The sequence below is a fragment of the Hippoglossus stenolepis genome, chromosome 7 (genome assembly GCF_022539355.2).
Source record: "Hippoglossus stenolepis isolate QCI-W04-F060 chromosome 7, HSTE1.2, whole genome shotgun sequence".
In the NCBI taxonomy this organism is placed as follows: domain Eukaryota; kingdom Metazoa; phylum Chordata; class Actinopteri; order Pleuronectiformes; family Pleuronectidae; genus Hippoglossus; species Hippoglossus stenolepis.
The window spans coordinates 4,194,816-4,266,904 of record NC_061489.1 but is presented as its reverse complement, the minus strand read 5'-3'; positions in this window follow the sequence as shown (position 1 = coordinate 4,266,904).

Below are 72,089 nucleotides of genomic sequence, written 5' to 3'. Positions count from 1 at the left end.
TAGAAACTCTATAGCAGGGGTCACTAATAGGCAGACCACGGTGCAGATCCACCCCCAGATCTATAACTGATAATTAATTGAAAATTGTGAAATTCTAGGAGAAGTAATCAGCAGCATAGTTCATTTCTTAATATTGCAAAGAAGATTAAAAATCCAAAGCTTATATCCTGGGTAATTATCAGTGTTAGTCTTCTCCATAATGAATGTTTAGGGGATGTGACTGAATGTGACTAAATGTATCATAGAACTCAAGCATTGTGCATCATTTTCGCAAACTTACTTCATGGAATCCTGGAGACTGTGTGAATTTGAGTCTATGAGGATGATGATTTTGGATAGGAATATTTTTTGTCTCAAAAAGTCCAATCAAAGACACAATTAAGATGGTTCACACTGTTAAACCTTCCACATTTACTATGACCTTTACTGATGTGGAGATCCCAGTGAAAGTGCATCAGAGTCCTCCATCTATAGCTCAGCAGCCTCCGCCCATGCTTCAATGACCTCCATCCATCCATCCCAACAGCAGATGCTCTTCTCACTTGCAGGATACTTGAAAAATGTTAAACCATCAGTGAAAAAATGGCAAATACATTCCCCCTTCATAGGCAGGAAGTACCACCAATCACCGACCTTAAAGACTGATGGCCTACTCTTTCTCATGTAGCCCAGGTAAATATATATTTTTTGTAAAATGGTTCACAGTATGTTCTATATTAAAAGTCTGTTTATATTAACATATTATGCCTTTTTATTTGTGATTTATTTTACGTAGATAAATGAAGAATTTAGAAGGATCACCACTATTAACCTGGAGACGCCAAAACTGGACCAGTATATCCTTGGAGTTCTCAACAAGAGGGGCTGCTAAAATTAAGATTCAGCAGATGAGATACATGCTACAAGAGGTATGAATAAAAACATTTCAGTTCAAACAAGAAAATTCACTTTTTATTTTTAGCATGTGATATTTGTTGAGCTTGATTTACACATTATCTCAGGCCATGGTTACTGCTGTGTTTATTTACTGTCACCAGAGAGGGAATTTTGGACCCTTGGAAAATTTCCCCCGTGGTCAGATGCGCCGCTCATCAGCTCTATACCCTGAAGCAATGGAGCAGTGATACAAATGTGAATTGCTCCTCCCACCTGTAGGGGGACCCAGAGTATACACCAGCAAATCCTCATGTTACTTTAAGAAAGAAAAGGATATTTGTAATATGGCCGCTTTTGACCAATGGGTGTTTTTTTCCTGCCAGAGCACAATGTTACCTTCCACAGAATAAGTTCTCACTTCTTTTGTCATTAGCTGCTCACGTCATCAGTGGCTTTACACTGGCTGACTCAAAGTGGGCCCAAATATTATTTTTTCACTCCCTCTGTCTCTCTGTTCACTCTTGAAAGTTTGATTGGCGAAACAACATAAGTATGAAACACACACACACACACACTTTCTTTGTGTCCCTCCCCCACCCCTCTGTTATCTCTGAGGCACCAGCTGTATTTCCATATTTGGACCAGTGAATAATATGACTGGGGGCCTCTGGGAGGAGGATCGGCTTATTATTGTGTCAAGGCTACTGAGTTTGCCCTGACAGGGTTATGGCAACACATACACACACACGTTTACACCTCTATCTTTGCGAGGTAACTCATTAAAATACTGCATAGTCCCCTCAGCCTACCTCAATCATCACGACTACATGCCAAACCCTGCTCCTAACCCTAACTTTAACCATAATCATAAAGTCTTAACCCTCAAACAGCCCTTTGAAGACGTTTTGGAAAGTGAGGACTATCAAAAATGTCCTCCCTTTCCCAAAATGTCCTTACTACAAAAGGTATAAAACTCAAATTTTCCAGTTTTTATCCTCTGGCTATAGCACAGATGATCACCAGTGGGATTTTATTACAGTTTTTTTTTCATTATTTATTACCAACAGTCACAGAAGCTAGCTCCTATAAACAAAGTTTATTTCAGAGTGTGTGTTTGTGCATACAGGATGTGTGTTTATGAAGGTTTTTGCTAGAGAGTGCTTGTACTGTGAGATTTGCATACATTTAAAAAATTTGGTGTGTATCTCTGCATATAGACTGTGTTAATTTATCTGTGTTTGTACCCTTTCCCTGTGTGTGTGTGTGCCTCCTGACAATTGAGAACTTAATCTTAAAATATCACACTAATCAGAGATGACTTGGATAAAAGTGAAGAGAAAATCTGTGAGTCAAAGAACGTGACTGCAGTATATTTGTGAGAGATATAAAGCTAAAAGTTAAGATATAACCCCTACAGGGAATTTATGCAGATAACAGACATGGTACAGTGCAGGGATTATAAGGAAGTAAAGGCCAATGTGGTAACAGAATATTTGGTGACCAGGTCCTTCAGTGAATGCTTTGTCGGTTTGGTGAAAGGCTGTTAAGCAGCTTCCAAAACCTAAAGGGACATGCATATATACCAATAAAATTCAAAATAATAATTACAATATCTTTTATTTGAAGAGTCCCTTTCAGGATATCCAGTATAAACTTTACAATAGAAGATGCTATTAAAATACAAACTGAGCCAAGTGGGTAGCAAAATAATTTAAAGGCCCAATGAAATGAAGAATACATTTTCCCGGTTGTAGTCCTGCCTTTTTTTGTTTGTCAAATACATTATATATGTCCAAAACAAATGTTATAGTATTATTTACATCTAAATTCCTGTAATTTCAGTTTATGTAAAGGGTTTGATGACTTTAGTCCTGTATTCAGGAGCGTTTACCAATTTTATCTTTGATTATAATGCCTTTTAAAAATGTTAACCCATGACCATGAATTCCAACACATCAGCGTAGAGGGACCTACATTTTTCATATTAATTTGATCTGTAAATCTGAAGGTGAGTGTTGTGTAAGTTTCCTGGAAGCTGGTGAAAGGAGAACTCAGGCAGCAGCTGATGTCTTATGCAAAAGATTTTAATGTAGACTTGATGCATCAAGGAGACCAGAAGGTGAAACAATATACAAACGCTAACAGAGTAACATGAACAATTGTCACCCCCAAGTCTGAAGATGTCTCCCACAGCTTCCCCATATATCTCCCTCTACTTGCTTCACCCATTCTAACAGCACATCCATTAATGGCTAGAATTGCTGTCACTCTCTCTGTTACATGTAGGTGTTTGCATCCTATTGGATAGTCAAGCCTAAAGTATGCCTTCCTAAACCACATTGTGTCCTTACGTCTTGCCACGCAAAAGAGTCAAAGTTGGTACGATTTAAGGTTGGTGCCTCTGTGTCTGGAGCATCTTAGTTAGATATGAAAGTCCATGAGCGTAAACACTACAATGAACTGTTGGTTGGCCCTTTATCTATAACCTAACCTTTGGTACTACTTAGAGAGAGAAGGGAGTATCTGTGGAATTTAGACAGACACTATTCTCCTGTACAGATATGATGTCATATACATCATATATAGTGGCATATACAGTAATGTGTGAAGATGGTCAAAAATTCCTCAATAGTCAGAAGAGTTCGACAACAAGAGAGAAGGCTGTCATGACTGACGGTAACCCTTGACGGTCAAAACCTGATAATTCCTGAAATAGCTCTGTTTTCACCAGCCCCACACGTTATTATGTGGAATCAAATCATTTAAACAGGGCAGTTTGAGAATGATGACTTAGATAGGGTACAGAAGTGGACAACTTCAGGCAATGATGTGGCACTCCTGGCCTTCTTGTGGCCCGCACAAAATGGATGTGAGACTAAAGTTGTAAAATTATTAGATTTTTAACCTTTAACCTTTAAAAAACACATCTAATCATAAAGGTGCCTTGTGTAAGTTTGTGCTACATATTCAACTTAACAGCTGTTTAAACTTATCCATCTGATAGAAACGATGCACGTTCTGCATTAAAATCCATCCAAAGCAAACTAATGATGACACATGCTTTTATTTCTATCAATTCTTTTCATCCACTGAAGTTATCATGCTACCCAGCTAGCCCTAGCCCGTCAATAGTGAGTCACTGTAGCTTACAGTCGGCCCTGAGTCCAACACGAGAGAAAGGCGATTCCCAGAGGATGTATTCTAACCTCTAGTCTTGTAAACACAACACTGGCTGAAGCTGTTGGCAAGTAAACAGCAGTTAATGCGAATGTTGGCTACACTGTTTTTGGTCAACATGACTCCCCAGCAGAGATAATTAAACTTTTCTCTACAGTCACACACACACACACACACACACACACACACACACACACACACACACACACACACACACACACACACACACACACACACACACACACACACACACACACACACACACACACGGGAAAAAAATAAACATATTATTGAAGTTTACATTGAAATAAAAACTGTCAAGCTCCTTTGTTTACCACCAGTCTACTTTTCACTCTAATATGAGAATGGAAGCACAATATACTCAAATCTGTTTGCTGATATTTGTAGTATCCAGGTCTATTTTGTTTTATAAATAAAAAGATTTACCTCATTCTCCAGCTGCTTCATTGAGCTTATAATTTTCTGAGAGACCTTGTGAGGGTGTGAATGTATTTTAAATTGACAAATACAGTACATCAGTAGTCTTTTACAAATATATGAAGAAGAAGAATGATAGTGGTCATCGAGACTAGAAAAGCGATATATAAGTACAGACCGTCTAACAAATAACAGTCACTACGGACAACGAACTAGCTAGAACATCAAAAAATCATCAATCTTAAAAACAAATACCCATTGGTGAATACATTCCCAGTGGCTTTGCTGCTGGTGAAAGTGTCACGGTGTATTAGCTTTTGACAGCCACAAGTTGTCTTCACACATTGAGAGCTGCCGGAGCACAGATGCTCTGACAATTCACAGATACTTTTACAGGAACACAACTCATTCACTAAAACAGGAGGACAAGGAGGTCATAACCCAGTTGATGTGACTCTGTATGTAGCATGTGTGTTTAATCACGACTCTGATATCACTATATCATTTTCAAAAGACAAAAAACTTAGATATTTTACCAATTAATTCTTAAACATGTTTTAAAAATGTTACAAGCAGTATAGACCAACAACATCTCAGAATAATTTGCAGCAGTTATATTTAAATAGTCCTGTGAATTCACATAATGCAGAGAAAACCCAATTACACCAAACACCGAGGTCAATTCCAGAACATCCTTTAGAGGACATATATGAATTCATCAATTAATTAGCATTTAAAAAGAAAGAGTTGGCTTCCTCCTCTACGAAAAGCTTCAAGGAGGTCAGTGGAAAATCTGAAAATAACAAAGGTATGTCAGCACTATGTCATATCGTCAGCAAGAGTTGTGCTTCTTCACAGAATCCGGTAGAGTCAGACGAGTCAGTCAAACATGCAGTGTCAATCATTCATGAGGCAATAAACAGCAATGAAACATCAAGGTGATGAAATTAACATCAAGTCTGCATGACAACAGTCACCTCTGCCTGCACTCGAAACCTCTGCTCTCATTCTGCAGAAATGCCAAAATTGTGTCTATGCATGCTGCTGTATGCATTACTTTGCCATATTTGTCTTTGGTGCCTCATGTTTATCGGTTTCAGTTTTACTTTAATCGCAGCCTTTCTCTGATTATCATTCATCTTGTCAAACAATCTGTTCACCGGCTGCTGTCGTTACTCCTGTCATATCAATCATTCATACACACCCACACAGACGGCAGGTAAATCCCTGCCTGGCGTCATTCCTCGCCAATCATTCTGATCCCTTAATCACTGCCTCCTTTCATAAACTGAACACTCAAACATAATTGTTTTCTGCCACTTTAATGTATAAAATTATAAGAGGTATCTACCGATTAAGCCCACAAATGATTGTCTGTCTTTTGGTCTCTGTTTATGGAATACATATCTCACAAACCATCATGTGATCGGGTTCACACTCGGTATGTCTATTGTAAATTGCCAGAGAAAGTGAAGGGCGGAGTTTAGTGCAACTTTGAAACGTAATACATTCAATGTTTATAAAAATAGAAGAAACAGGCAACCAGTGCTCTGTAGCAGAGGGGGGGGGGCGATGTTGACTCAAGGGTCAAACCACAAGTCAACATCAGCACCAGGTCATTTTAATTATTTGTTTTTGTTTATTTCACCATATCGGATTGAGAGACATTCAAGGACGCTAATCAACATCATGACATCATAGAATCACTTCCTGTTTAGCAGTTATTCTTCAAAGTAAGAGCACAATGTTTGTTTTGTGGCTGCAATCCTTCAATATCGAGGTGAATTACAGAGCTTTTATTTTTATATGTTGTGAACTCGGATCTGAAGATTGTGTCGATTGCTTAACAGACCACTGAAATAGCTGAGATGTAATGTATGAAAAAATAACATCATTCAGATTATTAAATAATTTCAAACTAACAGAAGCCACACACGTGAACAGACATAAAGCAAATTCTGTTTTATTTTATTAAAAACATCTGACCATGAAATCTGTATTGCAGGGTAAGGGTTTTCTAACTTCACTCTGCACCCTAGAAGAAGCTCTGCACACAACGTCCAGCACACAACAATAAAAAAGAGACAGTATATTATAGAACTGTTTGAGGAGGACTCACTAATGACACGGATTAATTCTGAAGTAGCTCCAGAGCATCAGCACAGGCCAAGAGAACAGCCCCTTCTAAACAAATAATAAGTCATCCCAATGTGATTGACCCCAGTATTTTTAAGGTGAAACGTTGCATCACATACTTCAGCTCATTGCATACCATATTTATATGCTATAAATACCTTGAGAGGTCTTCTATTTAAGCTTTCATGCACTGTTGAGTCAATTAGCTGGTTCTTTTGTGTGAACGCATACATCTATGAATGTGATGAACCTCAGAGACCGTCCATGAGAGACTAACCACTGGCCTGAACTCTGGTCTCCTCCCCTTCTTCCTTGCCTTCCTCCTCTGCTCCTCTGATCCACAGACTTACGGAAAAATGGAAGAAGTGCAGGAGGCAGAGTGGGTGGGGGCCGTAAGGAGGGGGAGATCAAACACATGGCAATCTAAAAAGAGAGGGAGAAATCCAATTAGGCAATGAAGAAGAAGGAAATGTATGCAATCAGATGATTTCCCCCACCAAAGGCAACTGTATAACAGGCTCTAAGACTCGTTGTTTATGCATCACAGGAAAGAAGTAAAAGTCAGTAGAGAGGGAAACAGACTGCAGCAGGAAAGGAGAGATGGGTCCATGGATAATTGAGTTGTAAACTAAGTGAACGTTACTTTGAGTTTGGAGTAATAAAGCATATTGTTTCACTCGTTCTAATTAATGTTCTCCTACCCCTACATCACCCAAAATAACCAGAAAGATAATGTTATTTAAGTCAACTTGAAAGTAGCATTATCAAGATAATAATAAACTTACTAATGAAGATTAATTGATGTAATTGATCACATCAAATCCCAAATAGGCTGTAATGTAAACTACAATACCCAGCCGTATGAGCACCAACCTTAACGATGCACGACATTAGCATCACCCTGATTCCCTCAACAAAAAGTAAATGTGATTTTTACGCTGAGCTTTGCATTATCAAAGAACAAGCTCTGTGAAAAACAACAGTTCATGACCCGAGGTTTGTTCAGCAAAAAACTCTTTACAAATGGATGCCATGTTTATGATTCATGATTCATCATCCCAGGTAAAAAGTTATTATTATAATGTTGTATAAATGAGCCATATCAAAGTAACATGACGTTAAAAGCCATCACCACAAAGTTTCCAACTTCCGATTAGTTACCACATTTACCTCCTCTAAAAAAGCCTCTTCTCCTCGAAGGTTAGTAATAGTTTGGAAGCATGCGAGCATAAGCACAGGGCTGTAAAGGTGGACTAATGAGCAGATCAGTTTTAATGTTCAATGTGAGGACGTTTAATGTACTCGATATATTTGGATGCCTTTTTTAAGACAGCTAAAAACTAAAACAATCACATGTGGGGTATTTTATGCATGTTTTGAGGTTTTGTAAACCGCAGACTTTATTTTAGGCGTTTGACCAAAAACCTAACGCAAACAACCCATCAACTTCAGAACAAGGATACTGGAAATGGAAACTTACTTACTCCGATGAAAAGACACTGGAGCCGGGTTTGAACGTGGATCACATTTAGACTAAAAATGCGATGTAAATGGCCTCGTTTCGTGTCAAATTTGAATGTCGGGACTTACGGACACTTGGCTGACACCACAGGAGCAGTATTGAGGCAGTTTTTTTTTACGTTTGAAGAAGAGCTCACCATTTACTTAAATTGTATTGATTTGGCTGCAACGCTGTGGACTCAAACACTTCACCCACCCCTCCATGGTGGTGAGTAGTTGATGAGTGAACTTTTATTTTTGGATGAACTATCCCTTTAATGTCAGCTTTCATCAAGAAAAATTGGTCACTTTAAGCTAAATCTAAACTCCTGGACGAAATGTCACAATTATGGTAAGGAATCCAGCAAGTGGGGTAGTGGGAAATATCAGGTTCGTGTGGTAGATTAAGGCATATTTTTGCCAGTTAGGCTCTCATGAAATCTTTAACTGTGCCTCACCAATGTACTGTACTGAATGTCTTTTCATTAGATCAGTGAAATTTGTAGTCTAACATTATAGTAGCAGCATTATTATATTGCTTAAAGCCAATGGATATTAGATAATTAATATAAATGTCAAGATTATCTAATGTTTGAGGTCTTGAATCAAAAACATCCTGTGGCTGATAAAGAACTGAAACAGTAAATTGACGCAGCGAAGTACAATCACAGTCACTATTTGTCTTGTAAGAAGGGAGGATTAACTGTTTTTACAATAACAAAGAATATTCAGTCATTAAAATGAAAGTTTTACAACCATTACTACATGATATCAAATACTGACTACTGCAAGAATTATATTATTTGTATGTGTATGAGTCCTAATTTATTTTGAAATGTTACAATGATTAAAACTAAATATATATAAAGTCCTGATGCTCTGATAATTTCTGCCTCATTTATATCAAATCAGTATGAGAAAATAGCTGAAAGCAAGAGTGAATTAACATCAAGAGGGAAAGAAAACTGAGAGAGGAAGGACGAGTCCCCGGAGAGATGGAGGATATCTGTTCATTTGGAGCTGCACAGTCCCTTGTCAACAAGCTTTGCAGTGCCTCCACTCTGGAGGTTTGTTGGGAGGCTCTGGTGGGTATGAGAGCAATAGAGCAAGACTGCATATATATTTCATCAAAATGAATTCCGTGACTGCTCGTCAGTGTGTTTACCTTTGCATGTGTACAAGAGTACCGCACTTGGCAATGAATTGTTATCTGTCATCGCATACTAAATAGCTCCTTATTATACAGTTGAGATGCCAACACTAAGTCGTGCCACAATCTTCTTTGATCAGAGCCGATAAAAAATATTCTATCCTAAGACCCTTGATTTGGATTTAGCAACAACTTTCCGCAGGAAAATCCTTGTAGCGGCAAAAAAAAAAAAAAACCTCAGGAAGGGCCATAGAGAAGGAACTATCATGTTGACAGTATAGACCAACATAGTACATCCACTGTATAACAACATTTAAAGATCGTGCTTACCTTGATGATATGTTAGAGGTGTGCTCGGTCACAGATTCTGTATATAGCACTCTCTGCAAGGCTGGATGTAACCAGCTCCCGGACTAGGTTAACATTGACACCAATATTCAAATAACAACCCAATTAAGCCAATATTCTTAATAAGACACTGCCATGTAAACAGCATTTACTGATTACCTTAATACAATTAAGGTCATACTCCAATTAAGAAATAATCAAATTAAGACGTGGAGTATTCCGACCTTTGTCGCATATGTATACATCATAACTGCATTAAAACGTCCTATTTGAGTTTTCATAGCATTTGGCGACATCAACATACAGCAGTTAAAAACCGCTTGATGACACATTCCCTGGTTGCAAACAAGATGGAGAAATGAAAAGAAGTTGTAGCTTTTGCGAAATAAGAAAGACAACACACAAAATGATAGAATCCTAAATTAAACAATTTCTAGTTTTATAACCTGTAGAATAATGTCGGACATAATGAAGTGAGTGGTAATCAGACTATGCTCTGCAACATGAAAGGGAATATGAATGTTGTTTTAATGTGAAGGAAGAGCGAAACGTAATCAGCCTTAGTGTGCTACACCCAAACCTGGGGAGAAGATGATTACTGTCACAAATATGGAGGAATTCTGTATTATAAAAAGAAGCAGCTTTTAGCTCCCTCTTTAGACACACTAGTGTCGAGGCTGACTTTATTCTTGAAGACTATTATGAATTATATTGGACGGATTGGCATAAGTTGTGCAGAGACACTCAAGAACCACAGAGGATAAGCACTAATAACTTTGGCCATTAGGTTCATACGTTTGGTTTAAAGTGAAATGACTGAATGGATATTGAATAGAAAACCATTAGATTTGCTTGTGATGTTCAAGGACATGAGCTACAGTATATCTTGACTTTTTAAACTACACCATAATTAGGTCAATATTTCAGTTTGTCCAATACTTTGATTCAAGACCAAAGACTGCAACATTAACTTATCAAACTTAGCTCTATATTTCCAGAGGTTTTTTTTGTTGTTGTAATCCTCTTGCTGCAGTCCCACTTATTATATCCCTGGACAAGTTTTTCTATCTCGTAAATTGTCAAAAAAAACGTTCATACTTCATACTAGCTCTACTTTGCCCCTTTTTCAAGAGGTTTTAAGCTACTGTCAATCAACACATCCTGCACCAACACTTCAAATTAAAAGCCTTCCAGTGGCCCGTATTGTATAATCCCACCCTTTTTTTCGGCTTGACTGTAATACCAGCCCTACAAACATGAATATATGTGAGTGGGTGAGTGAGTGAGTGAGTAAGTTATACCATTTATCGGCAGCTCGAGTGTTTCGGAACATTAGATTTCAGGCCACCTTCCTGGCCAATCAATCTTACCACAATATCAACATCGAAATCACTTCTTCATGCATCACACCAACCATGGTTGTGAGAAACCTGGGTGTCATGTTTGATTAACAGCTTTCCTCCCCTGGCAATGCTGCATGTCTCCCGGTCCGGATTTTTTCACGAACCTGTTGAGGAATTTTTGACCATCCTCCCACATTACTGTATATGCTACTATATATTATGTGTATAATGTATATTATATCTGTACAGGAGAATAGTGCCTGTCTAATTCCACAGATACTCCCTTCTCTCTCTATCAGTACCCAAGGTCAGGTTATAGATAAAGGGCCAACCAACAGTACATTGTCGTGTTTACGTTGAGGGACTTAATATCTAACTCAGATGCGACAGAGACAGAGAGGCACCAACTTCAACTCTCACCAACTTTAACTCTTTTGGGTATTTCACCAGTGGCAAGACGTAAGGACACAATGTGATTTAGGAATGCATACTTTAGGCTTTACTATCCAATAGCATGTGAACACCTACATGTAACATAGAGGGTGACAGCAATTCTAGCCTTTCATGGATGTGCTGTTAGAATGGGTGACGCAAGTAGAGGAAGATGTATGGGGAAGCTGTGGGAGACATCTTCAGACTTGGAGGTGACGATTGCTCATGTTACTCTGTTAGTGTTTGTATATTGTTTCACCTTCTGGTCTCCTTGATGCATCAAGTCTACATTCAAATCTTCTGCAGAAGACATCAGCTGCTGCCTGAGTTCTCCTTTCACCAGCTTCCAGGAAACTTCAATAACAGAACCAACATAAGGATAATCAGGCTTTATCTGACTCAGTATGACACTGAACTCCATGTTTATCTCTCGCCACAACTATTGCAACGCCCATCTGGTGGTCCCCACTTCAAACACAGTAAAACTCTCACAGATGGTTTAGAATGTAACGGGATGTCTGCTCTTCGATTTGCCTAAAGTGATAGGCCTGTGTATCACTCCACTGCTTATTGAGCTCCGCTGAGCAGCCATGGACAACAGAATCAAAATCAAAATAATTCTTGTGACTCCTGGCTCTGTGACCATCATACAGGCTTACACTCAGTCATGGCAACATCATTCCTCCAAGCAACATCATCTGGCATTCCCATCCATGCACACAAGACCATTGCTGTACAGACTTCTTGATTCCCGATGGTGGAACAAGCTATCAAATGAGAGCAGTGGTATCCCTCTATCTTAAAAATCCAGCAAAAGTATTCAATTGGGATTCAATTTGTGGTAAACTAAGTTTTAACATCAGGGTATGGTAAGGAACATAGTTATGCACAGGCTAAGTTAAGGAAGTCATTTACACGTTTGAATATGCAACACATATATTGGGACATTACATAAGTCTTCATGTAGAGAGCAAAAAGAGGCTATGATCAAAATGTGGAGTTAATGAGGGTTGACACAGCAGCTCGGCCATCAGAATTCTCTAAAGAAGTACAGAGAGAGAGAGAGAGAGAGCGCCACTGAACTACAGTGAATTGTCAGAGCTGCTCCACGGGCAATGGGAATACATTAAAACATGGTTGTTAAGGGCTTTAATGACAGGCATCAAATGATGAAACGGAAATATAAAGCTTTACGCTCATGTCTGCAATGCGACTCAAAATGATGAAAAGGTTTCTCTCCAAATGGATTTAGGTTGGCCTCAGAGTGGTGTAAAGTCTATTGGGGATAGAGAGCTTGAGCTTCAGTAGCAGATGTTCCATGATGAAAAGATTCCAAATACAAAAGGTTTATGATTAGTGGGAAAATATAATATGATGAAATGATTGAGAAATGTTTGGAAACACTGTTTGTCAAAAATCATCAGTGCTCTATAACTCTGCTAGGTGTTATAGGATTATAATCAGTAGAAGGAGGCTTATTTAAATTAATGGACAAGGGGACCTCGGGATAATTCAACTTCTGGTAAAAATCTCCTGAGCTTCTCGATCTTAAGTTGTCCGAAAAAAAAGCTGAGCCAACGGTAGCTGTAGCTCGGCTCACAGCTTTTTGAACACCTCCTCTGTCTATCAAACTGTGTTGGGGTAGAGTTGGGTTAAAGTGAAACTGCTTTATTCAGTGTTTTAACTGGATTTAATCACAGGGTTCATTTATTTTTAAGAGGTGGTGGATACCTTTGAGTGTAATTCAGTTCCTGATAAGAACTTCTTGAACCATAAACAACCCGAAAACGGGAAACCTGAGCGGCATTACATTATATTGTACATTTTGTACATGTCATTCTTTCCACGACAGACATGTACAGGTCCACGTGCACGTGGGTTTTCTGCTGCATGTATTTGTATGTATGTAAACTGCCACATGGGGTATGAATTATTTGAACTGAATTGAATTCCTCACATGAATGAATTTGTCACATGACTTTCCTTGTTGGTCCACCACTTCCATTCTGGACCAAACTGGTGGACCAACAAACCAACTCAAATAGCCATACCTTGAACACCACACCCATGGCTTAAAACAGTGTGTGGCTACAACAATGGACAGCACCAGAGCAATAGTAAATGATAATGTGTGAACAGTAATATTTTTTATTACTCACAGTTGCTACCAGATCAAATTAGATAGTTTTCTGGTGGTAATTTACTGAATTAATTTTGGGTTGAAGTTGAGTTTCATATGAACCTCTGTGATCAAGTGAGGATTTTATGGACTGAGAAAGTCCCTCACAAGCATGGAATTTGAACTAAAATACAAGAAGTGCAAATTTTCGACAACAAAATATATAATTTCCAAGAGAAATCAAAAGTTTCACATTTCTTTTGTGAATCTTGTTCCTGTGATAGTGAATTATTGATACCGCAGGTTTCCAGCGATAGATGTATTAAAGATGAATATGATATATGATGAATGGCTTTACTTTTGAAGGCTCAGGAATTATAAAAATAATGATATAGAGAGAAAAGGAACATAAGGATGAGAAGTGTGAGTGAAGATTAGATTGTTTGTCTCTCATTATGTGAGATCTTTGTCATCCTCTTCTTTTTTCAGTGCCTGAGCTCTTTGACTAATACTGCAGTATGTGGAGCTGGAGATGATGAGGCATCGCTCACAGGACACTTTTTTTTCCAGTTCTTTTTCTTTGCAGGGATCATATTTGTTGTTTATCTTTTAGATATTTACAGCATCTTCTTGGTTTTCTCCATCATTTTATTTGTATTTTGCATGATTGCACTAAAAGAGTGCCGTGCATTAAACATGCTCAAATTTTTGTAAACTGAATGGAACTGTTCAGCAACTGCTGAACATGAACGTGAGCATTGATTACTCTCGTGGGACTTATATGACGCTCATGTTTCTCATGTACAGTGGCGTGAAATGAAAGATACAATTTTCGCCTAACAAAATTTTACACTTTGGGAATGAATATCCCCCTTTGAAATCTACTGCCTTTGAAGCCCATTCCATAGCAAGACGTCTGAAAATGATCTGTGCCAAGTTTTATTCGGAAAAAGTGAAACAGAGCAAAGTCAGAGAAGTTTTAGTAGGGACTGTGTTATGGACTTAACTTTTGGATAAACTTTTTCCAACATTCTGGACATAAAACAAGTATCGTGACTAAACATCAGAGGTAAGACTTATGTTTGTCGTTCTTTGACGTAAACTTAATTTTTTGGTCTTGTTTGGCTGTTTGTAAAGTGAGTGTTGATTGAAATAGCATGTTTGAATTGTGTTTGGTGAAAATTGTTGTTATGGGCATTTTGCAGAGCTGTTCTTACGAGGTATAGCACGTCAATATTAACTCAACTTTGTTTCATATAATACCTCTTCAATATCTGTGATGTCCACTGGCAACCCAGTGGGTTTCAAGAGGAAAATTCCAAATTGTGAACTATGAGCGTGAACAAGTTCATTTTAAATCTTTATTAACTGATCTTTGTGCTAGCCTCTTTTAAGTGTGAACTTGCACGACACTGATCAGTGATTTGGACCATCCATTGCTACATTTATAATTTTAAGCTCCATCACTCTGCCAAGCTTTCAGGGACCTTACTTTTCAAGATTTGCTCTTATATCTTTTGTAACATTTCATGTGCCAGCAAAGTGATTCATGTTTTGAACACAGTACAGGTCACTGAGTGTGTCACACTATTTCTGCTAATCTGATTGTCATCACACACATGCTAAGGCACGGAGACACTTCTTTCCCAAATCACACACATACATGCACACTAAGAAAACACACACACACACACACACACACACACACACACACACACACACACACACACACACACACACACACACACACACACACACACACACACACACACACACACACACACACACACACACACACACACACACACACACACACGCTGACACCATCCATTAGAAGCAGACAGGTGACAGTGGGCAATGGTGGGAAACTGTGACAGGAATGACACGTTCTTTAATCAAAGAGGACACACACACACCTCTACGCTGTGATAACAACGACAAAACGGGGTGAGCTCCATAGACAGAAGGTGGAGGATAATGGGAAGAGGGGAGGGCAGAGGAGAGCAGCAGATGGGGAGGGAAGACAACATATTTCAGCGACTTGGAGAAAAGGATGAGGAGATAACAAATGAGAAGACAAGGGACCAAACAAACTAGGACAAGGGGATTCCCTGCTGGAAAAGGCCTGAGTAGACAAGTGGAGCCAGGACGGCAGAGGAGACGGCCATATGATTCACCTCGCCCCTGATGTAATGTACCAGATGTTCAGCTGTCAGGTGTTATGAACCTGTCTTCTCCTACTGTGTCCTCTGTCATCTGCTGCCGTACAACAGCCTGCTCCCAAGCTGTGCCCTGTCTCCTCTTTCTTTTAGCTTTCTTTCGTCTTTTATCCTCTCCTCTTCGATGTTTTCTTCATCGTTTCTTCTCCCCTGCTGCCAGGAGGAGGGGGCATTTAATGAAAATGCATAGGCAGCTCTACAATTAGGCAATCCTCTGTCAATCATCATATCAAATGTGCCCTATCTTGGATCGTAACTTTCATTTAAATTTTCAACAAGTGGCATTTTGAGAGTAGCAGACCTAACATAATCAGAAACACGTAAACATCATCAGTGTGATCAGAATCAGGGCTGAGAAGGTGGAATTGGCTTATACATTTTGCAGTGCGAGCTGGAGGTGAGTTCGAAATGTATTGTTGTTTTTAGTCGCAGCTGACGAAGTACGCAACATATGGTTGGTGATGCTTCCCGTTCAGCTCGCTCTCATTGGCTATTGCAGTTTTCGGTCGGAGCCAATTACTGTTAATATTAAACATGTTTACACATGTAGCATTAAGATACATTTTTGTAAAACCCTCACACTTTAGAATTACTTGGGCTTAGCCACTTCTGGTGGACTTTTAGGCTAGTGTGGTGTCATCCTATTATCTGCAAGCCCCGACATTCATGAAACGAGGTCATTTCCACTGTGTTTTATGCCTAAAGGTCCACCAAGTGGCTAAGCTAGCAGACGTTAGCATTTCTGATGGTCCCTGATTGCACCTCGTTGGAAGACATCAGCGGACATTAAAGCTTTAAAACACGGTGTAAATGACCACGTTTTGGGTCGGATAGGAATGTCGGGGCTTGTGGATGCTTCGATGACACAACAGGAGAAGTATGGAGATATGTTGTGTTTTTTTTCTGTTTTTACGTCTGAATATAAGCCCCTAATATCTTCAGTTGTATTGGATTTGGCTGCAACACTGTTTACCCCTGAATCTCCAAAAGTGTTTTGTGGACTCAAACACACCCACCCCTCAATCTGCATAGGGATGAGTAGATAATGAGTAAATTATCTTTTTTGGGTGAACTATTATTTAAAATAACCGAAACAGACTTTCAGGGATTAACAAAATGATGTGTCTTCTTTAAATAGAGTCACCGGATCGGAGCAGTTTCAGGACCATAGCAGAATTGATGTCCTTTCTTTCCAGAGTAAGATGAAAAAGAAAATTAATATTACTACTTTACTTTGTGATGTGTGAGTGACACACAGGAACTGTATGACTGTTAAACCAGAGTTATCTTGTGAATTCACAGTAAAACAAATTCTGGATGACAGATTTAATATTGTGGCATTAAATTGTATGAAAATGATGTAATGTGTCTGTTTTGTTCAGAGAATTAAGAACTGGAATAAAAAACAATATGACACAGCTGGAGAGTGGGAGTATCAAAAGAATGCCTTTTGTGAGGAGGATATTTTCAAACCAACAGTTTTTCTCCAAGCATTGAGAATATTATTTTCGCCGCGGCCCTGGATCTGCGGACGATAAGTCAAGTCAGTAATATGTATTGATGAGATATTAATTTCTTTGACGTGATAAGGAGGGAGAAGAGGAAGGAGAAGCTGGGAAGAGAAGCTCTGTGTGTCATGTGCCCCCCGACCTTCTAGACCTATAGCAGCATAACTAAGAGCAGGTCTAAGACAAGCCTGGACCGGCTCTAACTATAAGCTTTATAGTAAAGGAAGGTTTTAAGCCTACTCTTAAACGTACAGATGGTGTCTGCCTCCCGAACTGAAAGTGGGATATAATTCCACAGGAGAGGGGCTTGATAGCTGAAAGCTTTGGATCCTACTCTACTTTTAGAGACTTTAGGGACGACAAGTAAGCCTGAATTCTGAGAGTGCAGTGCTCTAGTGGGTTGATAAGGTACTAACAGCTCTTTGAGGTATAATGGTGCCATATTATTAAGGGCCTTGAAGGTGAGGAGGAGAATTTTAAATTCTATTCTAGATTTAACCGGAAGCCAGTGTAGCGAAGCTAATACAGGAGAAAACATGGCGCCCTCCGTAGAGAGGACCTGCTCCTGATGTAGATATAATGTATTTAAATATAAAAGGCCCATTAAAGGGGAAAGAAAACAACAATTTGTACAATTTAGATTATTACACACGAGTGAAAACATCACTAGGATTATTTTATATTCAATATCTGCCAATAGATCAATTCACCTAAATCTTACACTCTGAACCTTTAAGGTCTCTTTGTGCACCACTGAAAGCATGCACCATCATATCAGTATGTGCAGTACATGGAGTCTCTCTATGATGGCACTGTTTTCACTCCTGCCTTGAAGTGTTGCCATATGCAGCAGAACAGGTGCAAACTGTTTTGCCGTTAGACATTTTGTGTGACCTAGTTCTTTACAAGTGTTCTGTTTGTTGCAGACTGTTCAGAAGGTTTGGCTCATGGGCCTGCTGCACACACTCAGGCTGTAAACCCACCGTATTCTCTTTAAGACCCGTTTGCTTATGATTGTTCTGTATGAGCTTCCTCTATGTTTCAAATTAGTGAGTCTCAATCTTTGTGTTTTTTTCTCATCAATTCCTGTTCCTCTCGTCCTTTGGAAATGAATATGATAACATGCCGTAAGCTTGTCTTTCTTCCTTCTCTACTCTTATCTTCTCCGCTTTTGACCTCTTCTCTGATATTTTCCATCTCTAGATCAGAGTAGGGACACAGATATGTGTCCTCCTCTCATGCAGTGTTTCTTTTGTTACTTCATCAACTCTTTATCACGCATCCTTTTTTTGTTGCATTGGCTGTTTTGATGCTGCTTCAGAGCAGTTTTCTCTTTTGTTAGAAACAATACTAACAAGTACAGTGCCGACAGGGCAATAGAGGCAAGTAGTGCTAGACCTGTTAAAACTAAATATAGACATCACTTAAAAGTGATATCTCTTCTAATATCTGATCTCAGAACAGTGTTCTATCCCATAAAGGATCTGATGTTTTCTATTTGTATTCATTTTATAATTTATTGTCCAGTATTATTTTGACAAAGATAAAGATTTTGCAAAGATTAAATGTAGGATCTGACAATATCTACAGAGATGCTTGTCAGGCTGCCCTTGACTTCCACCATTCTGAGAATAGTTATGAAACATAATTACGCAGATGTATGTACTGTTCTCATGCATCAGAAAACTACTTCAACAGTCTTTTCTTCCTAAGCATTAAGAGGCAGCAGTAGCAAACACGAGACACTGCAATTCATCATCTGTGCAAGATCTACAGTGCAGTCTGAGAAGTTTGAGACACAATATCGTTCAATATCATTGCGGGATTGTTCAAAGCACAAGTTGTGTGCATAGTGAGATGGCGAGAGAGTGGTTTTGTGATGGTTGGAAATTGGAACCTAGAGTCAGCGAAGCTGTGAAGAAGTACCATGTATGTGCAGTTTAGGCTGTTTGCCAGTAAAAAATTGAACTCCTCAACACCCAAACCAAGTTCCTGTACTGTCCACTTCTCTGCAGTTCTGCGTCTTGTACAGGTTCATATTTGCAAACCCGCACCCGTAAATCATCGTACGGGACCTGACCCATGACCCGCCTTGTGAGTATCGAAAGCGAGTCCATTGTGGCAATTTTTTTAAAGCAGCAAAGCCACTAAGAATATATTCACCACTGGTTATTTCTGTCTTTATGTGATCAATATTGATGTTCTAGCTGGTTTGACGTTGACAGTGACAGATATTTGAGTGGAAGTGAAGTGGTCAAAGGTTATGTCATAGGCTTTCACAATAAATTAAATCCTTGTGGCTGACTAGGCTTCATATAAGCTGATGTTAAAATACTGCACAATCATCCAGAAAAAGAAAGTACTTTGGTTCTTATTAGCGGGTGTCTGACCCCATACAGAATTCTAGTTACTGCAATGAAAAAAGAAATGAACCAAATGTAACAATTTTTTATCCCAAGCTTATACTATTGTAAGCCAAAGCAAGAAAGTGTGTGGTGGACAAACTATTCATAAACCAGTCTGTTCCCTTTTGTGTTTGGATGGATAACCATCTTCTGTCAAAATATTAGAGGCTGTTGCAGCCTTTGCTCCAATTCAGCCTTTTGTCATCTGGAAAAAATGTGAAATGCAGCAACCGTTTCTCACCTCAGCCGCCCTTCTCTCACCCTGTCTCTTCCTCCCCCACTTCCTCTCTCACCTGGTTGGACTATAAGAGCAACCTGCCATCACTTTGCTGCACTTCAACAACCTCTCCTGTCCTTGCCTTATTGTTGTTAGACTTCACCATAACACACACACACACACACACACACACACACACACACACACACACACACACACACACACACACACACACACACACACACACACACACACACACACACAGACACACATGTTATCGTGATAGCTGCGTATGTTCCCCCCTCTGCTGACGCTGATATAGCCTGTGATGTCCTGCACTCTGTGGTGAGCAGGCTGCAGACACAGCACCCACAGGCTCTCTTCCTCATCTCTGGGGACTTTAATCATGCCTCTCCATCCTCTACTCTGCCCACCTTCACACATACGTGACAATTAAACACTGGACCTTTTCTATGCCAACACCAAGGAGGCATATAACTCAACACCCCTTCCCCCTCTTGGGAGATCTGATCACAACCTGCTTCATCTCCTGCCTGTGTACAAACCTCTGGTGCACAGGCAACCAGCTGTGACCCGCACAGTGAAGAGGTGGTCCGACGAGACGGATGAGGCTCTGAGGGACTGTTTCGAGTCAACTGAGTGGGAAGAACTCTGTGAGGGTCATGGGGAGGACATCGACAGCCTCACCACCTGCATCACGGATTACATCCATTTCTGTGTGGAGAACACTAAGACTCTTACCCACCAAGACTGTACTGTGCTTCTCTAACAACAAGCCATGGATTAATCCGGATATAAAGGCCCTCCTCAAGGAGAAAGAGGGCTTTTAGGTCAGGAGACAAGGAGGAGCTGAGAGCTGTTCAGAAGGAGCTGAGGAGGAGGATCAGGGAGGGGAAGAACAGGTACAGGAAGAAGATGGAGGACCAGCTGCAGCACAACAACATCAGCGGTGTCTGGAGAGGCCGGAAAACCATCTCTGGCCACAAGAAAGCCGAGTCCCAGGCTGCAGGGGACCAGAAGTGGGCAAATGACCTGAACACGTTCTTCAACAGGTTTGATCAGACACCTGCCCCTTCCCCTACCCTGCCAGCGCAGCTGCAACCCCCCTCATCTGCTCCCCCAGTACATTACCTCCTACACAGCATTTAGCTCTCGGCCACCCATCACCACCAGCCCAGCCCCCCCCTCCCACTCCATCCAGCACACCCACCCACTGCTCCAAATTGTCTCTCACAACATACCAGGTGAGAAAAGAGCTCAGGAAGATAAAGGCAAGAAAGGCGGCGGGCCCTGACGACGTCAGCTCCAGGCTCCTTAAATCCTGCGCTGACCAGCTGTGTGGCATTATGGAGATCATCTTCAACATGAGCCTGACCCTGGGGAGAGTAGGGTTAGAGAGTAGCTATGGAAGACCTCCTGCATGGTACCGGTGCCAAAGACTCTGCACCCAAGAGACCTCAGCAGCTACAGGCAGGTGGCACTAACATCCCACCTGATGAAGACCCTGGAGCGGCTCATCCTAAAACACCTTCGCCTATCAGCCTGGCATCAGGGTGGATGACGCCGACATCTATCTACAGGACAGAGCTCTGTCTCATCGGGAGAAGCCTGGGAGCTCTGTGAGGATCATGTTCTTTCATTTCTCCAGTGCTTTCAACACCAATCAACCAGCACTTCTGAGGGACAAACTGGAGCACGCTGGAGTGGACCTCCACTTAACAACCTGGATATTGGACTACCTGACCAACAGACCCCAATATGTGAGGACCCGGGACTGTGTGTCGGACATGGTTGTCTTCAGTACGGGGGTCCCTCAGGGAACGGTCCTGGCTCCGTTCCTCTTCACCCTCTACACTGCAGACTTCACCTACCACTCACCCTCCTGTCACCTGCAGAAGTTCTCTGATGACTCTGCAATTGTCGGCCTCATCACTGACGAGGACGACAGGGAATACAGAGGACTGACGCAGGACTTTGTGGACTGGTGCCAGCGCATCAATTAAAAAAATCTTCTACTTACTTCTATGTTGTATGTTCTTTCTTATTGGAATATTGACTGGATGGCATCCAGTTCTAACTGTGTGTATTGTCAAACTTGTTTCTCTACTTGAATTGTACTTTATGGCCCTTCAAATCTTCCACAATTAACAAGATGGCAAGCTAGGCTAACTAGATCACCATCTATGCAGTGGTATTTAATAATCGTCGCTAAAAGGTAAAAATATGATTCCTATGACAACGTGGTGGGTAAACTTTTAGTTTCCTGGTTGTTAGAGGTGTATGTTATCTGGATCCAGCTGTAACTCAAGACTGTCCAGTGGGCTATCTTACTGTTAGCGCACTACTATGATTGGGCAATATAGCTAAAATACTCAATAATAAATCAATATACTTAAGAGAAATAGCAACACAAAATGTTAAAGTATCATCAGTGGAAAAATAGCTATCTCTAGTGGTGCAGCACAAATGAACTGTTTCTGCCTCTATGACTTCTTTGCTTCTGTTAGCATCCTGACCATCCAGGCTTGTCACATCACTTTCAGATAGTCACTACAGCATTGTCAGTCTGCCTTGAAAAAGTGGTGCAGGTAAGAGGGCTTGTTAAGCCTTTTAAATGCAATATTTACATTTCTTGGCAAGTGACCATTAACACCACCCAGTCCCAGCTAGAGAACACATACAGTGGCAGAAACAATCAGACCCTTTTTAAAAATATATTTATTCAACAAGACTTAATTGGGGTTAAAATCTCTTTTCCAAGCGAGACCCGAGAACCAGAAACCAACACAAAAACACAATCAACAAAACAAAGACAGCAGAAACACACAAAACATAAAACCAAAAAATAATAATTAAATACATCAGATAATGAAGCTTTAAAATCTTGCAACCAGATGAGTATCGAAAAAGTATTTATGATGACAGGACAATAAATCGATTTCCTGCAAAATAATGAATTGTGACAGAACATCATCAACCATCCTCTGTTGCAAAGATGAACAAGAGTGTGTGAATCAAAGGGAAATCTGTCAGTCTTTCAATAGGATGCTTTCATTCCATTGACCCAGCATGTTCCTGCTGTGCCACTCTTCTGTCAGTCACTCCAGATAGGGTTCAAACCTACAATTCCTGGAATAGATAGAGCCTTATCCATTAGGCCACTGTACGTAAATGCATTAGCTTCCTGTTGTAGACTATTGATAGTTAGTTATCAACAAGACCTGTGGATTTAGAGCAAATATGCACTTTAGTTTTGATCCTTCCTTGATCCCGGATTACAGACCCTGCAGCATTGCTGTTTATCTACTATGCTGTTAGTCACTTTATCAATTATGAGAAAATAGGGTTTAGCAGAGTATGATTTCAATCCATTGATTTATCATGGATCAAGCTCTTCAGATTTACATTCATGTGTCATCACCTTTTTTGATCAGTGATCAACAACCAACCGTATTATAGGATAACATGGATGGTCTCAATCCATCAACCACAGAGTAATAGGCCCAGCAGACTTCTGCAGCACTACTCTGCTTACAGTTGCTTCAGATTGGACTGGAACTGGAACCTGTAATCCCAATGAACTGTTAGACTGGGTACTTTACCTTATCTGAAAGACTATTGACTTTGATAAATCAACAAACAGAATTGTTTTGATCCTTTGGTCTTTGGGTTATTGGTCCTCTTCGTATTTTCTATTTCCCAAATATCCAACTGCGTAGTCCAACTCAATGAACATAAGCGTTACAAATTGGTGTACATTCCTCATTTCCCTCAAATTCAAAAACTGAAAGTGGTGTCGTTGTATCAACTCACCAAAGTTCATTAAGACTTTGTGATATTTCAAAGTTTCTTCGCTGAATATCGACATAAAAACAGTTTTTTAACAATCATTACTTCTTTTTGTCTGACCAACAGTTCAGCATCACTGTTGAACTTGCTGGGCCTTATTCTTGGATTCCTGAACCCTAACCTTAAATGGTTGACTGTCAATCCCTTAGGCACTTCCTGTGGAAGACTGTAACTGCTCATTAAAACACTTACCATACATTGTGCAACAACAGGCATTCAAGGTGGAGAGATGGAATGAAACAATTGCTGTTCTGCCTATTATATGCCTGTGTACAATCAAATAGATTCTGTAGCTGCTACTTTAAGATGAAAGAGATGATGCTTTTTTGTTGCTATAAAAGAAACAGTGATTACTAGGGCATAGACACTCACTCACGCACACACACACACAACAACACAACAACTTAAAAAGCCCAATGAGATTACATAAAAATAACTGAAATGAGCTTTTTCAAAATGCACACTTGCAGCGAAGGCACATACACACTACACAGAAGACAATGGGTATCCAGCACGGTAAACTTCATACCAGCATGCATAGATTCATGTACACACATATCAGTTCACAGCAGGATACCACTTTATTCTCCACTGAATGCTGAGGTTGAACGATTCCACATATAGCACTGAGACACACACATACACACCCAACCACACATTGTATACATAATGTACCTACCAGTACACAGCTCTCACAGCAGTTGGGCACTTTAATTTCACTTTCGCTGCAAACACACACACAGACATAAACACGCACACAGACACTGGATGCATGCTTTCAAAGACAGGGGAGTTTGATTTATTGATGCATTTCTCAGATAAATTATGTACATTTGGATTCCATATGGTGTTGGATAAATCTCTCATTGCATTCTTGTTACAGCTCCATCACCTACAGGGACAATTCATTCCTGAGTCAGACATTGAAAAATATTAGCTGCAAGAAAAATCTCCAGAAACTGCTTTGTTATGATAAAAGTAGGTATTCTGTGTCTGGATCAGAAAGTTTTTAGTTTTAACTGGTAGACTAGGAAAGTCATAAAAAGTCGACTTTGTTTTTAAATATGTTTAAATCAACAATGATTCAGCTCATACCTATTCAAGCCAGACATGTGTGATATATTTCATGAATTTATGTTGTGTAACTACACTCATGCGTCATTCTGGGAGTGTGCATAATGACTAAAATTAACTTTTGGCTCACTATCAGGGCTCAGTGAACTCTGGGAATCAATTTTATGCGTTTGCCAAAATACATCCTTATACAAGTTCATCTTCCTTGCCAATGCCAGGATTTTTTGGGGGGGCGCATTCAGTCAGCTACTGTGTGTTCTTGTAATGTTGAGTGAGGTAACTGCCCTCCAGATGGCAAAGAAGTAGGTTTAGTGTAGATCAGACGTAAGAGACAGCCAATGATGTGCCTGTGTCGTAGCTCTACCTTTATTTGTCTGCACAGCGGGGACAACAGTTGGGTATGAATAGAGACCAAGGCTGTTGACTATAAAATAAATCCATAGTAGAGCTCAACAATGCGGTTCCAGATGTAACAATCCCATTTTCCTTATAGAGATTTTGATTATCAGCCCTAATTTTTTAACCATCCAAGGTAGACTTACCACACTTGGCACAAGCACATGATTAAAGACAGCTCATAAACAACAGGGTTTTTGAAGATTAACAAAGTGATTTTCATTAACTTCTTAAGCACATGAAGTGGCCCTTGTCTACACCTTTGAGCTACAACAAGGGCACATGCACCTCTTGAATATTAAAATCTCTGCTACACTTTGATGTGTGCAGTTACTACACTGTAAATGATGGACAATCCAAGTCTGTGATCTTCGAAACCCTTTGATATGAGCGACTCTTTTCCTGGCTGATCATGAATCTGCATGGTCTTTAAAAGGCTTTTATCCTAACAGATGAGAGCATAATTGTAACGATGGTTTGAATGGAAAATGTTTATTCAAATCCAACAAGAGGAAAAGTAAAAATGACTAGAACTATGTCCAACAATATTCAAATGCATAATAATTATATTTATGATAATGGGACGTTTCATTTTGTTACATCATATCCATATTTACTAACCAATATGTCTCTAACATAAATGTGTGCAACACTTCCTGTAGCCTACCCATTTCAAAATAAAAGCACTTCAGTGTTTCTGTTGACTGAATCCATTCATTTGTTTTTCAAAGGATTTAACTGTGAAATATTTGCAGGAAGGTGCATGGCTTCATACTGTATAGTACTGTTATTTATTTGAGTTCACAGGACCACACACACACACTTTATGGCCATTTATAGGGCAAACCCTATATAAAAACATAGAATTGGCCGTAGCAGCTTGGTTGCAGAACTGCAGCTGGTGTCAACAACTGACAACTGTGTGCCCGGAGCGTGATTTGTGTACCTTAGTCCCTTCAGATAGATTTTAAACAGCAATGGTGGCTTATCATCGTCAAACTAATTTTTTGGGATTGTTTTCATTAAGAGAGCCCTTGTGGATGAAGATACATCCTAAACATTTAATGTTGCGCAGCTCGCTAATGGTTGCACATAAACTGTGCATGCCTGAACTTCATACATATTTTTATATATGTCTGCCTTCATTCCTCATACTATATTTTCTCTGGAGAATACTAAATTCGTGTTTTATCTTTTTTATCCTATCTTTACATCAAGGAGAGTCATAGAAAGCATTTGACAAATACAAATTATAATTTTTCTTTTAATACAGTAAAGTTTAGAGTCATAGACACCCATGTTTAACCTACACAAACATTATCTTTGTTTGTTCAAACTAATGCACGAGACCAATGACCAATCAGTGTAACTAGTTGTTGCATTGCTAGAATAATTACTAATGCATTAGGTATATCATGCTATATGCTGTGTCGGCTTGGAGACACAGTTGAGGCTCCATATACTCCACAGACCCACAATTCCCATTTCACATGACACCAGCTCTACTATTGCAATGCTGCTCATATCTGCTGTGATTGTTAGTTGGTGCATGTATATCAGAAACTGTTCGAGAGTTGTCATGTTGACCCTGCTTCATCCCTCTGCTCCTGCTCTCCCCTGCCTCATGGCTGATCAGTTTTCCCATCTTTAATTTGGTCTCTATCTAAAACACTTCTCCAATCTCTCTTCGCTATTTGTGTTGCCATGTCTCTTTTTTTTGTTCCTTTCTTCCGTCTCTCAGTGTCCCTTGCGCTCAGCCAGTACGACCCATGTCTCCTCTTCTTTATGTAGAAAATAAACAAATTTCCTGTGTAGCTGCAGTCTAAAAGGTCATATCCACTTGACTCCAATGGTTTAACCAAATAATAGCTGCACTCCTTTTACGTGACTGTCTTTCTGCTTTTAGATGTGACTTGAGTCCCATGTGCCTGCTTGTATGTTTCTCTTGTATTCATTCATCAATTTTCTCTAATTACCTGCAGTATTATGTTCAAACGGGATGAGAAGCTCCGAAGGAATATTTTGTTTATAGTGTAAAATGCTGTTCAGTAGTAGCAGTCATGAGGCAGTTAGAAAAACGTATTCATTTATTAATTATCTCTCCACAAAAAATAAATCTGGTCAGAAGGAAATCACCTCAAGAATGTCTGAAAATTTGTTTTTTTGTATTATTTTTCAAAGCAGGTAAACTCATTCAATATGGCTGTTTTTCCAGAACGCAGGATGGGTCACACGAAACTATGCAAATCATGTCCGGGGTTAGGTAGCAACACATTTGTAATCAAAAATATGTAATCACATTATAAAAACTAAAATTAACCCAGATTTCATTTTCAAAACTATGGAATTTGATTATGTTATTAAGGATGATATGATCTCAGCTTTAAAGTCTTCTTTCTTTCTAAGCAGTACAAATAGGAAAGCATATCCCAGGGTGTCACAACGTTGTGTTATGTTTTGTTTCATTAATTCTCTCAAAAGTGTAAATCAGTTCATTTTCATTAGCTACAGTAGCGTTTGCTAACATACAATACCGAACTTATTACAGTTATTGGGTGCTGAATACACAAATTGTATTTTATCTGCATCGAAGAAAAGAGATGTTGCAAGAGGAAAAAAAAAAGGAATATTTGTAGAAATGTTGCATCAGTTTTTGAGTGTTATAAATTGTGATATTTACAATGTGAAAAGTAACCCAGAAGTTTTTAGAGTGGGACACATTTTTTGTAAACCAATGAATTTGAGTAATTTCTAAATAAATGTCATGTAATTAGTATTGAGAAATTAAATACATTTCATAGGAATCTGCTACCTATCCTTGTCTATGAAGTATACTACTCCGCTCCTCTGCTCCCTTCACTGGTTACCGGTGGCTGCCTGCATCCGTTTCAAAACATTAGTACTAACGTACCGTGCTGCGAACGGATCGGGTCCGGTCTAAATCTAGGACATGGTCAAACCTTAAACCCCAGCCCGTTCACTCCGCTCTGCATCTGCCAATCGGCTTGTTGCTCCCTCACTGCGAGCTAAACACTCATCAAAATCACGACTGTTTGCTGTCCTGGCTCCTAAATGGTGGAATGAGCTTCCCAATGACATCAGGACAGTAGAAAGTCTATACAAATTGTATTTTCTTGATTCTTGTTGTTCTGGGTTTGTACCCTTATGGTTGAATGCACTTATTGTAAGTCACTTTGGATAAATGCGTCAGCTAAATGAAATGTCATGTAATGTAAAGTATCTTAAAATCTTATAGTGGTACTTTTATATAACAGTGTTTTTACTAGTTTAAGGAACAAAGAAGGTGAGTATCGATGTTGACACACAGACAAGGTAATAATTTATTAATTAGAACATGAAGATTAGTTTAATTTAAACAAACAAGCCCAAATTGTGAAGTGTTACAGTCTCCTAGATACCAAATCATAATAACTGTGCTTTTTATCACAATGGTACTAAAACAAAAATAAAGAAATAGTTGTTTGCATTAAATAACTGTATTACTAATGTCTTCTCTTTCTATGAGCACATTCACACAGTTCCACTGTTGGAGACCTGATGTGAGTGATCATTTCAAGGATCCATCTTTACAAAAAGCACTGTTGTTAATGATTATGGAAAAAGGCAAGAGGCCATATTTCCTCAGCTACAAATGTATCTGCAAGTCCACAGCCAACACCAGGAAAACAGGGCAGCTGGTTTGTTGCCTGAGAGTCAAACCCAAGAACAGGTAAAACTGTCAGTGCTTTTTTTCCCCTTTCTTAAATATTATTGCTACAATCTCAAGGTAGAAAGTTTAGTAGAAAGTACAAAGGTGACTCAAACCAGTGCAACAACCTTTTCATCTGCTTTCTGTGGGCAGACAGTAACATGACACTTTGAAGGGAGTAAATTAGATTGAGAAGAAGATGCGACAAGAATAGAATCCCCAGTGGAAACAATGCCCTTGGATAGTGCTCATCATAATATGACTTGAAAACAATGAGTGTCCTCTCAGCCGGTTCAAAAGAAGACACTTGCATTTCCTCAATGATACTCTGCATGGTTATTATTCCTTAATGCAAGAGTTAAAGGCATAGTGAAGATTTAAAAAATATATATATATATATATATATATATATATATATATAGCCCTTCTAACCAAGCCCTGTTCACTCGCACAGACTCACCATTGCCTAGTACATTTTTGGGGAGATGCTTCTCATAGTTGGGATGTGTGGGATGTATGTGTCTGGGGGTGAGTTCTGGTTTGGGAGACTGATGGATTGTTCCCTCTGTAAGCTGCCATTTTCTCGATATGTTAAATTAATCCAGAATGTTATATGGCAAGAGATTCAAGTCCACATTATTTCTTCGTGATCAAGATGAGTTTTTCTATGTAGCTATGGGTGCTCGTGTGGTATCACCTTCCAGGCAGAGTGATGGGACCTGTGGGATTTCACAGATCAAGATAGTGGACAGCTTCTCACTGGGCAGGGGCCAAGTTGCGTGAAAATAATTGTCTGTACCAGCAAACAGGTGTAGATTCAGCAAATCCCATCTACTTTAGGTGATGTGGGCTCTGTGGATAGTTTCATATTGTACAAGTTGTGCATATATTTCAGCAGTGAGAGAGAAGTGTCAGCGTTCAAAGATTTATGGACCCAAATGCAGGTATATACAAAAGCAAATAATAAGAAAAGCAGGCTTACATGCACATGGGTGGAGTTTAGGCCAATAAGCCAAACTCCTGTAGCAAAGCATGAGGAACAGGAGCAGGAACCAAACAGTTTTGTGAGGAAACACAAACTGTTTCTCAATTCAGGGCCTACATCCTTCGGAGGACGCTGTTTACGCAGCAGGATCAGGGCAGACACACATTATGATTCCGGTAGCCTTGTATCGTGCTGGATCTGCAGCATGTCCTCACTCCCACGCTGACCTGCGCTCGCTTTACACCTGAACAATAAACACAAACACTAATGAGTCGTACTGGGACCCGTACAGGACATGAAGTTTACTCTGTGTTTGATTCGCTCAAGAGTTTATAAGACACATATTTAAACTTTTATATTTTACTTGCCTGAGATGAAACGTGACTTGCACAGCCATCAGGTTTAAAGTGGAAAATCTGGATTCATGATTCGGCACCATATATTATTTCTTCATAAATGTGATTGTTTTTGTTTGTTTGAAGAATGGTAGAGGCGGCCCGCCCCGGCTGCTAAAAAGATAATCCTAGGGGAAACATTGACTGATTGTGTATCATTAGCTATTCGGTTAAGTACTTACATTTAAAAATATTGTTCTGACGTTTTCGCCTCGCTTGCTGCCACCAGTATCCCTTTGAATAACAGTTTGTCACTTAATCAATGAATCCTGGGATATGTTGGGCCGGAAGGAATCCTCCCATTTGTAGATCACATTTGAATGAGCCTTTGAATTGGGACTTGGTCAACTTGTGCCACTGTAATTCAAGCTGTATTCAAATGCTGCCTCAAAAAGAATGCAGCCCTTGAATTGAGACACAGCTACAAACAAAGGCAGGAGCAAAAATCAACAACAGACACAGAGATCACGACAAGATGTTTTTACAGATCCTGAGTCATTTTTCTCTTAAAGTATTAAATTACTTGCGTATAAATTTGTAAAGAGTTGAATCATTTTTGAGTATAGATTTAGTTTTTTGTTAGTAATGAAAAAGTCTTCCACCTTATATTTTCCAATTGTTGTAATAAATCAATTGAAAGTGGTTATTCTGCAATAGTTGATGGAGATGAGTGATGCCCTTTTGTTGCCATGATGAGACGGGGGTGTTGCGTAGCTGTTCTGGATTGTGTCGAGCTTTGCACGTTATGTACACAGCACAGATTTAGTCACTTTATTGGTTTTCTAGCAGGCTGTCAGAGTCAAGGAGATTGTTTTATTCTTCCACTACTTCACTTTCTTTATTGACTGTGGAAGGAAGGGAATGTCTGCGATTAAGATGCTTTTACATAGATTTTCTTTCTAAATTTAGCCAAAATGTTTGTCTCTGCTTTTGGGTCTATTTTAATTCATTATTTTGGCAAAAGGCCAGCTTGTACTTTTCCATTGTGCAATGTTGAGAGAGAGATTCAGTTTTTTTGGTATTTCCAGTAAAGTGGGTAGAGTGGGTAATGAGTCAAGTGCATCGAGCCATTTGTCAGTGGGAGGCAGTGAAAATAAGTAAGGGTAGACTTTTAACTTTAACTGTAACAATTTGCCGAATAAGAGTGGGTGGGAGTTTGTTACATTATGTGTAGTCATCTTCTATTTTGTATTATTATTTCAGTATTTTATTATTTTGGGTATTTTTAAAGGTTCAAATTTTCTATAAAAAATGTCTTCAAATGTGTGTTTATTAACAGACTCAAGTTCTTTGAACACAAAGTCTATCTTCTTCATATATTTTTTTAATCCATCATCCAATAAGTCGAGCAGTGAGGATGATTATGTGGTCTTCAACTATTCGTATATTGGGTCCATTCAATCCTGAGAGGCTGTGAGGAACTAAAATAATTTCATCTTCTGATTAAAAACCTGCAAAATGTTCACGATCACTTCTGAGTCAATTTCAGGATGTAACTGGTCCAGTTTGATACACCATGAGCACAGAGACCATATATTAAAAAGAATAAAACTTATTCTGTGTTCTGTGTAAAACACAGTAAATTGAACCCATTCTGAAAACTTTAATGGCGGAAGAAAGTTGTTGGCAGTGTGTAAACCCATCTGGGCTTGAGCAGTTAGAAACAGGGGAAAAAAGAAGCATGTAATGAGATGTGAAGTCAACTAACTGAAGAGTAATCCACAGTCAGCAGAACCGTACAGCAGCCTTCATAAAACTCAGTAAAAAAATGAGTGTAGCTAACAATCAAATTTGTAGCTGTACAACAGATGTTTGTTCATGAAACATATAAAATGAATACAACTAGAAACAAATACAAACAAATACTCACACACCCCCAAAGGCCAGAGTAACAGACACAGGCCTCATGGATAACAGCATCATTTTTACATACATTCTATGCAGATTCCCAAAAGCCTCAAACTAGGGTCCCTATTTGTTTGGACTAATTCTATTTGTCTCACCTTAATGCCATTTACTGTATATGTTTCTGGATCCAAGCCCTGCTGCTGATGAAAGATGTGTACGTCAGAAAACAACATAGCCCAGGACTATAAATTTAAATAGCCTGACCCCAACAATACATTAAGAAGAGATAGATGGAGGGAAAATTAGGAAGCGGAATTAGAGAACTAGAGAGAGAACAAAAGAAAGGGAGAGGAGGAGGGAGAGAGTGATGAACAATAAAACACAAGGAAAAATGAGGGGGGAGTGAAACAGAAAGAGACAAAGTTCTGCTAAAGAGCTGTTTTAGATTAATGGCTCATCTTCCAAAAGTGAGCGAGACACTTTCTGGCTCCCGGTCTAAACGTAGCCAGGTCGTTAATCACCGTGGCAACAGATGACACAATGGCCATCGATATGACATTGAGCTTCGGAACATTTGCCCATATTGGAGTAGGTCCCTATTTTATTGTGTGGGACAGAGGCCAAGTGCCACACAGAATTACCTCAGCAGTCGGACAGTGAGCACAGTGGTGGAGATGGTCACCTGCTGAAACTGTGCATATCTACTGAATATGTGGGTGTGTGCCCAGAAAGGTCTTAATTTATGAGGGCCGAAGAAGAAAGTTGAAGAAAGTTAAAATTGATATGAGACTCATGTCTGCGTCTCTCTAGGTGTTGCATAGCATGAGAGCGAAAGCAGGGGAAACAGCGAGTGATTTATTCTTTCTGTTTAACCTGTACAAAAACCTAATGTAATGTAACAATTACAATTTTTTATTTCTCCATTTTGATTCACAGTGTCTCCAATCACCGTGCACCTCTACCATTTGGAAAGCACAGGTCTTGTCTTTCTTCTCTGTTCTCTCTAAACTTCCCATTTCACCAGATCTGGCAAATTCACCTCAGCATAAAAACAACACTTGACCTGTTCCAACAAAAACTCCTCTGAAAATATTTATGTTTGAGTGTGGTATACAGTCAATTCACAATTGATTTGGCCCAAATGGTACAAAGATGTCGGCACGTGCACATAAAAAGGGCAGGGTTTACTGCATATGACCAATCACAGACATGGACAAGTGTGCTGGCAGCAGAGCAATATATTTGACAACGAGGATCAAACTATTATAATAGAAAAATGCGTACAAGGAGTACAAACACATCCCTTATAGGAAAACACATGAATTTCACATGTGGCAAACATGCCAGAGTAGATCTGACTATAATTTGTATTCTCATTGTGTATATGACTAAATAATAAAAGAATAAATAAAAAAAAAACTCAAAATGTATACTCTAAAGAAGTAATTAGGCTGTTTTCATATCTTTAGAGTACAACGGCTACAACACTTTCGGTTTGTAAACAGATACTAAAATAAAGTAAGTCAAATACCACAAAGAACAACAAAAATTATACTGAAGAAAAGACATTGCTATTAAAATGTCAAATGTACATTGTATACAGTGTTTTTGCTGAGCTACTCTGCATCACCCACAGTGTACAAGAATCACCCACAAGTCAAGAAACGTAGATCAATGCAGACAGTCTGTGGTACTGTGAGCCCATTGCTCCTACATATCAGGTTGCTTATGTTCAGCTCCAGCAGCTGACAAAGGTTTATCATTCTCTCCGATGAAAATCAATATCTTTCATAAAGATACACATTGGAGTAGGCAAAAGGATTTGTCCGGTCTCTGAAGACCCTTGTCCTCCTCAGAAAACAATCTATGCATCAGAAGGAATGGATTGGTAAGAGCGGCGGTGCTTTTCTACTGCCTGATCTCTTATCTCCAGGAGCAGGTTAGCCGTTCAGCATAAGTTACCATGGTGATTTACCCCGAAAAGAAGTGAACAACCTTCAATGGACTTAAAACCCTGCACTACAGGCCCCTGTTAGGCTCACTTCTAAGTCTTCAACACCAACCAAAGCTGAGTCATCAGATGAGAACACATTTCGTGCAGCTCCCTCTGGAGTAACAAAAAGGCCTCACACAGTGTTTTTCATATTACTCCCCATACAACATCTGTAAATGAACCTCTAATTATTATTATTACCCTACATGTTCAACAACATCCTAAAGTGCCTCTGTCCAGCATGAGCTCCCTCATGATATAAGGTTAAAATGGTTGAATGTACATACTCACAAGCCACAGTTCTATAAGCTGTTTCCGATTTTGGATGAATGTGGGGGGTGACTTTTGGGACACAATGCCAGGACATTGGATCCCAGAGGACAAAGGTGGCAAAGTGACCCCTATGCAGTGACTGATCAAGAGCCAAACTTGAGGTGACTCCATCTGACGTCACAAAATGGCTGCCCAGGGGAAGCTTTGACAGTAAATGAATGACTGCGGAGAATCCTGCAGGCTCCACCACCATCCCTGAGTATTCACTCTGCCTGTTCTCTCTTACATCTGCTCAAAAAATTCAATAATGTTCACATTTGCATTAAAACTAATTTAATTCATTATTTCATTAAAAGTGCAAGTGAGAATTAAAACGCATAGAAACCATGCCAGGAGTTTGATTGGGTGCTGTCATGGGGGTAAATTCTCCTACAGATACACTCCACATTCAGTGTTTCATTGTTTAACCCACATCATGTCCTGGAGGGAAGCTGCTTTTACAGTCACTGTACATATATTATTTACCCGCCTGCTTTCCTTCGAAATCCAATTATCAGATTTTGGAGGACAGAGCTGGCAGATGCTCCAGAGGCAAACCTCAAATGCTGCCCAACGAATCTCTGAGAGAGATTAGCTCCAGGCCTGGTACACACAGATACAAGATATTGATTTCACACTCCCTCATGTAAACACAAACAAATCCACCTGATCAGACTGTTATCATCAAAGCCAATGGTGGAATACAAATCTGGTTTTCTGCCTCATGAATTCAACATGTGGAAGTATTTTCATTTCATAAATCTCTTTTTTTAACCCAAATTCCAAAAGCTATAATACATTAAAGGATGACAATGTGGGATCTTAAAGTTCTACGGCTGCATCTGAAACAAACAAAAAACTGTACTGCGTAAGACTCTCACCTGCTTCTCAGGCTGTTCTTCTGGGGTTAGCAAAATAGACAATGAAAATCAGTTTTCATCACAGTTTTAAATGTTTATCTGTTGAATACGTCTTAACATAAATATTTTGTTTCTAGTAACTGTTTCGTAGTCAGAGCACTCTAGCCAGAAAAAGAGGAAAACAATCCCAAAGCCAGACACAGAGTCAAAACAAACGCACAGCACTTACATGTAAATTGTAACTAAAAATTCTATTATTTATGAATATTTTCAAAGGCAAGCCCTAATGCAAAGGGCTGGCCGTAGCAGTGCAGCAGCAGACACCCTCCCTGTGTGAACAACAGACGCGCATGACGCAGCAGAACAACGACGCAGCCATCATGCGCTCCAAACACACCCATTGCAGCCCAGGCGTAAGCTGCTCAAGCAACATCTCCAATGCTCTTTGGACTGTGTCAAACAGTGACACTTTGAGAAGAGGATGAAGTCGTTCAGAATCAAAGCTGGCGAGTAGGGTGGATGGTGAGGGATGATTGTGTGATTTATGATATCAAAATACTGTGAGCGGGCGACATGGGGAGCCCAATTGCCATTGCACGTCAATTCAGGTCATTTGTGCAAAATGTCCTCCAGTGCGGTACAAAACTGTCTGACCCTGGAGGGTGGATGCGTGGTGCACAACCTTGGAAACGACTCCTGATCTAATGCACCTTCTTGGGTCTATTCGCAGCAAGACATCCCCAACACAGTTCCCGCATGTGCAGGTGCTTTACCGGTCATCTCAGAACTTTTTGATCTCACCTGGTAGGGGTGCCAAAAGTGCTGGGAAGCAGAACTAATACAAATGTATGCAAAATGACAACAAAGAGATGCATCACAAACAAAAAGGGAGGTAAATTACTACAAAGAGATGTAAATGCCTGCAAGTGACACAAAAATAACCACAAGAGATACAAAGAACTGTTGGCAGGAGGTTATTTTCCTGCGTATGACGACTAAATGTATTCATTTCCAGTGTTTCATGTTGAGAAGCTCTAAGGCCACAAGAGTCCAGGACACACAAATGTGACATGCAAGGGGGAAGTTAAAAAAATATCTTCCATTTTCATGTTCCAATAGCCATCAACACATAAATTCATCTGAAAAAAAATGATAAACAGCATGAGTCTGTTGCACCTTTCAGGACTGTAATAAACTCAACCAGTCGTTTCATTTGGACAGAGTGTCACTAACCGATCCGCCATGACTGGAGTCATGTTGCTGGCGGATCGGGAATTGAACCTAGATGCAAGACTCAGACTACTGGCAGTATAATAAAAGTTTTCATGTGATTCGAGAGTCAGGATTAAGGTCAGTACGGGCAAACAGGTAACAGAAACCAGCTGGCTGAGCGGTTACCTGGGACAAATAGAAAGTTACTGAGTTGAACTTATACGATCAAGCACGGAGCAGACCACGACACATCAGCCGGTGAGACATACACAGCTGAAGCAATTTTCAGAAGTAAGCGAATCATGGAAAAGTCGGGTTCTACCAGTTGTCGGGCAGTGCACATTCATGTGTTTTGGGGGGCATAGCTTTGACGTAAAGGTCGATGGGAGGGGGTGGGATGTATTGTTGCGTATTTTCAGCCTGCTGTTGCTTGCTTTTCCAGAATTACCAACCCTAGCTTTAAGGGATGACACCAATAAAGTCAGATGTAGCTTATAGACACACGTTAATATCACTTTTGAAAATATTATCTCATCATATCTTCTATTTATCTTTGTTGTTCAAAACTACTTTCACCTGAAAAAAGAAATCACCTCGTGGCATAATTTCCTGGTAGGCACTTTGATTGCCACTGCTCAAGCTCTGTCAGTTCAAGGCCTCGATGAAAGAGCGCTGTAAAACATTGAGTATTTATTGAAGAACAGGAGGTGATTTACATACAGTATAAGAGACTGAAGTGCTGAAGATGAAAAGAATGAATGTCTGTTTATGCTGCGCATTCAGACGCCTCTTACAGCATGAGACAGATGTGTGATGTATTACGCCTGACGTGCCGCTGGAACATTTATAACATGTATTAATGAGAACTTACAGCATCCTGGTTGGCGTGTTTTCTATCGTGAAGCGTGTGACATGGCTGTGGGCAGTATTAGTCAAGGCTACAACTGAGAAAACTGCTCTGAGGGTTAACTTACACTTTAATCTGATAAATCAATGATCAAAAAACACTTGTGTTTTTGAACACATCTCAAAAACTCCCCACAATCCCCCTTGAGAATGTTTTTTTCTTTCTTTTTGATAAATAAATAATGGCGATTAAACTGAAAACATGAAAAAAATACATTGAATTTAGAAATTGCATTTGAGGAGAAAGCCAGAGGAATACACTTCCTTTTTTAAGACTTACTCACATGTCTATTAACGAGAACACAAACCAACTGAACTATTAAACCCTGTGTGTTGTGTATGTATGTAGTACAACAGGTAGCACTGACACATCTCCATGCAAATTGAATGTATGCTGCATACAATTTGAACAAAATAAAAACATAAATGGATATAATGGATTTGGAATATTTTTTCAAGGCTTAATTCAGACGAAACTGAAGTGATGGTGTTTGGACCTAACGCACACAGGCATGGTGTACTTGAGGCATGACTTTGTCTGGGTTTTGCAGAGCACAGATGAAGCCAGAAATAGTGAGTAATCTTTCCATTTTAGCAATATCACCAAATCAGCCTTCAGTCAAATCAGGAATATTGCCAAATCAGATCACTCCTTTCATTTAATAATGAACAAATTCTCACTCATGCCTTTGTCTCCAGCTCTATAGATTACTGCAAATTTCTATCCGCTGGGCTTCCCATCAACCGCCTCTAACTTTTGCAAAACAGCAGCTCGGTTTCTAACAAGTCGGAAATATGAGCACATGATCACACCCATTCTCGCCTCATTGGACTGAGACCCCGTGGTTTTAGAATTTATTATAATATCTTATTAACTTCTTACTATAATTTTCTTTAAATCCCTGAACGGCCTTGCACCATGTTACTTAGCAGACCCTCTAACCTCTTATACCCCAACTCGTAATCTTCGTTCTGCTAACCAGCTCTCAGTACCCAGGGCGAGACTAGAGACAGAGGGAGGGAGGGCCTTCACTGTTCGGGCTCTACAGCTGTGAACCTGCATTTTAAAACTCTTTTTAAAATGCATTTTTCAAACAATTGTTTTTAAAAAGATTGTTTTTGGTTTTATTTCTTTATTTTATCCATTGTCATTAACTCAAATTTGTAATCGCACTGCATGTATTTTCTGTTTGCATGTCTGTGAAGCACCTGTTTCTTGAGAAATGCTGTCTAAATATAGTTATTATTATTGTAGAATTTTTTGTTAGAGGATATTAATTCTATTTTTACTGCCCCACAGAACGGACTGAAAATGAAACAGTGCATGTGTGGTGGTGTGATAAAGGTTTATTATCAGTAAGGGACTCAGTGATAACTTGACCATGACCTCTCTCGTGAGGATTAGTGTGTCGGGAGGCAGAATAAACCAAAAGATCGTCCTCCAACACTGTGTTGCATCGCCAGGGTAACCTGTACATATGAGAACCCTGCCCACAGGGAGAATAAAATAACTTTTGTTACACTGGATCAGAAACAATGAATCACACTAATGGTTTAAACAAAAACAGCTTTATAGGTGGATTACACTTAATTAACAAATCAGAAAAAAGCGTTGTTTTGCTAGTGACTGCCAGTGTGCAAAGTATCCGTAATGTGTCTTCATGACATACCAGTGGTGAGCCTAATTATCTGCACAACAGCACAATCCCCAGCAATCCTCTAACTATGGAACCGCAAGAATGCTACTTTAAGTCAACCATTTCTACGACCTCCATTGTCTTATCACAAACACAATGTTCTTTTATATAATACACATTTCTGTCATACATTATATTCGGTTTCCTTCACTGTCCCTACCTACTAATTCCACTAACGTCTGTCTGTGGGCCTGTGGAACACATATCTCGAGAACTGTTGATCTAGTCAGCTTTACATTTGGCGTATGTATTCTTAATGGACCAGGGAAGTGCAGTGTCGAAGTTAATGCCATTTGGACACATGATACATGCATTAATAACCTAAACTTTGAATAAACAGACGACCAGCGCACTGTAGCTGTCAGTGGGGGTGTGTGCCTTCAGTCTGTGGACCGAGTTGAACACGTCTTCTTCTACGCCCTCTGATAAACCACAGCAGTGGCCAGCAACTGGCTCAAACTGTGGGTAGAAATCGCCCCCAGATCAGTTTGATTATTTCTTCCATATCGGACGGAAACAGACAGAACAGGAGTTATGGTTGATCTCCGTCATGGCAACAATAGAATCACTTCCTCTTTAGCGAGTTGTCTTCAAAGTAAAAGTTGAATGTTTATGTTTTGCTGCAATGCTTTTATATTTTATTTTGAACTTTTATCATCAAAAACATGGGTCTGAAGATTGTGCCAATGGTTTAATAGACACTTGAAATAGCTGACATGCAATGTATGAAAATATAACAGCATTTAAGTAAATCATTCAAACTTTTCCCACACAGTTTTCTAACATCACTCTGCACCATAGACTTTTTATAAGATCTGCACACAAAGTCCTGCACACATACAATAAAAAGTGACAGTATATTGTAGAACTGTTTGAGAAGGAATAATTCTGAAGTAGCTCCGGAGCATCAACACAGACTAAGCACACAGGCCAGCATGTTTCCAGTTTCCAGCTGAATCACATGCGGTTGCAGTTTCTCTGTGGTGGCAAAGATAACGAATTTTCATTATTTATGCAGTAATTAGATTAAAACACTGACAAGTAGGAGGGCATTTCAACAAAGTTTATTTTGTGTATTTTGTAATTTTTTACAATAATAATATTTTCCTAAAAGTTTCCTTGTAACTAAATCTGTTCAGAAATATATAAGGCAATGGCGACAGTGTTCAGTTGGTTCATTTGAAATGAATTAATCTGAAGTGAGCATCAGCGTGACCTTGAGGTTGTAGAGACGGAACTTTTAAAATTAAATATCTAAATATAGCGATTTTTATGATTCATCTGAAAATCTGATTATATGTCAAACTAAGATCGTTCACAATGTAATGTCATCAGAGACCCACCCCGGGTATAGAAGCAGCTTTGCTTTCAATGACATGTTCCCCTGTAATTAGTTCTTCACAGAGCTATTAAAAAAATGAGTGTGACGTGACTTGAAGGCAAAAAGCTGAGCAGACCATAGTGACCATATGTAATTGAAAAAAATAAATTGCTGTGCTATAGTTTTTCCTTTTGAAGCTCTGACTAACTGTCATGAATAATTAATAACAATGGGATGGGCACAACATCTCCATAAGCTTATACCCGGTTGCAGCTGCAGGTAGCGGAATAAATTGAGAAAAAACTCCACATTCAGATTAGAGAAAATGAGACTTTCATTATAAAATTAATTGGGGCTTTACACATAAATGAGTTCTTTGAAAGATGCTTTGGTTTACTACTTGCAAATGCCATGTTCAACCGTTTTCCATTATAAACATCACATTTGACTTATTGTACTATATAACTGGCATATTAAGCATTTAAACAATTTGGAAAGATTAATCTCTTCATTCAGTTCTACAGTCAAACGTAAGTAAGTGGCCCACTTGCACTCCTGTTGTCACAACTTCAGTCAGCTCATAGTATTTTCATTTTCTGCCATCTTGTTTTCCATATACTAACTCTCATGTCTTTTCAGAACTCAGCCACTCCCCCCTGCTCTGCATCACCTCTTCCCACGGATCCCATTACCTGACCTGCCCCACCCCTACATTATTCTGTTTGATCCAGAATTAGTCAGACCAAAAGATTTGGTCTCGTTCTGGGTCAGTTGGACCAGACTGTAGTCCACATGCTTTAACACGCCAGGCTGCCCGTCACTTGGTGCTGACACAATGTGATAACAACATCAGCCAATCCCAGTTTCCACATTTAAATTCACTTCACCCGGATTTGTATTTGGATCTGGAGCCCACTCATAAATATCCTTAAATATACCAGAATTTTTCATCAAGATCCATGATACGTTTTTTGAGAAATCGACATTAATGTGAAAAAACAATGTTTTTGTCAATGAGTGAAAAAAAAAAAACATCACTGGATCCACCCCGATCTCGATCTGCACCAAACTTTAAGGTGTTCTTCCCTGACGCACACCACATCCTTCCACCAGGTTTCGTGGTAATCGCTGTGGTAGTTTTTGCACAGTTCTTCCAAATAACATACAAATATACAAACATGCCGATGAAAACAAAATTACTTTGGTGGAGAAAATAACACACATCAGCTTCACCAGCTGCCTCATCTGTCCATGCTCCTTTCTACATTTGATGTCATGCAGGACCTGTATTTGCACGAACAACAAAGATGAGCTCTTCTCGATTTCTAACACATGAAATTAAAGGAAAGTGTAGCTACGGAACCACAATGCACTTCAGCAACGTCACCCCATTCAAAGTGAATGAGTAGCGCTTCCATTGAAGCCTTGAACACACTCATGTGAGTGCCAAAGAGCTAGGCTTGTGGTGTGGGGTAGCAGGAGGTCCATGATATAGGCTACATTCAATATCAGGTACAAGGAGACATTGCATGTGTAGCTGATGAGGTCAAGAGGCAAGTTTGGCATCAAATGTTTAGAATGTAAAAAGAAAGCATGAACCTTGGTCCAGACATTCAGTTGTGAAAATATCCTTAGGTGGTTTGTTTAACACCATCTAATGTATTGTACATTTCTGGAATTACCATTGAACACATGGTTATTTATCCAACCCCTTTGTGTGAAGCTATTGTTGGGTTGCAGAGTCTCAGTGCTGGGCCACTGAGAGTACTACTACAGTAGTATCCACTGGAGACAGAGAAGGACTCTCAGAAATTGTATGAGAGTTTATTAAGTTCTATGAGACAGCAACCAAACAAACCCGGGCCTGTCCAGATTCAGACAGAAGAATGTTTCCTCTTTTAATATGGTGGAATTCTTCAGGAGTCTCCACTCAAATGTTTCTTAAGATCTATCGAATTCGTTCTTTTGTGATAGTGTGCCATTTCATCTGGGAATTTCCAATAAGCCCAGCCTAAAGTACTTGGGCAAACTTCGCCTTGGAACTTTGCGATTCCTTCCTTTGCTTCCTGCCATCACTTCTGGCACTTCCATTGATGGTGCCTGACTCCATTATTTCCCGGCCCCCACTGAATAGGCTTTTTTAATAAAGGGTCTAAGTACAGTACCTAGCTTTTGCAGTAATAGGGTAATGACGAAATAATATAGTAAATGAGTAAATAATAAAGCAAATAAAGTAACGACTATAAAGAGAGTGAATGATATATCCAGTAGTTAAAAGAGCCAAATTAGTTAATGTGAAATTTTTACATCACCATAGCTACGTTGAAACTCAGACATAGGACGCAGACATAGGAAAGATGAGTGACAGTTTTTATATTGTACTTTGACAGGTTGCCTGTCACTTGATTAAATGTCATCATAGACCTCTGCATGTAACAAAACAGTGAAGGTAAAACATACACAGACTCTACAACATGTTTGTCTGTTTCCCAGACGTACACTGTCTCCCGAACGTCGTCCCAAAGTGCTGGTTTTACTCGGATGCAGCATCCATGCCGAAGCCGCAGTGCGCTAGCTCATGCAGAGACAAATGAAACGGCACAATTTCACTCGTCGGCCCGTTCCCTTTAGAAAGCTCAGCATCAAAGCAGCTCAGTGATGTGCTCCAGTGGCTTTACCTGAGGCGCCAGCGTCCCCCTGCACACAGTCTGAATGAACATACGCCTCATCTCACAGCAATCAGGGCGGAGATGGAAATACAAACGCCTGGCCCGTAATTTATTTATGAATGTCCTCACCCTGGTGACTAAACAGATGCTTTGCTCAGGTACAAAACAAAATGTTTGGGAGAAACACACGCACACACACACAGAGTGGGTTAGTGAGTGTGCCTCAGTACACAATTGTAATTGGATTCAAAGGCAGCGTGTGTATCCAGGTTTACATGGATGCCTGCATTTGTGTGTGTCTACATATACACATCTACATCTGTGTGTAGTTGTGTCTCCATGAGAGCAGCAGCGTATGTTGGTGATAATCCTTCCATAATTTGACAACTGCATGCTTTACTACTGCATGGTAGCTGAGTATATGTGCAGCAAAGCACAATATGTGTGTTTGTTTGCATGTGTTTTCATTTCATGGATTCCTCCCTTCAAAGCAGAGGCAGGTAACAGAGGAGGAGACGTTGATCCCTTTCAGATGCCACTCACCTTGAGGCTCCGCTGCTGCCCAGACATGCTGAGGTAACACTGTTCGCAACACACACGTAACACACACACATACAATTTCTGATAATGAGCTGTAAGTCCACTCACAGCAAACGGGATGAGGGAGTGGAAGAAAGAGGAAAAACAGGAGACGGAGGGAGAGGAGGCATAAACAGGAGGAGAAACAAATATGAGAAAAACAAAAAAAGTGGGATGGAAAAAGAAAATCTGCAGAGAGCATTGGGACTTAAATAAAGATGAAATAAAAAGGGACTAAAGACAGAGGGGGAAGGAAGGGACAGAGGGAAATCAGGGAGCCTAGAGGAGGGAGTGACAGAGAGGTGGTGCGGATGTGACTGAATGTTTCCAGACGGTGTCTGACAACACCAACTTTACATTTACATGAGTTCATGACAGACTGGCAGATGCTTTCGTCCGAGGAGACACACAAGTAACGTACAGTCGAAAAAAAGATGGAGAGATGATTGCTACAATGCTCGCTAAGTCCACTTGAGAAAGGAGCTGCAAACACACACACGCAGGTCTCTCTATAGTTTTGAGGACACTCATTGGCATTCTGCATTTCCTATTCCCTTACCATAAACTTGACCATCCAAACTAAATGCCTAAACCTAATTCAAACCATAACCCTCTAACCAAGTCTTGACCCTCAAACAGCCCATTGAATTTGTGAGGACTAGCCAAAATATCCTCACAATAATGTTATTGAACCAAAATTGGCCCTTACACACACACACACACACACACACACACACACACACACACACACACACACACACACACACACACACACACACACACACACACACACACACACACACACACACACACACACACACACACACACACACACACACACACACACACACAGTTACCAGGGATATAGTGGTTATAACTATAATTTTCGGGCAGCTCTCTAATGTCTTTTAGAAAGGTGTATTATATTTATACCAGGAGTCTAGAAGGTTGTCTGGTTTTAAAGAGCTGAAAGACTCCTTTCCCATTGCCCGCAGGAGTTTGACTTTCTGTTTTTTTTCCCCAGTGAGTCATGTTCGACGTCACACAGATGCAGGAATCTGAGGCGCTGTCTACCTCACTGTCTTGCCAGTGTTGCATCTTGCACGATATGAAAAAAGAAACTTGCTCTTGCACGTTGTTCCCAAAATGTGAGAAAGTACACACATATGGTTCAACTTGTGTCTCAGGGCCACAATTAAGAAGAATAAATGAACGCCATCACCTGGGTTTCATGCTGCCATGACTGCGAATCGTAGTCTGAGCCGTTACAAACCCGTGCCTACTGCAGTCATTTGACCGGAGAGCGAATGCTGATTGTATCCATTACCATTGCAGACAAAAGACAGATGTTAGTGGATTTTTTGACCCGTGGAAAAGAGGCTTTATTAACTGTTAGTTGGAGCTTTAAAAAACATTTCATGTTCTCTGTCAGCAAATGGGAATGGGTGCCTCAGGGTCATAGCAACACTATGCAACACTGGAAAGCTACATATACTGTAGTTGAAGAACAACATTAACAATTTAAATGAATAAAGACTAAGCATAATGCTTTCAGTTTTTTTGTTTTATTTATTTCATTTTGAGTTTTAGTCCCTTTCCAACTCCTGGGGACGCGCATGCACACACGCACACACAAATTTGCTTTATCTTCACTATCTGAGTGGGTAGTCACCTGTCTCTTCTAAAATACAGCTGAACACCCTATCCCATTGTACTAATACTGGGACAAAGCCTGAGACAGAAATTGGATTTTGTAGACCTGAGCCAAAATGTTATGTCAATTATTCAGTTAAACATTCAAGAAAATATTTTATGACTTGATATGAGACAGAAAAGACGACACTTTGTGTTCTATTACAGGAGGAAATGTTGTCTTTGGTTTGTTGTGATACTGTTTGGTACTAATATTTGTACTACTAATATAATGTGTAATTATTAAAAGATTGCCAGCTCACAAGATTCCTCCCTTCAAAGCAGAGGCAGGTAACAGAGGAGGAGATGTCGATCCCTTTCAGATGCCACTCACCTTGAGGCTCCGCTGCTGCCCAGACATGCTGAGGTAACGCTGTCCGCAACACACACATAACACACACACACACACACTTTGTGATAATGAGCTGTAAGTCCACTCACAGCAAACAGCAGAGCGAAGGGATGAGGGAGTGGAAGAAAGAGGAAAAACAGGAGACGGAGGGAGAGGAGGCATAAACAGGAGGAGAAACAAATATGAAAAAAAACTAAAAAAAGTGGGATGGAAAAAGAAAATCTGCAGAGAGCATCGGGACTTAAATAAAAGAGACTAAAGACAGAGGGGGAATGAACATCACTGCCCTGGAAATCATTCTTAAAGTACCACTGACTCCACTCTCCTTAATTACATGGTCATCCAGCAGGTGGTGTGGATTCTCCACACGACAGACTGAGGGCTTCATGCCTGCCAACAGGAGTCCACTGAGATCAACAGCAACACGCCTTCATCTTCAAAACACAAAAACAGGGGGCTGTTATCATTTTCAAATTGACCTGAGATGACTCTTCAAGCATCTCATCCCTCCTTTTATAGCTTGCACATATAATAATGTATACACAGACCTATGCTGAGTCATTAAGTACAGGGACAGGATTTGGTCTTCTCTTATAAAAGATGCTCAGCAGGAACATTGCTATTAGTGTAGAACATTTCACTGAGCGTTTACATGCGTGTGTGATCCATGCTGTGCTTGACATTCCTGCAGCTGCAGCAGCTCAGAGCTGTCGAGTGGCTTCACAGGAGGAAGTGAGGGCTGTGATTGAGGACTTTGTCGAGTAGGGAGAGAGAGAGAATTACTTAATTCCTCTTGATGCTGTCATCTTTCACAGCTGGACTGGGCATGACTTCTCACCTGCCTCTTCAGTTATTGAGGCACAAGTTCCAAGGTGACAACCCTTTCGTCTTTCATCCTCCAAATTTGAATAAAATACAAAATTGTCGACTAAGGAGTGCAGGTTGAACATCTTTTGTAGCTTTGGAAATTTCATTTTTTGTGTAGTATATTTCAGGAGGTACTTGCTGAAAATACACTGTAATTTCTCCGAATTTTTAGGCCCGGGCCAAATTGGCTGTGGAACGGCTTGCTTTTTATTTCCACGTCCATTTTAACAGGTTAGAGCAGCAGCCTGCAGTTCAGCTGTGGATGCTGCGCTGCTCTTCTAGAGATACAAGGCCTCACCGATTTTCTTCGCAAACCGAGAACGTTTCACCACAGCATAGACAGAGAAATTGATCTTTCAGCACAGTTTCAATGTTTATTATTAAATCATAAATATTTCCAACACTTCCTGTAGCCTAGCCATTTCAAAATAAATCACCCCAGCATTTCTGGTGACTTATTTTTAAAAGGTTATTATTGTGAAATATTTGCAAGAGCATAAGATGCACACCTTCATATTGTATCGAATGGTATTTATTTAAAGGTTCAGTGAGTAGAATTTAGTGACATCTAGTGGTGTAGTTGCATGTTGCAATTGAATACCCCTCATCTCACCCTCCCCTTCCAAACATATAGGAGAACCTGTGGTAGTCTTCAGTGGTAGTCTGGTTTGGACTACCGGAGAAAGGACCCACTCCTGATGTTAATTTAAAGTATTTGAATATAAAGGGACCATTTTAGGGGAAAGCTCAACCTTTCTTACAATTTAGATTACCCACTAATGTAAACATCGCTAGGACATTTTATATTAAAATTCTGCCAATAGATCCCTTTCACCTAAATCACACTGGACCTTTAAATACACAGGACTTTTTATTAAAGGAAATACAGTAGATGTACAAGAAACCTCAGAAAGGCTGTAGTTATATTAAAAGTTAATGTAAAGAATTTCAGGTGATTAGCAATAGTCTCTATCTCTCTTTCTCTATCACACACTCACACATTTATGGCCATTATTTTTTAAAGGTATCTGTATGTAAAAACATAGCACTGGCAGTTGCAGACAAGCAGCCGTTCCACGACACAACCACAGCCAGTGTGGCCCGGAAGTTACAGGTTAACACTTTAACTAGTTAGAGGAAAAGAGTGAGTAAAGCCAACCATCTTTGCTTTTCTACTGCAGGCCTTTTACTGACAACCAAATCTGTCAGACTCTTTCAGACAGCCGACGAGTTATAGTACATTCATCCTCTATTGTACATCAACATTGGATTGAAATGTGGCAACTCATTCAATATTTTTTCAAATATTTAAGACCAGACCAAAGTAGAAGATCAACACTAGACAAATTGTCTTATTGTGTTTACAACATTTCCTGATCCTACCAACACCTTCAACAGCATCATTACACATCAATCATTAAACACTCACCCTTTGTTAACATTGAGATTATAGATCCTGGCTTTAAGAGCATTGACCAGAACTGTAATGCTTCTGGACTGAGCCTGAGTTTGAGAGTTCAACACCTGCCCTTCTTCGTTTTTTAAAATACTTTCTTCTGCCTTGTTTTTTTAATAATGGTGTTGAATGTTAATGTGTATTTAAAGACATTTAAATTAGTGGAAAAAAGATTGGTAGGAAAAAAAATTTAAAAAATTGTCTAATCAACCAAACATTCCGCGACCCCCCTGCAGTACCTCCACGGACCCCCTGTTGAAGACCTCTGCTCTAAACCATAGCTACTCATGCAATGTCATCCTACCTCCTGGTTCTGTCGATCGCCATATCTCTTGCCTTCTCCGATTCAGAGAGCGGGGCTGGGTCTGCAGAGGAAGACCTTTGAGTCATCCCCGGGGGTCCCTCCGTCGAGGTCCAATCCGAGAATGATTCTGATGCGTCAGCGCTGAAGCTCCCATGACACCCGCAAACGTCTTGTTGGGTGGCCCGTCCACCGCATCTTGGATGAGTTGTACGCTCGTAACATTTCAGTTCCATCGGGCCTCAACTATGAGGAGCTCTTCAACTTCCTGCTGATTCAAGATAACTCCACCGACGCCGCACACTGCAGCTCAAACGCCGACAATCAGGTCAGCTCTCCTCCCAAAGGTAAAGGCAAAACTCCAGCAAAGAATTCAAACTTTTGAATTAATCGCTCCCTCTCCCACGTGTAATGTAAACAATCCCGGACCATCCTCTGCTACTTCTGGGCCCCCGCAAGCGTACCCACACCCAGCTGACATACACAGCAAAGGACTCTGGGAACTGCAGTCCCAGCCCCAACTACGAGCACCAGGTTCTTCCCTCCAGCAGCAGCAATTCCTGATCTCCTCAGGAATCACATTGTAACAGGTAATGTGTTAAGTCATTCTGCAGACATTCATAGATAAAAGGGCAGGGAATGGCGAAATGGTGAAAAATAAAAAATATGGAGAATGAAGCAAGTAAATGATTTCACTCTCATTTTAACAGGCCATGATTTTAATCTAGTGAAGATTATATCATGTGGTTCGGAAACTGGAGTTAAAAGATTTGCAGATTGCAGGGAATTTTCTGTTGTTCTGAAAGACAGCGACCCCTTCTTTCAAAAACACTAACCTTGGCAGAATTCAACGCTGCCTTCGGTGTTGGCAGAGATACCATTTGTGAGGTTTATCCACAACGTAGGGTGGAACTCGACACTTAATTAGCCTTCATTTCAGACCTCACACTCTCCTATGGTGGATCACTCTTCTACGAATATCATGAATCTTTCTCCACATATATATATCCATATATATATTCCACCTACCTCATGTACATAAAGTATCCTGTGACAACCTTTCCATATTTATTCTAGCATCTCTGCACTCTGCATTATTTCTCCATGTCATTGTGTCATATATATATATATATATATATTAATGACGCCTAGGCTGATCCACATCTATGGGGCTGAGTGTATCTGACTGTCTGAGATTGTAGACAGGATGATGGGAGGCTGTGGCGGACAGTCCACAGGAGGCTGTGGCAGAGACTGGACCTCGGTTGGAGTGGAGAAGGGCTGCTGGCCTGCTCCACAGCAACAGTCTTTCTAACGATCTTTGTGTTTGTTTGTTCGGTCTTAGGACCAATATAATTTATCATGGCACCGTAAAATCTTCCGTCAGTCCATTTGGCTAAGACTTTTTCTCCTGGCCTCAAGACATCAAGATGTCTAATGGGGGCATCATTTGCATACAGAAGGTCAGAAGACTTAAAAATGATTGCATTGAAGCCATCCTCAAAAGTAACCGATACAAAATTACCTAAAATAAACAAACAAAATCAAAGTTAGTAGATTAGTAGTTATTAGATAAAATAAGATATTCATAAGACTGGGAAATTTACAGATCTTACAAACAAAGCATTTGAGAAAAAATAAATTATACCTACTATGATGCAGACACGATTCCCACCCTTTAAAATGTCATGTTTTGTAATTCAAGGTGTTTGATTTCACTGCAATTGACTTTGCTGTACAATTACTATTCCAATGTTGCGGTTACAATCTAAACCATAACAGGTTGCTGGTGTGTTCTAAAAGCAGCAATACTTACAATACTAAAATCTGTAATTAGATAGTATCCTTTGATTATTCAACACCAACTTAAGGGGTAAAAACAATGGCGGAAAAAAAGCAGTAACTCACGACTCTCTTCGTCATTATTTTCCATCTGCATCCCTCTTCTTTGCAGAAGGGACTGCTTTTCTCCAGAGGTACAAAGATATATATATATACAAAGATATATATAAATATATATCTTTGTGCCTCTGGAGGTTCCACTGAAAAGTGGCTTTCAAGCAACGAGGAGATTTCAATTCTAAACATGTAAGTACAGTACATTTTTAACTATTAGGTTTTTCCAAAAATAGTGCCCTTGTAGGTTTGACTTTTCCTGCTTAATTTAAAGATGATTTTCCTTTTATGTGTTTGTCTGAAAATTAAGTAGCACTTGTGGTGACATTTGGGGGAAAACATATTACGTGACCACTAAATAACAAGTTGTGAATTTGTTCTTTACCAACAAGACCTGTGGAACTGAAGTGAAGGAGCCTCTTGAATGAGCAATAGCTTCTACAATGAACTTTAGTTTGACACACATTGTCTGCACTGACTGAGGACAAAATGTGGTGGAAACGTTTGAAATTAGCAGTCAATAAAAACATAGGGCTCTATCTTCGTGCACCATGGCGCACAGTTCAAAGCGCAGTTAATTGTCCAGTTGTGTTCGAAATGATGACACAATATCTACACTTGATGATGTACAGAGAGAGGAGATGCCGGGACTTGTTCCGTTTGTTTTTGAAAATCTAAGAGTAAACATTTGTGGTGAACTCAGTTTTAGGGATTATAACCACAGCATCTCCAAGTTGGCGAAGTTCACCAACAGGGGGGTGAGGAGGGACAGGAGGACACAGGTGGGGTCCAGCAGGTGAGTCAGGTGAGTGAGGAGGAACTGGAGGAGACAGGTGAGGTCCAGCAGGTGAGTCAGGTGAGTGAGGAGGAACAGGAGGAGACAGGTGAGGTCCAGCAGGTGAGTCAGGTTAGTGAAATTGACATGGAGGGAGATGAGGAGGTGCTTAAAGTTCCTCGTCTGAAAAGGAAAACAAGGAGCAATAGTGGAAGCTTGCAGGCGAAGAAAGGGACAGTGAAAAAAGGAGGGACAAAGAACATTAAGGGATTAAAAGTGGAAGAATATTTCTCTGATAAAGAGCAGCTCTCTAACTCTGCCCGGCTGCACATGAGCAGCAAAGGCAGGGGGGGTTTCACTGACCAGGAGGTGTACAGACTGAAAAAGATTGTTCAGAAAATAAGACAAGAGAAAAACAATGATAATGATGATGATAATGAATAAAGTCTCACAGTTGAAAAACAGGTCAGGAATGCTGTTGTTTTTTCTATTTTTAACAATGAGTCTTTTAAATGTTCTTTAAATTTAAACGGAGCCAGAGATGCTGTGAAGAGGTCGCTGCTGCTCCAGCTAATGAAACAAAAAATAACTGATGTGATGTTTCTACAGGAAACTCACAGCGACACAAAAAATTACACTGAATGGAAAAGAGAGTGGGGGGGCAGGTGGTGCTGAGCCACCTAATCACAACCAGTGAGGGGGTGGGCATCATCTTCTCCAAGGGTTTTACACTAGAGTCCTTAGAGGTGCAGCAGGTGGTGGAGGGCAGACTACTGGTGGTGAGGGCAACATTTGAACAATTTAACTTGTTTTTATAAATGTGTATGCTCCTGTCTCATGACCCGACAGTCTGTTTTTTAAAGGTTTTAAGCAAAGTTAAAATTGAAGAGTATCTATTTTTAGGAGGTGATTTTAACTGTACAGAGAACGATCTGGTAGACAGGAATCACCTAGAGCCCCACAGAGCATCGCAGCGTGCACTGAGGCAGCTGCTGGAGGCTCATGACCTATGTGATGTTTGGAGAAGAATGAATGGAAATAAAAGACAGTACACCTGGACTCACACTCGAGGAAATTTACTTTCCATGGTGAGATTAGACAGGTTTTATTGTTTTAAACATAATGTTAACATCTTTAAAAAATGCAGCATACTGCCTGTTGGTTTTACGGATCATGCTCTGGTTGTTTGCAACGTTTTTATCTCTAATTTAAAGTCCAAAAGTGCATACTGGCATTTTAACACGTCTCTTTTATGCGATGCACATTTTAAAAGATGTTTTTACGTTTTTTTGGAGTGGTTTTAAAGAAAGGAAACATGATTTTATTTCTTTAAAACTGTGGTGGGACTGTAGGAAGGTTGAAATAAAGCAGCTCAGTCAACAGTACACTCAATGTTACACAGATCTATGGAGGATCTAGAGACTGAAATTGTGGAATTTAATAGAATCCACTGGAAATCGAGATCATATTAAAGATCTCAAGTCTGCCCAGTCTACCAGGGGAGTTGATCTGGAAAAGGGATGGTTTTAAATATCTTGGTGTGTACGTTGGGAAAGAAAACATAATCCAGAACAACTGGGAGGGGGTGGTGGAAGAAATGGAAGGAAGTTTGGCAAAATGGAAATGGCGGAAGCCACAGATGTTATACAGAGGTAGGACTCTAGTTATTAATAATCTGCTCTGTGGCACAGGCTAGCCTGCATGGAACCACCTAAAGGCCTCACAAACAGGCTGCAGGCCATCTTAATGGACTTTTTGTAGGACAGACTGCATTGGGTCCCTCAGAGTGTCCTGTTTTTACCCACAGAAGAGGGGGGACATGGTCTGGTACACATTGAGAGCAGAGTGGCAACATTCAGGTTTCAGTTAATCCAAAGGTACCTTACAGGTCCAACAGATGTGGTTTGGAGAGACATAACGAACTGCATTTTAAGGAAGGCAGCTGGTCTGGGAGTAGACACTGCACTCTTTTTAATGGACCTTAATCTTTTAAAACTGAGTGGTCTATCTCCTTTTTACCAAACACTTTTTAAAGTATGGAGCTGTTTTAAATGGAAAAGACTGGAACCGACTTGCTCGCTACACTGGCTACTTGAGGAACCTCTGGTTAACGGAGCCAAAATGGGTTTTCAGGACAGCACAACACCAGGTCTCAGCAGCTTGCTGTGTACCTCTGGGACTACCACCCTGAGGAAAGTGGTGGATGTAGCTGGGCCTGGACTGACAGATGAAACTGCGGTGGCTTCACTTCTTGGACTTAAGTCCACTCGGCAGAGCAAAAGTATCCTGAAGAGCTGATTATAAAAGACCTGCTCTTTTAATACTTGTGGAGATTAAAAGAATAGATTTTTGCCATTTTCCTTTAATGTAGACGAAATAATTGCATGTGTTTTATTCAAGTTCAAGCAGAATATGAAAATGTGAAGCTTGTGTTTTTAAATGTCTATGCGCCCACTAATAGGGTGGACATGATGGCATTATTAAACATTTTAGATGACATTGTTAAATCCTGTAGTGGTGATCATTTCATGTTTTTAGGAGGTGATTTTAACTGCACAGAAAATCCCACCTTAGACAGGAATCATTTAGATCCCGCATCATGTCGAAGATTGAAACAAATGACTGAAGCACGTGAGCTCTCTGATGTGTGGAGGTTTTTAAAAGTAATCATAGACAATACACCTGGAGTCACACACAGGAGAATGTTTTACCCCTGGATCGCCTCTATTGTTTTAAACACCATTTTAATATTTTTTAAAAGGTGTTTTAATGCAGCCTGTGGGTTTTACTCATCATTGTTTAGTCTCCTGCTCAGTTTTATCAGAAATGTTCATTTAAAGAGCGCCTATTGGCATTTTAACACAGTCCTTTTCAACGACCAGGCTTTTAAAGTTGTTTTGGTTTTCCCACAGAGAGCAGGCCTGCCTTCAACAGCATTCAGAAGTGGTGGGACTTTGGGAAAATCCAAATAAAAAAAACTTTGCCAGCAGTTCACTCGCAATGTAGCAGAGATTTAACCCGGACTATGAGGGTTCTGGAGAGACAGGTAGAAGAATTACAGTCTTTAGTAGCAGATCAAGGTAGTCAATGACAGTCTACAGAATGGAAGGCTCCCTCTGAGCTGCAGGAGGGCCGTCATCACCCTGCTGCCGAAGAAGGAAGACCTACAAGACTTGAAGAACTGGAGGCCGGTTTCCCTGTTGTGCACATTTTACAAAATCCTGTTCAAAGCTCTGGCTGTAATGGTTTTGTCTTCTGAGCGTTTATTTTCTGTGTCTCATGTTTTTTTCTGCTCCGTGTGTGTCTTTCTTCACTTCCTGTCTTTGTGATTGTTTGCACCAGTCCTCATGTGTTCCACCTATGTTCAATTGCCCCTGCCTTCCCTGTGTGTATACAAGTCTCTGTGCTTCCCCTTGTCCTTGTCGGTTCGTTGTCGTAATGCCTGTCGTAAATTTCTTGTCTCCTGGGCTCGCGTCCTCTGCATCCTCTCTGTCTTGTAGTAAGTTCCTGGTGTTTTCCCATGTGTGTTCTTAGTTGTTTTTCAGTTTAGACTTTTTGAGATTCCTCTGTTTGTAGTTTTTTCTGTTGGACATTTTCCTATTAAAATTACACTTTTTGTTTAAAGCTCTGCTTCTGGGTCCACCTGCTTAACCCAACCCTGACAGTACGAACCGACCAAAACCATGGACCCAGCAGAGCTTAGTTTTTTTTACCATCAAGTTTTTTCTTTGGAGTCCTTGGTGGACAGACTGTGGTCGTCAGGCACCCAGCAACAAGCCGTGCTGCTGGAAAAAAATCTCTGTTCTTCAGGCATGGCTGTAGGACAGACCTTGGGTCAGCCATTGTGTCCCGCACATTGTAGTGGTGCAGGACAGTCTCAAGGACTTCCTCACCCCTCCAGCCCCATCCACTAACCCGTACCTGGGAACCCGTCAGGCTTTTGGAGGACCCCGCAGCCGCCGTCAAATTTCTGCTGTGGGTGGCAGACGTCGGAGAGGGGGCGTTCACAGCAAGAACCCCTCTCCTCTACAGCCTGCTCACAGGCAACAGCCTCCAGTCCTGGCTGGGCCGCATATTTTTTCTGATGACCAAATTTATTGAATGCCCAAAAGCATTCACGCTTAATGTATCATATGCACAACAAGTGTATGCAGATGATCTTATCGTGCCTGTAAACACAAAAAAGATATTGATTTTTTAACTGACACTGTAAATGACTTTGGTTTTATGTCTTCTGCAAACGTGAACATGGGGAAGAGCGAGGTTCTGATTGTTGGAGAGAAGCTGGGGGATCGGCTCAGGCTGCCTGGAGGTCTGGTCTGGAAAAGGGGAGGACTCAAACACCTTGGAGTCTTCCTGGGGGATGAGAAACATATGAAAAAAATTGGGACAATGTCCTGGAAAAGGTCAAAGGTCGTCCGTTAAAATGGAAATAAAATGGTAAATGGTTTGTATTTATATAGCGCTTTTCTAGTCTTGATGACCACTAAAAGCGCTTTACAGTACAGTTTTACATTCACACATTCATACAGTGCATCTATTAGCAGCACTGTTTTGTTCTATGAGAGGCAATTTAGGGTTCAGCATCTTGCCCAAGGACACTTCGGCAAGCAGATGGGGAAGACTGGGGAATCGAACTGCCGACCTTCTAGTTGGAGGACGATCGCTCTACCACTCAGCAAAGGCTGCCCCAGAATTGGCTGTTGCCAAAGATGTCCTACAGAGGCCGAACACTTAACTCAAATAATCCAATCTCATCCACCCCATGGCACCGGCTGGCCTGTGTCGATCTTCCACCTTCTCTCCTGGCAGAGGTACAACAGGTTTTAATAGATTTCTTTTGGGGCAGGATGCACTGGATCCCACAGAGTGTCAGGGCCTGGTCCATCTGGCAAGCAGGGGCGCTGCCTTCCACCTCCAGTTCCTCCAGAGGTTGCTGACTGGGCCAAGGGACACTCTGTGGAGACCTATATCCCGGTGCATCCTGTATCATTTTAACAGCCTGGGTCTGGATTTTAGCCTGATTTTAAAGAATGATACCAAGATAATCACATCATCTTTTCCTGGTTTTTACAAAAGTGTTTTTACAGTCTGGAACCTTCTACAAAAAGAGCGAATACAGCTGCACTGCACTGGCTGCTGCAGGAGACTGTCCTGTACGGGACTGTGTCAGATAATCCCCGCTGGGCAGGGGTCACCCTGTCCAGAGTGCTGCAGGCTGGGGGGGGTCTCCAAGCTGGGTCAGGTGGTGGAGCTGGCTGGGCAGCCCCACGGCTAGGGATCAAATCTACCAGGATTATGGAGAAAGTACTCAACCACTGGAGACATTCGCAGATGGATCTGTTTCCTCTAATGTGGAGGAACCTTTTCCCGCCACTTTCCTGACATTGGATCTAAAATACTCTTCTGGGCCTCTGTTGCTGCCAGCTCACCCGGTCTCCCTGGAGGGAGCTTCGGGAAAAACTCTTTATAAACTGATTGTGAAAACACTGAACAAAAAGAAACTCAACGGACGGACTGACACTTCCTGGACAAGCTATCTGGGTCTGGACCAAGGATCAGGACCTCAGTGGAGGTCATTGTACAAACCTCCACTAAGTAAAATACCTGGAGAGTTACAGTGGAGGGTGCACCACGCCATCATGGCAGTGAACGCTTTTGTCTCCTTAATTAAACAAACAAAGTTATCGAAGTGAACAAATACGTTCGTATATCTGTTCTGCCTCTCGCCACACCGGCAGTAAAAGTCACGTTATCTAACGTTCTCCCGTTTATCAGAGATGAGACACTGATCAGAGAACTGACGAGACACGGGAAGATATAGTCTCAGATTCGAAAAGTGTCCTCAGGCTGTAAGTCTCCTCTGTTGAAGCATGTGGTGTCGCACAGAAGGCAGCTCCACATGATTCTCAACAACAGGAGTGAGGAGCTGGTGTTCAACCTCAGAGTGGAGGAGTTTGATAATGTGATCTTTGTGACTTCCAACAACATGAAGTGCTTCAGCTGTGGATTGGAAGGACATCAGATTAAAGCACATCCACAGAAAAATAAAGCAGCTGACAGTCAGGAAGGACAGGAGGGGTCCAGCAAGTGAGTCAGGTGAGGAAGGGGGGACAAGAGAAGACAGCTGGGGTCCAGCAGGTAGGTCAGGTCAGTGAGGGAGGACAGGCCGGGTCCAGCAGGTAGGTCAGGTAACTGAGGGGAGACATGAGGGGACAAGTGGGGTCCAGCAGGTGAGTCAGGTAAGTGAGGGGGGACAGGAGGAGACAGGTGGGGTCCAGTAGGTAGATCAGGTGAGTGACACTGATATGGAGGGACATGAGGAGGTGCTTAAAGTTCCTCGTCTGAAAAGAAAAACCAGGAGCCACAGTGGATCTCAAAGGCAAAAAAAGGGACAGTGCAGAAAGGAGGGAGAGGAGCAGCAGAGTCTGAGTCCAGCATGGAGGCCGACTCTGCTGACAGTGAATCCTCACGGCAGCCGTAGGAGCACAAGAAGCGACAGTGTTGGAAAAACTCAAATTTTCCTTCAGAAAACGAAGAAGATGAAGGGTTTAAAAATAGACGATTATTTCTCGGACAAAGAACATCTCTCTAACTCTGCCCGGCTGCACATGAGCAGCAAAGGCAGAGGAGGTTTCACAGACCAAGAAGTATACAGACTGAAGAAGATTGTTCAAAAAATTTGACAAGAAAAATAATGATTATAACGATGATGAATAAGTTTTTACATCCTGATTACAAATTTGTGTTTTTTATATTTTTTAACATGAGTATTTTAAACATCTGCACTTAAAAAATGTAAACGGAGCCAGAGACACTGAAGAGGTCTCTGCTGTTCCAGCTAATGAAAATAAAAAGAAATGATGTGATGTCTCTACAGGAAACTCATAGCGACACGAAAAAAAAAGACTGACTGGAAGAGCTAGTGTGGGGGGGGGCAGGTGGTGCTGAGCCACCTAAACAAAAACAGTGTGTGGGGGGATACTCTTCTCGAAGAGTTTAACGAGTCTTTGGAGGTGAAGCAGGCCGTGGAGGGGAGACTACTGATGGTGAGGGCAAAGGTCGAGCATTTTAACTTTTTAACGTTTTTTAAAGGTTTTAGACACGGTTTTAAGCAAAGTTAAGATTGAAGATTTTTAGGAGGAGATTGTATTGGTATCATATTTAAAGATGAACACTTTAAATATGATTTTAGGTTTTTCTGGAGCGGTTTTAAAGACTTAAAAAACGATTTTAAATCTTTAAAACTATGGTGGGACAATGGGAAGGTGGAGATCAAGCAGCTTTGTCAACAGTACTCTCAATGTTACTTGTGATATCACCAAATCTATGAGAGAACTACAGATGGAAATAGTGGAGCTGCGGTCCACAGGACATTGAGGCTGCATTAAAGACCTCAAAAACAAAAAAGCCGCACTGGCAGACCTGCTGGGCCTCAAGGCACAGGGGAGCTAGTCCGGTTTCGTTTTCAGAGCGCTGCTCTGATGGACTCACCAGAGCAGTCTGCAATCCAACACAGGACAACTGATGACTGACGCCAGTGAAATCCAGCAGAGAGCGGTGGATTTTTACTCCCACCTATTTAACAGCGACTACTCTGTCTGTCGGAGGAGACCAACAAAGAGATAGAGGGTCCTCTGACTTCAGAGGAAGTATAAATGGCGCTGCAGAGCATGCAGGGGGGGAAGGCCCCTGGAATCGATGGACTCCCACCAGAATTTTTCAAAGCCTTCTGGCCTGAAATCGGAGAAGATGTGTTAGAGGTCTTCACTGAGGTGTTCAACAACTCATCTCTGCCTCAGAGCTGCAGGGGAGAAGTTCTGACCCTTTTTTAAAAAAATGTATTATTAAATGGAACTGACTGGAGCCTGCAGCTTCACTGTTTTGGCTCCTGGAAGAACCTCTGATCCACGGGGCCCGGCTGGATGTTCAGGACAACAGCAGACCTGGTCTCACCAAACGTTTACATTTAGCCGGGACAGTTAAGCTAAAACAAATAGTGGATGTAGCAGGTCCAGGATTTAACAACACGGAGGCAGACGCTCCAACACACCAGAAGCATTTTAAATGAATGGATTAAAGACTGAGCAAAGAGGAAACAGATGATGCAGGATTATTGGACAGGAGCAGAGACACCAGATGAAGGAGATCCGTTCCCTGAACTGGAATTAGAAATCAACCAGACAGAATTAGGGACCTTTACTGGTGGGTAAAACTGCTGCAGCTGCAGACCTGCACATGATGAATGGGAAAACGTTATTTGAACCCTGTGTGCAGGCTGTCCACAAAAAGAAGCTGAGCGGGAGAAAAGACAAGGTGTGGAGAGAGAGACTGGGAGTGCAATACAACTGCAAACCAGTATGGAGGCTTTTGTACAAATCACCATTAAATAAGAGGTCAGGTGATCTGCAGTGGAGAATCCTGCTGGCTGTAAATAGTTTAATCTTTAAAATTAATCCCACCGTGTCTCTTGAATGTCCTTTCTGCCAAAAACGTGGCAGACGCCATGGCCAGCGGGAAACTCCAAACATGGCATCAAAATCTCTGCCACCTTTGCCTGCAGCGTGGAGGACATCGGCCTCGCTGTGGGGAGAGAAGGTTGTAATGGAAATTTTGTCATTTGTGGATGTGATGTTGCATGAGCAGACGTGTATGTGGAAGATTGATCACATTTTTTATCTAAACCATGCAACTTTAGGTTTACGATTATTGCTCAGAGACTTTAACTTTATGGCCTCTTGAAGCCATAACTTTATGGTGTCTCTTTGCTAATGGTTGGGATCTCACATCTGGGGTCTCACTCTAGTGGTCGTCCACAGAGACGTGAATGCAGGATATCTCCCACCCTGATAAGACATCAGGAGGGTAATAAATACCTTTACATACCCAATGGAAGGGGGCTGTGGGTTATAAGAACACAACTTTCATCTCTGTTCTTTGCTCATTTGTACATTCAGGTGATGTGTACTGTGAGACCATCTGCAGATGCTGGATTAAATTTACATAAAGAAGTGTTTGACTTTGTGCTGATTCACAGAAATTGCCACCACAAGTTTGGCAACAGCAGCGTTGTGTCGGCTAAAATGAAGTGGGTTGCCCCCTTTTTATCAAGGTGTTTTTAAATCAGGGGCCCTTTTTTACCATAAAAGGTATCCAAAAGCAGACTCTCTGCACTGGTTGTTGAGAAAGCCATTAATCCACGTAGCCAGTGTACTGGAAAAATTAACTAAGTGTGGTTGAAACCTATTTTATAGTTGAAGAGTAACGTTTGCATCCCTGTCTAAAGACTTTTATGACCTGAGCTGTTTTATGGTCTGAACTGTTTAGGACCTGAAAACTGCCAGACCCTTTTGCCACTTATTTACCCTCCAAAGAACGGAATGTATGTCTGCTTATCTCCTTAGGAAACACATGTAAATCAGTTGTTTGTGTTTAGATCCCTCTCTCTCCTGCGCCTACAGAACCAGTCTTAACTGGTTCTGAGAGACAGCCTTAGTCCTCCTATATAAGATGCTTGTATTTGAGTGTCCTCCATCTTCACTCTGAGATCCTTGTGACTCTCTGTGTTGATCCTTTCTGCAGAAAGCCCCTATTAAAATACACGTGGATAACTTTGGTGTTTCCAGCCTCTTGTATTTATCACAATTTGGTGTCAGAAGTGGGATCGCACGACTGGACGCATCTGGACTCGGTGTCTACGGTTGAGTGATCTTCTTGGGAAAAAAGTTTCCAACCTTAACCTCCCCATTAGGACGGGTGAGATGCAGGGACCGAGACTCGAGCCCGGATCGTCTCAGCGCTGCGATCTATCTGGTGAGGATCTGAGATTTCAAGTGTATTTTTATTTATTATTTTTTACCGGCAAACATAGTGTTACGAAGAAGTTGGTCTAAGGGTATAACATCCTTCAGACGGGTGAAAGCCCCGTAAATTTTTAACCAAGGTTTAGAAGAATCCTGGAAGGTAGACTGACGAGGTACCTTAAAGAGTTTGTTAAGAGCACAACCACAGGATAGGACATAATACTGAGTTGTATTTGCATTGTTGAAACAAGACTCCAAAAGCGCAGAGAACTGTAGAGAACTTGTTTAAGGCACTATAATTCATGTTCAGATAAAGGCAGGATATTTGAATGTGTATTAAATGGATACAAAAAAAAATTTAGAAATAAATTGACAAATTACCAGAGACCAAGTAATTAAAAGGAAATTACTATTGGTAATATTATGTAGGGGGTATTACATTATTTTGAGGATGTTTATATTACTGAGTTTCCTATTTGCTCCTTACGATAGCGTTTTGGAGATTGATTGAAGACTTAAGGTAACTAATACTTAACATACATTTTTTAAATATGGGTAAAAGTAACAGTAAAGAAAAATTTGATGATTTGGATAATGGAACTGATCTGAGTAATCCTAACATGAACTTCATACGAAGGAACTATGGTGACACAGCACTAAGCCAGGTACGAGTGTGGATGAAAGAATGTGGGTTTCCAACTGGGGGAAGTTTTAGTATAAGGCAGCTAAAACAGCTGAGACTGAAGCTAAAGGAGAAAGAAAAAAGTAAGTCAGGCCAGAAAAGTAAATCTAAAATTTCAGGCAGTTAGGAAGGTATGTGGAATGTGGTTAGAAGAATTGCATCAAAGGGACAGAAAACACACACTGGCAGGGACAGATAACACCTCACAAATGTCTGTGTCTCAAAATGCAGGTTTCCGACCTCGACTCTTCCCCGCCGAGAAGACGACAACCAGAACAACACCAAGCTCCACCAGAAGCGGATGTTCCGCAGGCAGGAGCCCAAGCTCCACAACAACCTTTTCCAGCTAATAACATTCCAGACCTGCAACTCCTCTCTTCTCTCGCACCAGACAAGCGGGCAATATGGACTGAGACAGGATCCAGCCCAAATCGCGATCGTTGAAGTGACCTGATGTTGCCAGCCTGTTAAAACGTACAGGCATCAAGTGGGACTCGGGAAGAACTTCATAAAAACACATGCCGTTGATGCAAAGACGTTAATTAAACATGAAGAAAAGAAGAAGAAAAGAGACTCATCTGCATAAAGCCTCAGTGACAATGTTCAGAGTTACATCGCGGACGCAAAAGAAGAGGATTTCACGGAAGAAGGGGAGACGGCAAATGGAATGATGATTGGGACATTTGTTTTCACTGTGGAGAGAAGGGACATTGGGCAAGAAATTGTCCGAAGAAACAGCAACAAGCTTACAAGGCTGATTGAACCGAGGCGGGGATGGAGGAGAGGGAGGAACCAGCAACTTTGAACAAAGAACAAGGCCGTGAGGAACACCTCACACATCAAGAGGGAGTCATAGTGGTCCGAACGGCTGATCTGGATCCACCACAGATTTACACGTGCATAAAGTATAATGCTGCTTCACTGTTATATGCGTATGAATGGAAGATCTGTTGTCACATCAATCAACACAGATCTAGTGGATAAGGCACATTCAGTCACACTAAGAACAGACACCACGTATATGCATCCAGAAGATTTACACTGCACTGCACTCAAACACGAAGGGAAAGATGCACGTTTTGAAAAAAGATGGTTTAGAGAAAGTTGTAAAGAAAGTTGTGTGAAAGAGAATTTAACACTAAGTTGCATGTTCTGGAATGAACATAGATGTGCTGTTTCTGTAATTTTACTCAAACCAGAAAATAAGTCACCCTCTCAGTTCCTTCACAGATGTTCAGAGGCTGCTTTCCTTTTTTGATGTTCCTGGTTCACACTCACATGTCTTGCTGTCAAAACACTAAAATGATGAATGGCAAGACTTGGGACCGTGGATAAAAAAATGTGTCAATGCTGACGTTTGGGAAAAGACATCAGATCCTGTGGTTCAGTATAATCCATTTTTGAAAGTGTTTAAAAAATGATTTACATCTGTTGTTCACACATTCAGGGCTGTTTAACTGGTACCAGACACACATACAGACGCCCAATATGCACATGTATATTTACATTATGCAAACAACATTTCAAGGGCTCAAGGTAATCATGAAGTGGGTTTAATTTAAAACATGGAACTTGTGGTTGTCAGACCATGATCTGACAATATCCATTGAAACAGAAAGCCATTGATGGTATTACACCAGTTTTCAACTCTCTATTGAAGGCAGGTGTAATTGTTCCTTGCAAGGATTCACTAGTGCACACTTCGATTTTTCCGGTGAAGAATATTTTTGATAAATCACAACCTGATGATATGCGATTCATCCAAGATTTGTAAGTTGTCAACGCCGCAGTACAACAATGCGCTCCGTCTGTTCCAAATTCTTAGACAATCCTTTAGCAAGTTCTGAAGGATAGTAAATTGTTCTCTGTTGTTGATCTGGCAAATGCATTTTTCAGCATTCAAATTGATAAAGACAGCCAATACTGGTTTGCGGTTGAGTCTAACAGAGAACGTTATACATTCACATGCCTTCGTCAAGGCTATTTACAACCAGGCACTAAAAGAAAGCTTAAGATCATTAGAGATAACACCAGGAAGTGCACTTTTACAATATGTTGATGATTTAATGATTTGTGCTCCAACTAAAGAAAAGTGTGAAAAGGATTCTGTGGCTCAAATTAAAACATCTAGCTGCAGAAGGTCTTAAGGCAAGCCTGAAAATCTGCAGTTTGTAAAAGTACAAGTTTAATTTTTAGGGCATGTGATCACAGCAGAGGGCAAATCCCTCTCCCCTCAGAGAGTAACAGTAATTTAAAATATTCCTAAACTTGTTACAAAGAAACAAGTGATGTCATTCCTGGGAATGTGTTCTTATTTGCAGATAATTTATTCCTAACTATGCTGTCCTCGAGGAGCCCCTCAGTGCAATTGCACACGGGCAAGGCCTACAAGCATATAGTAAGGTGACATGGACTGATGACACAGAGAAAGCTTTCACTGACTTGAAACTGACCTTACAAACGACCCCGACTATAGGACTACCGAACCCTGACCGAGCTTTCACACAGGCAGTTGACGAGAAGGGGGGCTACTATCAGTGCTACTCCCAGAACATGGTGGCAAACATAGACCTGTGGCATTCTTTTCAGCAAAACTTGATCCTGTTGCTGCAGGCCTGCCTACTTGTCTCAGAGCTGTAGCAGCTGCAGAGAAGGCTGTAATGGCATCCAGGGATTTAGTAGGATACTCCCCACTCACCCTGCTGGTCCCACATGCTGTGTCTATGATTTTGTTAGAACAAAAGACATCTCATTTGTCTGCTGCACGGTGGCTTCGATATCATGCTATTCTGTTGGAAATGCCTAACATCACAGTGAAAAGATGTAATGTTCTTAACCCGGCTACACTTCTTCCAACAGAAGGAGATGGTGAACAACACAACTGTGTAGTAACAATAACTGAAGTTTGTTCCCCCAGACCAGATTTACAGGAAACACCATTGCAGAATCCAGACTTTGAACTGTTTGTGGATGGATCAGCATCTCGCAATTCAGACACGGGAGCAAATCAAGTTGGTTTCTCTGTGGTAACAGCACATGATACATTGATTGCACGACCACTCCCTGTTTCTCTGTCTGCACAAGCAGCAGAGCTCACTGATCTCATGGAAGCATGCAAATTGACTGAAGGGAAAAGGGTCAATATCTACATAGACAGATATGCATGTGGTGTAGTACATGATTTTGCACGATTTGGAAACAGAGACAAACCAATTGTATATCATACTCTAGTGTCTCAGATGCTTGATGCTATCCTCCTCCCCAAACAGGTTGCAGTATGTAAATGTGATGCTCACACTTCTAATAATGACCCAGTATCACAAGGTAATGCCGGAGCGGATGCAACAGCAAGAGCAACTGCTCGCCAGCCACTACCTGCTTCACACATTCTCTTTCAGGTCGACCCAACCACCCCCACAGCTGACCTGCAGGAACTCCAACTTAGAGCCACAGCAGATGAGCGTGCACTTTGGAGGAGATGTTGGCTGCACGTACACAGATGGGGTGTGGGTGGGCTCTGATGATAAACCTTGTCTGCCAAACTATCTGTTTCCATATTATGCAAAGTTAACGCATGGGATGAACATGTTTCGAAAGGATCGATGTTGGCTGCAATTTTACAACACTGGTTCACAAGGGGGTTTTCAAATTACTCTCAAATGTTGTCACGCATGCATGATTTGGATTCCATTTGTTAGTACGGCATTAAAACAAGTAAATATTTGGGCATTGATTTGAGACAACATTGTGCCTACCACCCATCCAGTGGTGGAGCGGTGGAAAGAGAAAATGGCACACTAAAAAACAATTTGGCTAAATTTTATGAGGAAACTGGATTGTCATGGACTAAATGTTTCTCGCTTGTTCTCATGCAGATGAGAATGAGAATTAGACCAAAATATGGATTGAGCCCATTTAAGATTCTGTTCGGACGTCCAGCAAACACGGGCATTGGACCTGTTAAAAGGCAATTGCCCTGAATAACTCTGTGCGATGAAGAATGTGATGATGTTGTACTGGCTGTTTAGTCGGGTCTTATCAGTCCTTACTCCCTTTTGCGACGCATACCTGTGTCCACAACGATGGCAGTTTGCTTTGCACTACAGTGATGATGATGATGCATTTTGAATCTTTGTGAATTGATGTATTTGATTTTTTTTACAGTAGTTCTCTTATGTTGTCATAAATGACTAAAAGGAGGGAAATGTACTGGAAAAATTAACTAAGTTGAAGAGTAACGTTTGCATCCCTGTCTAAAGACTTTTATGACCTGAGCTGTTTTATGGTCTGACCTGAAAACTGCCAGACCCTTTTGCCACTTATTTACCCTCCAAAGAACAGAATGCATGTCTGCTTACCTCCTTAGGAAACAAATGTAAATCAGTTGTTTGTGTTTAGACTCCTCTCTCTCCTGCGCCTACAGAACTAGTCTTAACTGGTTCTGAGAGACAGCCTTAGTCCTCCTATATAAGATGCTTGTATTTGAGTGTCCTGCATCTTCACTCTGAGATCCTTGTGACTCTCTGTGTTGATCCTTTCTGCAGAAAGCCCCTATTAAAATACACGTGGATAACTTTGGTGTTTCCAGCCTCTTGTATTTCCAGATTTCCATCACACCAGACTCGACGTCAGCAACAAAACCACAACCCGGTCTGGGACTCTGACCCTGCAGCAGCTGGCGGATGCAGTGGGGCTGGCGCTGAACTGGAGCTCTGGACCCAGAGGCTCTCTGGAAAAGAGCAGGGTCTCATTTATAAAACAGTGCGTGGGTTTCATAGTAAAAGTGTACGTGCGCACAAAAGCCGTAAATGGCGGACGCAAAAGAACATTCTGATTTATAAAACCGTGAGCACGCACACCTGAATGTAATGTTCACTTTATGAATCACAGCCCACCTGGAAATGTTCGTACGTGGATCTGCCTCTGTCGAGGGAATTTCACCCAGACATATAACAATGCTGTAAGAATTCACTGAATCAAACACCACACATAGACAAGTACTTAGTTTTCACTTGCAAGGGAAGTCCGCACCTCTGAGTAGGTCGCAGCCAACTTCGACGGTACTTCCCGTGTACAGTGTATTTATTCAAAAGCTCAGTTACAAAGTATAGGTGGGGTTACATTTGCAGAACGTCTTGACTGTCACAGCTCTCCAGGCGTGTTTCCCTGTTTTTGGGTACATTTCCTTATATTGCAGGAAACATAATTCAGTACAACAACAAGACTGTCTGCGGTTATTGTGTACAGAGGTGCTAGACTGCACCTCTGAGTCAGACTGTCACACTTTGTATCAGCAGTACATTCAGCACATGATAATTTTATATACAATTCTTCTAACAGCCTCCAAATCCGCCCTCCACACGCCCACTTTCAACCATAAATGGTCAATGCAAAGCACGGCATGAATGCTGGTGCATATAAATTAATCTGCTGATCAGTGGATTTGTACGGAGAATCATGGAGAGGAAAGAATTACAGAGAAAAACTAAATAACACAATTTTACTGACACTGAAATCGAGGTGCTTGTGAGTGAGGTGGAGGTAAGAAAAAGCATTTTGTTTGGAAGCCACAGCACCGGGATCACCAACAAAAGAAAATGCACAGACTGGCACTGTGTAACTGCTTCGGTAAATGCAGTGCGTTCCACGGACAGGACGGTGGCTGAAATAAAAATAAAAAGTGGTCTGACTTGAAAGTGGAGACAAAGCGGAGAATCGCTTCACACCGCCTGAGTGTGACTGCTACTGGTGGGGGCCAGGGCACACCCGAGCTCTCACCGGTGGAGCTAAGGATGGCCTCGATTCTCGGGGAAACCAGTATGAGTGGCATTGTGTCTGAAAAGGAGGGTGACACCGACATGGCTGAGATCTCATACAACACAGGTAAAGCACAATTAGATTTTTTATTAAATGAGGAATTTCACTTGTGTTGAAGAACAATAATTATGTTTCTGTTCCTCCAGAGTCGATGGGGGCAGTAGGTGGAGAGGATGCCCCCGGCTTGGATGTGTAGAGCCAGGCCATCGTACCACCACATTCATCAGGACCAAGTTTGAGTCACATATCATTTGAATGTTTGTGTGCACATGTTTTCTGTTAACATACACATACTCGTTCTCTGATGGATCCCTTATAGCAATATGAGTGCAGTCAATTGCGCCGATTACATTTGGGAAACCGGAGAGTGCTTAAAATTGCCTTTTAATGTTTGCCTGTTCTCCGACAATGTCAGGGAACTTGATGTATTGAGCAGTGAATTTAATAATGACATCCAAAACTGCAGACATCACAACACTCAGGGATGACTGTGAATGTTGTTGAAATTGTTCATTGAAATTGTTGTGTCTTAGTTCATAAGCCTAACCCTGGTCCTTAATGGATGAATCTCTAAAGAGCTTTGCAAAGTGGTTGGTGGTCCAGTTGGGTGTGGTTATGCTATTAATATATTGGAGACATGAAATTTATAATATGTTCAATTCAGTTTTTTTCTTCACAGTAACTTCTAACAGGGTTCAGATAAACAGTTGAGTACAATCCACAATTGAAAATGTAGTATAAGTAAGTGAGTCTCCAAAACTCTGTAAGTATTATGTTGCAACTTGTTACAGATGAATGAACAAAAAGAGTCATTTAATAATAATGAACTGAAAACAACTTTCTAAAAAGGAAAGCGAGACTGCAGCAGTAAGAGTTACACTCAAAACCACAACCTAAACAAACTAAATGGTCACTCAACCAAAAAACAGCACACATGACTTAACAGAGGCGATCACCACAACACACAGTGTGGGCGCTGCCACTTGGCCCAGTGGGGCTGTCTGCTTCTCTGGGCCTCTTAACCACCAGGGCCTTGATTGGTGATTGAGCCCAGCCGTGAACACTCACACTGCAGCTGCAGGGAAAAGTGGTGGCACCTGAATGGACACCCGGGGGGGGCAGTGAGAAGACACAACACATCTTGTGTGGGGTCACTAAAAAAAAGCTGAGACATATTTCAGAAGAATCACACAATACTAGGAGTCATAGCTGAGATTTATTGGAGCTAACCTTGATCCAAGATTTGAATTACACTCATTGAGATCATTTAGAGACCTCTTCTGTTAATCAGAATAAGACTCAGATGAGCTTACATGCAGTCACTTCTCCTGAGGTCACAATGAGAAAACAGAGACATATTTGAGAATAGTCATGAGATCCAAAGAGGCGTAGCTGTGAGTGAGATGAGGTCTTTCCCTGATCTCATGCTCCCATTTTCAGTCGACTTGAATTAGACTTATTTAAGATTATTTAGAGATCTCTGTTTTGATCAGAGAAAGACATAAATTAGACAATATGTGGTTGTTTCTCCTGATCTGAATTTGAGAAATAGTAGAAAAAAATCCCGTAGTCTCACATTAGTATTAAAAATGTCTCATGTGTGTCAAAAAGATATAAAAGAAACAACTATGAGATCTCTTCTTGGATCTAGCTTTCCTATGGGTAGGCCCCAAACCATTCAGTAAAGTTCTGAGAACTGGGATGATTTGTTCACTTTTCTTGGTTTTCGTGAGGTCTGCTTCAGCAGCGTTTTGAATAAGCGATAGTTGTCTGATTTTTTTCGAAAGACCTGTAATTTAATTAAAAAAAGAAGTAAAGTGCTTTTCATTTGAAATGAGTGATACAGGAAGGGTCAACGACAGAGTTTATTTTATATTTGTTTGTTATCCTGCAGGTTTACCATGAAACTTGGTGGAAGGATGTGCTAAGAGTCAGGGATTTTGTCACTTTCTTTACAGTCAATCTACCCTCATCAAGCTATATTACACCAATACTAGAGAATGACCCTTAAGGGCCCATCTTAGTTCCTTATTTGATGTATTCAGATAAAGTTCTATGTCCATCCTCTCAATTTTTATCCCACATGAAATAACCTTCAGTCACTGTTGATGGCAGCTTCATTGGAGATGGTATTATTCTCTCTGCTCCCATTTAGCTAGAGTAGGTGACTCAGGGGTAAATCCAGGGATGGGTCCAGGGGGTAAATCTGATGGGCCCCTGAAGTGCCCCTTTCCTGTCAGTTGTTGTTTTTTAAGTAGACAATGTGCTTGAAATATATTCAATGATGTGTGGCTTTCAATTAAAGCTATAGAGCTAACCGTAAACAAGAAATGACTTAAATGAGCACCTTGCTGAATTAGAAACTATACTTTGATGTTGGACATATAAGTGGCCCCTCTGTGTAAATTGTGGCCCCTTTATGATCTAAATATACAGGACATACAAAGGAAACTTTGCTGACCCAGTTATACGACATTAACAGATGTAAATGTTGCACAAGTACTGTTCCAGAAGTTGAGTTGGTTAAATGTGTTTGTGTTTAACCTCAATATCCCAGACCATATCTCATGTGACAAGGGCTCAAGTGATTCCAGGCATTTTACAGCATAAAGTTCAACTTTGCTGTGGCTACCTAAACTTTGGATGGACAAGTGTAGCTTTTATGTACAGTACATAGCTGCTTTAATTTCCCTAGATGGAGATACAAAGGTAGACTATAATTAGGCAGCAGAGGCACAGGAAATTAGACTGGTATCTTCAAATCTTGAGGGCAATGATAAAATATATCATCTCATAAATGATTACCTTCTGTAGAAGCTGTAACGTCACATTATTTCCTCAGTGGTGAGACACTACACTGTTTTACCCTACGATGTGAGAATATTGTATAGTTTTATCATCGCCATAAATACACCAACTGGTTTAGTAATTTATAATGACCTTTCTACCGGTGTGTAGAAAAAAAACTGAAAATTACACAAAACAGATCAAAATGTCAAGGTAGTTGAAGGTAAATGAAATACTGTACTCCAGATTACGTAACACACTTCTCATGCTGTGGTCTGGCTTCAGAGAGAAACTGCTGTTTTGGGGCTGAGAGGTTCCAGACTTACAGCTCTGCTCTCTGCCTCCTCATTGACACCAGATCGCTGTGGCTCAGAGAGGATCAGTAGCCCAGAAATGTCAAAAGTGTCACAGTGAATCAATTCAAACCTTCAGGCCCCGACTTCATAAAGTCCGAGCTTAACATCCTCTGAGAGACGAGGTGCACATCAAGGGTAGGAAGGAAGTATTTTTACTTAAGTACTTGAAGACATGATTAAATCCAACCTAAAACTGTTCGCACACTGTCAAGAAAATCACAGGAGATGTACTGTGTGCTTCTGTAGTCGTCTATGGGTGACACACAACAACTCAGAAACACAGAATATAAACATCAGAATGCCTCCATTCATTTAAAACATAAGCAGTAAGTGTCAGGGGGGTTTGGTCTTTTAGAAACAAACAAAAAACGTTTTAAAGTGGACTGCAAAGTGGCAGTATATTGGTTAATGGCAGCTTACGGTTGCCATTTGGTAAGATTGGTCATTCATGGACAGATTGGATGAAGGTGTCTGGTGTTCCCCCACATGCTTCTAAAGGAATTTCAGCTGTTCACCACTCTGCCAACTGACAGTAATGGATGTTAAATCCAAATCCAAAATGGAAGAAGCTAAATTGGAGCTTGGTTGAGACCATTAACCCTTTTATGACCAGATGCGGCACTTGCATGCTTCTCCATTCTGGGCCGGATGAGCCTGCAAAACAGTTTTCATGAAAAAAAAGAGTTTCAATGATGATTTATTGGGTTTATTATTTGAAATAAATTTCCAATAAGTTTATGGAAACAATGATTTAAAATGAAATCCAGATATTTAAGCTGTTGGATGTTTTTGTTTCATGTATCTATCTGTTTCAGAGGCTGCTATTAGCTTCACGCCCCGTTCTTATATAAGGCTGTTATAATGCCGGTTATTGTTCACTGAACGTCAATCCACAGCCTTGTGCTGGCAGCTGCAACACAAACACAAAGAACATGCAGCAGCACTTGTATCAAACTGACACATAAAGTTGCAGAAACAAGACAAGTCAGACATCAAGGCTGATACATCTCACCACCTTGTGCTGTGATTGTATAATCTACAACGAGGGCCCAGAAGCCGACTCGAACGATGAGAAAGGGAACAGGTGAATGGAGTTGAGGAGCAGCGTGGTGTGGTGGGGAATGTTGGAATGGCGGAGGGCCATTTGAACGAGGGGATCCAACGTTGTATGTTGGAGCAGGCATGAAGATAAAGGAAGACAGGGCACCTGAGACAGTGGAGAAAAGGTATTAGAAAAACAATGAAAACCTCACAAGGAACCTTGCAGCAAAGAGACACAAAATCACAAGAGGAGAGCAGATACTACCTGAATGAATAATCTGGTGAATCTGACGAAGTGAGCTCTGGAATCTAAAACTGTGTTGACATCAGCCATCTCCATAGCAGAGATGAAGCATTTTCAAACTAAAACTTAGTCAGAACAGAGAGTGGTAATAATCGTCTCATCCAACTCCTGCAAAGAAGGTAAAGAAGCATAATCAACAAAATGTTGGATCATTATTTTTGTATTGTAATTGAAAACGCACCCAAACTTATGTATACAATATTTAAATAATTTTGAGGTTGAATACATATTTACTTTCCAAAATTTGATCAGGAAAATGACTTCAT